General features: G+C 41.7%; 2 protein-coding genes across 2 annotated transcripts; both read left to right on the forward strand.

The window, feature by feature from the left end:
- The first annotated feature begins 19,318 nt into the window (after nucleotides 1–19,318).
- Nucleotides 19,319–24,285, forward strand: LOC123772198 (cuticle protein AM1199). Its single transcript, XM_045765262.2, has 3 exons — nucleotides 19,319–19,421; nucleotides 21,302–21,516; nucleotides 23,171–24,285. The coding sequence occupies exons 1-3, from the start codon at nucleotides 19,413–19,415 to the stop codon at nucleotides 23,364–23,366; spliced, it is 420 nt and encodes a 139-aa protein (XP_045621218.1). The 5' UTR covers nucleotides 19,319–19,412; the 3' UTR covers nucleotides 23,367–24,285.
- A 1,993-nt stretch (nucleotides 24,286–26,278) lies between these two features.
- LOC123772286 (uncharacterized) lies at nucleotides 26,279–30,711 on the forward strand. The gene is made up of 2 exons (XM_045765371.2): nucleotides 26,279–26,356; nucleotides 30,037–30,711. The coding sequence occupies exons 1-2, from the start codon at nucleotides 26,279–26,281 to the stop codon at nucleotides 30,709–30,711; spliced, it is 753 nt and encodes a 250-aa protein (XP_045621327.2).
- The last annotated feature ends 24,289 nt before the right edge of the window (nucleotides 30,712–55,000 follow it).

Here is a 55,000-nt window from a genome sequence, read left to right on the forward strand (position 1 = left end):
AATTAAATTGTAAAATGATCTTTAGACTTAGTGTGTTAATTGTTCAACTTCATTTTCAATTAAAGAAAATCATAAGAAAATAGAGAAGCTTAGTGCTGTAATCATTAATTTCACTCTTTCTTTCTTTCATGTTCAGTAATATGTATTTTCAATAAAGACTGTTACCAATATATATGTTGTACCTAATAGCCAGAATCGTACTGCTTGGCCTAGTATGCAAGGCCTGATTTGCCTAAGAGCAAAAGTGTTTTCGTAATTTTCTAATATTTCTTTTGAAACTGGTTTATTTGAATTAACATTATTATGTTATATTAAGAACATTAATTACTTACTTAGTTGTTAAATTATAATAGATAATCTTGTTGGTCGTGTGGTTAAGGGATCCTGTACATCAGATGCATTGCTTCTGGCAGTATGGGTTCGAGTCACTTCTGGGGTGTGAGTTTTCAGTTGCATATATGCCTGGAGACCGTTCAGGCTTGTTCGGATATATATATATAATTATGCTGCCCGAAACGCTTTGCGTAATAGTGGCTTTAGGCATTGTATGTACTAGCTCTGTCTATAAATTCATCAAAATCTGTATCACCCCTTGTATGTATGTACTTTACCTAAATAAACATTTGATTTTCTATTTGATTTTGTTATAATTCATTTCGATCTGTCATGTGATTCAATTTCTTTCTTTATTATGCACCCCATACCCATCCCGTGGGTGGTGGTGGAAAGGGTTACAGAGGCACATAATCGGTTCAGAAACTGAACCCCAGAGTTCGTTAATCTGAGGAAGAGACAATCTTTTGAAGCTATTTACACAAGTGTTAATGTTACATAAACATGCACATAATGTAATGTGCATGTTGCATACACAACATTACATATTGTTTATGTAATGTTACATAAACATGCACACACATATATATATATATATATATATATATATATATATATATATATATATATATATATATATATATATATATATATATATATATATATATATATACACATACCAGTAATCTTTTTATATCACAAGCGATTCAACAAGAGGTTCATAACAGTCACTATACAAGGCACTATACATCAATGGTGAGTCACACAGTTGCTAGTCTTGCTCCACACCCACCCAACTGGGCGGCAGCTTACAGTCATGTGCAGGCATTACCTACAGTAAGCAAATTTTGGATACTTCGCTAATATTCCTGGCAGTATATAATTGTGAATGAAGTACTTACACATTTCTTGGACTCCACTGACGGTGTTGTCTCTGAAATCCGCGAATTTTTCACATTTCATTATGTAATGACGCAAAGTATGCAAATAATTCTGCTGACAGAGTTTACTCTTAATCAAATCTACATGAGCAGATGGTACAAACTCCCAGAGGTACTTGTAGTCGAGCTGAAGCCTACAAGTGATAACATGTAGAAGTCTGCTAACCTAATGGATGACCCATAGCCGTGCGGTTCTTCCTGCATAATAGAATGATGATAAATGGAGTAACGGGTGTGAATTTCAATTTGCTTCAAGTCTACGAGATTTTGTTGATGTTCCCGGAATATTATTGCCCTTAGGCAGTAATATTCCTGGAAGTCCAATATGGTAATCAATTCCATCATTATGATCAAAAGTTTTGGCTAGCTCATCAATTCTATCACGCATAGAATGGATGAGGAATCCATAGGAGACAAACTCATGCCTTAGTGTCCACAATTCAGATCATTTTGCCCTTTTTTCATCGGATTCTGCCTCACTGCATATACTTCAAAACATTGTGGATTGGTTCACAGAGGCAGAGTTCCAATATACTGTGAGAGTTGTCCGAGGCCCGTTCCTGTTTAAGACATGGCATAGGGAGCACTATCAGCTTTGATGAAAACATAATCTTGATATGCTTGGGGAACTTCAAGAAACATTGCAATTTCTTCCTACCTTGTGAGCTGCAAGTGAGCTCAATATGTCTTCTAGATGAGTTTTGGTTGACACCCAACCCGCCCGAGTTCTAGGTAAGGTTTGGTGTTTTCTACACGGCCTATAGTATTCAATATGCTTTTGGATGAGCTCTACACCAGTAATAATTGAGTTCTAGAGCATCTCTGCACACACCTCTATCCTTAAATAGATCTCTCACGGCAGAGAGAGCTATGTGAAATCAGAAATGCTTGTCATACCTTAGTATCGTGGTCAATAGGAATTATGCAAATTATAACCTCGAAAAATTCTAAATTCATCCCAGGTTCAGGAACCGGTTAATTAATGATGATAATAAACTGGTTTTCCTCGTCTAAACACAAACACAAATTGTCTCGATTACTTTCACCTGTCGGGATATTAACATGTCCCTCTCGCTCTCCCCCTCCCTAATTCTCCTTCCTTCTCAACTATATATTCATCAGCCTCTACCTTCCCCACCTCGATCCACTCGGCCTTATGTCCTCTCCACCTCTATATATTCCACCTCTATAAAATTCACCTCAATCCTCTCAACCTCTATACATTCCACTTCAATCCTCCCCGCGCCAATGTACGAAAACCTGTCTACGCCCCGTGGAGCGACAGAGGATAATTGACAAGGGAATGTGTTGAGGGAGAGGTGGGGTAAGTGAGAGGAAAGGTTGAATGGGGGGGGGGGGCTTAATGGGGAAGGTAAGAAGTTGAAGAGAAGGGAGATGATAGGAGGGAAGGGGTGTGGTCAAGTGAGAAAGAGAGAGAGAGGGGGACGGTTCTAGGAGCAACGGAGCTGGACCTTTCCTTAGTCTTGAACGACCGACTTTATTCCTCGTAGGGCGAAGATGGGTGCTGTAGAGAGAGTGATAAAGGGTGGTGCAGATAAGGGGAATATCGAAGAGGGGAATAGGGTGGTAAGCAAAGGAATGGTCATGGGATAATAATTCAAAAATAAGACGACGAGGGAAAAGTTGAAGAGTGATAAAGTTGTATGGGAGGAAACAATTGGGAATGAGTGATGGGGAAGTTATAAGGAAGCGAGTGATAACGAGAGCATAAGGAAAGGGATGATTCACCAATTACCAGGAGAAAGTGCCAAGCCATTAAGACAATATAACACTTAGATGGCGTCAGGATGAGGTTTTAGGATGGGACGGGGAGAGGGGGAATGAATGGTGCGCAACCACTTGGACGGTCTGGGATTGAACACCGACCTGCATGAAGCGAGACCGTCGCTCTACCGCCCAGCAAAGGGAGAAATAATGAATATAAAGAAATGAAGTGACGATACTGAGGGAGTGTGATGACAGGGATAGTGAGGGAGAGAGGGTGATAGGTTGCTAAATCGTAGAGGATGATGATGGTATGAGGGAGTGATAAGATATGATACAAATGAAGGGATGGTGGCAGTACAAGAAGCGGGTGATAATGGCTGTGATAAAGGAGTTGATAATACCATAAAGAACGGGAGTTATGTAATGGGGAAACGATAAGGAACATAAGAGATTAAAAAGGGAGAGAGTCATCAAAGATAAGAGTCTGTACAGTGTGAAGAAGTGATGAAATAACGATGTGCTTTCCTCAAGACAGCCAGAATGAAGGGCTCTAGGAGGCCAAGAGATGGAAAAAAAGGCAGCCAGTGAAGGAAGGGAGATATGAAGAGGGTCTGAAGAGATCAGAGAAGGAAGATCTAGAGGAAGGGAAGGGGGTGAAGAGAGGAGGAGTTTGGACCGTGGGAAGAGGGAATCAGGGAGCTGGGAGGTGGGTGCGGGTCATGGCGGCCATTCAGGTAGTTGAGGTGACCTGAAGGGTGAAAAGAGCTGAGAAAGAAAAGAAATTAAGAAATAATAGAAGAGATGAGATAATACTAAGAAAAGGGAGGTGGAAAGAAAAAGGGCCGAGAGGTGAAAGGAAGAAGTAGAAAGGGAAGAAAAATAAACTGAGTGGGTAGAAAAATGAAGGGAGGAAAGAAAAGATGAAGGAAGGGAAGGAAAGATGAAAGAAGGAAGGAAAGAAGAGACTAGGGAAAGAAAGATGAAGTGCGGGAAAGAAAGACGAAGAAAGGGAAGGAAAGATGAAGAAAGGGAAGGATAAATGAAGTGAGGGAAGGAAAGTTAAGGGTAGGGAAGAACAGAGAGAGAGGAAAGCAAGTAAAGAGATAAAGGAAGTAGCGTGTAAGGAGGGGTAAGTGGCTGAGTATTTAAGGTGGTGAGTGAGAAGGAATAAGATAACACGTCATCTATTTGATCGTGACGAATGCTTGCAACAGGATCCTCCGCCGCAGCCTCTCTCAAGACCCTGCGCGTGAGGACTCTCCTAAATCCACAGACCTATATGTGATTGTAGGATCGAGCAATTAACTCCTGTGCCCCGCCTTTTCCAGATGTCGGAGGTCTAATACCCAACTCACCTGTTTCCTGTCATATCTTTGAAGCAAACGATTTAAATTGGTTTTACTATCCCCCCCCACCCCTGCCCACCTCTATTCGATTCAATTTGTTCCCTATTTGTACGTTTAAAATACTATTTTTTTACAACTGAGTCATCTGCGTCACAATTTTCTTTCCATATCCTATTGTTTTAACTGGACTTAAATTGTACATTTCCTTATTATCAACCTGATGAACTACGCTTGAGAATTTTTATGTCGTTATCATATCTCCTCAATACTGTCTCTCTTCAAAAATGTTAAACTTCAATTCTCTTGACGTTCCTCTTAGCTCAGTCCTTGCAGGCCTGGTACGAGACACTTTAATATCTTTGGGAAATTTCTAATTAGGTTTTATGGTTATTTTGGAGGGGGTTCCACGCTGGTACAGCATACTCCAGAATCAGCCTCACGTCACCGTGTAGAAATTTTTGAAAGCCTCTTTAAATTGTTGATAAATGCTTCACTTGCGTTTACTGGATTTGTCTTTGGTGAAGTTTCCATCAGATGTATGTGCGTCTCCGGCGCTAGCTGGCGGTTGTACGGAATCTCGGCCACTTCTCTTTTCCTGTCATTTCAAGGTAATTGTCGTTACCTTCCATTTATCTGGATTGAAATCTAGTAACTATTTCTCTGAATATCTGAAGCTTATTCAGGGCGTTCTGTATCTCTTTACACTCCTCATGTCTTATGGTTCTCTTCGGTTATTTTTCATCGTCTACAAATATTATTACGGCTGCATCAACTTCCTCATTCAAGTCATCTATGTACACAAGAGTCAGTACTCTAGTTCATAGTACTGACCCTGTGACCTCCTTCCACTATAAGGTCTTCTCTTTCACCGTAACTTTTTGTTTCAAACACGAGAGGTACTCTAATTAATTTTAGCATCCTGTCGGTCACACCTGCTTCATTCTCAAGGTTGTATTAATGTCTTTTGTGTGGGACTGTATCAGATACATTCTGACACAGGACGACACAATCCTTATCTTTATGGCTGCAAGTATGTTCTTTTGGCATTAAACTGTAGCACATCAGTTGTGCAGGACTTTCGCTCTCTTGAGTTACTTGTGTGTGTATGTGTGTGTGTGTGTGTGTGTGTGTGTGTGTGTGTGTGTGTGTGTGTGTGTGTGTGTGTGTGTGTGTGTGTGTGTGTGTGTGTGTGTGTGTGTGTGTGTGTGTGTGTGTGTGTGTGTGTGTGTGTGTGTGTGTGTGTGTGTGTGTTTGTGTGTGTGTGTCTATTTCAGCTTGTGCCATCTTCAATGACAATTCTCTTGTTTTCACCAAGCGTGAAAGTTTTGATGTCTTGCTGTAGTTAGCAGAGATGAAATACGTAATTGTGCTGATGAAAATATTATCAATAATATTTTAATAATCTTATTCTTATTATTATATATTTTACGTTAGTCACTTGTTATTTAATTTGGTTATTGTACAGCGTGATGTGTGCTTTTTATGTCCTGTTTGCTTAAAATTTGAGATGGGTCTATATGAGGCGAAAACGAGTCACATAATTATATGTAATTCGGATGACACAAGAGGCCAGCTAGTCTTCGCTGGTCTCCTCATCCCCATCCAGTGATGGAGGATCTGGATGAACGGTACTAAGTCGCAAGCATCAAACTTGCTGCTCACAAGGCGTCTGGTTCTATTGGGAACTTCGAACGACAATCTTAATTCAAGCCGTGTGAACAGGAATACTGTCTTGTGCACTCCATAATAGATTTAATATGAGCGTTGTTGTGCGATAAATACACCGTTGCGCCAATATGATGAGCGAGCAACTTCAGACTTGCAAATTTGCAAGCGCATTTGGATGCAACATCTTAAACATATCTTGTGTGGGGGGAGACGTTCTCATTCGTTTGTTCTCCAAATATAACTAAATCAATATATTGAATATAAATTTTATTAATTTAATCTTGTCTATCCACATAGTCTGACGATTTATTTGGATACTCTGTCAGGTAGTTATCTTATGACTTCCTTCAGAGTCACTTCCATCGTGTTTTGTAAATCTCGGGGTGTCTTATCCAAAAGGAATAAACCTTTTGGATTAGACTCAAGATTTTAGCGAAGCCAATGCTCAACAGGAGTGAATGAATCGCTCCAATCAGGCACGGATCCGAACAAATGACAAGTTCGAAACAGGCAAGGATCCAAACGGATGAATCATTCGAAACAGACAAAAAATCGAAACAAACGAATCGTTCGAAATAAGCAAAGATCAGAACGGTTGAATAATTCGAAATAGGCAGGAACCCGAACGGACACGACCGGATGAATCGTTCAGAACCGACAAGGGCCGTTGTGAACCAGTAAGGACCGTTTAGAACTGGGTAAGGACCGTTTAGAACAGGGTAAGGACCGTGCAGAACCAACAAGAACCTTTTAGAACCGACAAAGACCGTTCAGAACCAACAAGAACCTTTTAGAACCGACAAGGACCGTTCAGAACCGACAAGGACCGTTATGAACCGACAAGGACCTCTTAGAACCGACAAGGACCGTTAAGAACCGACAAGGACCTCTTAGAACCGACAAGGACCGTTCAGAACCGACAAGAACCGTTTAAAACCGGCAAGGGTGGTTCAGAACGAGTAAACACCGTTCAGAACTGGCAGGGACCGTTCAGAACCGGCAAGGCCCGTTCAGAACCGACAAGAACCGTTTAAAACCGGCAAGGACCGTTCAGAACCGGCAAGGACCGTTCAGAACCGGCAAGGACCGTTCATAACCGACAAGGACCGTTCATAACCGACAAAGAACGTTCAGAACTGGCAACAGAATATACGGTCGTAACCTCAGTTAAAATCACCCTGGGAATGTTATTTGACCTCACTCTGAAGGGTAACCGCTGTGTATCGCGCTGAATATAAAATCCTCACTGTCGTATGTGTGAAAGATCTTAACTCGACTTGAGGTAAGAGTTAATGCTGAAAAAATGGGTTATTTTATCACGGATTTAATGAAATTCACGAGTCTTCAATTTCCCATTATTTCTATTTATCTCTAAATTAGAAATAATTAGAAATAAACATTTAACGCTTCAGACAACAATGAATAATTAAGTAACAGATCCAACAACACAAATAATAAAATATAATAATTAAATAATTTCAAATTATTAATGTCAGAAAACGCAATGGAAAAATAACACGTAAATGAAGGAACACAAAAGAAAAATAATTTCACGAATCTTGGGAGATTGGAGAAGAACCCCGGGCAAAAAGAAGGATGTATAAGGGTCGCTAACACGAGGTAAATATATCTTCCGTGACAAGAAAGGAATAAATTCCATGTTGTAAGGCGAAGAGCGACAAAAATGGGGCCAACAGACCACAACACAGATAAATCACTTCCCGGAAAATCCCATAGTTGTGTGTGACTTATGTACCGAGGACATGACTACAGACAACGGCTGGAGACCTTGACGAAGAGATGCTCTGAGATGTTTGGTGGTACCTATTCTCTCTGGTTGTGGGGCCTCCTCCCCTTGTCTCTGGTTGTGGGGCCTCCTCCCCTTGTCTCTGGTTGTGGGGCCTCCTCCCCTTGTCTCTGGTTGTGGGGCCTTCTCCCCTTGTCTCTGGTTGTGGGGCCTTCTCCCCTTGTCTCTGGTTGTGGGGGCCTCCTTCTCTTGTCTCTGGTTGTGGGGCTTCCTCCCCTTGTCTCTGGTTGTGGGGGTCTCCTCCCCTTGTCTCTGGTTGTGGGGCCTCCTCCCCTTGTCTCTGGTTGTGGGGCCTCCTCCCCTTGTCTCTGGTTGTGGGGGCCTCCTCCCCTTGTCTCTGGTTGTGGGGCCTTCTCCCCTTGTCTCTGGTTGTGGGGGTCTCCTCCCCTTGTCTCTGGTTGTGGGGGTCTCCTCCTCTTGTCTCTGGTTGTGGGGGTCTCCTCCCCTTGTCTCTGGTTGTGGGGGCCTCCTCCTCTTGTCTCTGGTTGTGGGGGTCTCCTCCCCTTGTCTCTGGTTGTACTACTTCCCCAGCTCTTTTTCTGGTTGATGATACTGATACTTTTCATGGGTAGTTTGACTCTTCTCGAGTAGTTGTACACGTCTTGTGTAGCAGCACTACTTCCTCCCATTGGTAATGATACTTCTCCCATGTAGTTGTAGCCCCTAATTCTAATACCAAAACCCTTTTTTGTAGTGGTTTTCCTTGTCTTATGCTTGCCCTCTCTTTCGTAGCGGTAGTATTACAGTGGTACCCCTTTCCTAAATTGGTATCCCCTTTCTTCTAGTGGGAGCCCTAACCGTAATAGTGGTAGCCCCTCTCGCAGTTTTACACCCCCAATCTAGCAGCTGGTGGTGGTCGTCGTACTCATTTCTATCTAGCACTGTATGGCTGTCCGCAGACATCTCAGTAGTTCTTAGTAGTTCGCATTAATGACACTAAATGGTCTTACCTCGCCTAAGGCGGAGGCGTCCCTCTGTCTGGATAGAATAGGTCTCAGTATATTGTATATTGGCAAACTTGATGATGCTTATTGTATAATATACAATAAGCACCATCCGGCAACCCCCCCCCCCCCCCCAACCCTCGATAATGGTTTGCCGGATGGAGGAAAACAGAAGAATGCCAGTTGCAGTCCCAAAGTCTTCCACAATTGCCGTCTCATTTTCAGCGGGACGATGTAACGAGGTATTCTGGCCTTAAAGGAGACGTGGTGTCTGTGAGAGGGGGGTACTATACTGTTTTTGTAACTGTTCTTGTGTTACGACACACGCTGTGGCTGTGGGACGTAGTGAGAGTTAACGACGCCAGGTAGGAAGTCGAGGCCCCATAACTCTCACGTGGCTTAGAGTAGGATAATGTATAATATAGGTGTATATTATACATAATCTATACATCATAGGTGCCGTATAATGACAACTACACTGCATATGTGCAATGACAACTACACAGCAGATGTACAATGACAACTATCAGGTATACACAGCAGGTATACAACTACACAGCAGGTATACAACTACACAGCAGGTATACAACTACACAGCAGCTATACAACTACACAGCAGGTATACAACTACACAGCAGGTATACAACTACACAGCAAGTATACAACTACACAGCAGGTATACAACTACACAGCAGGTATACAACTACACAGCAGGTATACAACTACACAGCAGGTATACAACTACACAGCAGGTATACAACTACACAGCAGGTATACAACTACACAGCAGGTATACAACTACACAGCAGGTATACAACTGTACAGCAGGTATACAACTATACAGCAAGTATACAACTACACAGCAGGTATACTACACACCAAAATACACAATAATTCAAGGACACTGTTGAAGGCAGAATAACAGATGAGATGAAATTATATGCATGTATGAACCTTTTTTTTAGAGAGCAAATACGTCAGACACTAAATCCTTGGGATCCTGGAGAGACCTCCAAACAATTCAGAGAAACACAATCAATCGTAGAAAGGCAACGTTTCCTTGGCAAATCCAGGTATACCATGGTAAACCAGTATTGACCATGTCGCCTGGAATATTGATTGAGGAGTGATATCCAGGATAAGAGTTCACAGGATACAAGTGGTTATTAACAGCTGTATTAACAGAGCAACGAGTAATAATTGTATGTTTATTAACCAAGTAATTCGTTATCTGATTGTCAGACTCAGTGAGAACTACACCAAGGGCATATCCTGACCTCTGAAGCTCGGGGGATCCTATGACCTACTATGGATAAGATCATTAATTATTCCTCGGAAGAGAATGGACCTTTTTGGAACATACCAATTAGCAAAGAAAAGGGAGGACTGGGTTAAGCCATCTACAACAACAGATAAGGCTCTGAGGCGGTACCCGTCTCTGTCTAGAAGATAATGGTATGACCTTCGTCTGTGTCTAGATATCGTTTCCCTCCTCCCTTCCACCTCCTTCTCTGTCTAGTAGATGGTCGGAGTACCACTCTGTGTGTGTGTGTGTGTGTGTAGGTGATAGTATTACTGACGTCTCCATGAAGATAGTACTCCTGTTTAGATCATTTTGGTACTCATGTATAGATGAAGGTGGTACTCCTGTATAGATGATGGTGGCACTCCTGTATAGATGATGGTGGTACTCCTGTATAAATGATGGCAGTTCTCCTGTATAGACAATGGTCATCATGTTGTGTCTTGCTAGCTTCCTTCTTCTTAATGCTCCTTATAACTGTTGCCCTTCAACAAATGCTTTAAAGGAATTCGTTTTTCATCTTGAAGATCATTTACAATGATTTGGAACTTTATAGTTTATAGGTCCTAATTCTTTGTACTCCGATGGTGACATCTCGTCTCTCTGAGATCTCGCCCCTCACAATGACTCGCTAACTGTTTCGATGCCTCCTTATCCACATTCCCTCTCACTAAATGCCATTGGATATTTAACACTTCACTGTTCACAAATCAGATATATCCTGTAATGGTTCCCCCATTAATAGACCATGGATAGTTCTTAACCATGGTTTATCGGTCATATGTAAAGAAAGTGAGGTAAAATCCAAATGAGAGTCAAACATTTTATGAGAAGCAAAATTTATGCAACCGACTCAATGCGATACATTAGGTCTGTAAACTGTGTGTGTGTGTGTAGGCTTCAGGATCCGGGTAAATCACTCCCATCATTAAGTTTCTCTACAGCTTACTCATTCCACAATAAACCACCGAACATGAGGTGCCGCATGAAACCACCACAAAGACATATCCTTGGACTGAGCAGATGCAATTTGGTCGCTTATTTCATCCAAAATACTCAAAATATCAACACCTGTTTGGCATCAAAGCATTCGGGCTTCAACAGTTCAAACCTTGTGTACACGAATGACTAGTGATACAGAATGATGATCGGTAAGAGTGAACTACAAGGGAAGACAAGACTCACATTGATAACGAATAGGACTATTAATAAAGCTAACTAAACTTGTGTAACTAAAAAATCATTAGAATCATAGTAATATTAATCTACGACAGGTACCTGTAGCGCCCCCTCTCCTACCTGTCAGTCAAGGGTCACTGAAGCGTCCCAAACATTGACCTCTCCCTTCGCTGGGTCACACGCTTATCAGAGATTTCATATCGACCTAGAGGGAGGGGGGGTCGACCTAGAGGGAGAGAGGTGAGGAAGCCTTCTTGGCCTACGGGATAGGGGGAAGGGAGGGAAGGGAGTCCATTTCGGCCTAGCGTGGAAAGTCCATCTAGATCTAGGCTGGGTCTATATGGTCCTACGGAGAAGTCCAACTCGACATAAAGGCGTCAATATCAACCTATGAGGAGTCCCTCTAAACCTAGAACGAGTTTATGTCGACCTCGGTGAAATCCAGCTCGACCTAAAGTCTATTTGCTCGAATGCATATATCGACCAAAGGGAAATCCATATGGACCTAAATTAGGTACGACAATTATCATCTCTGATGCTTCTTATTTGTCTCATCTCAGCTGCGGCGGCATCCTCCTCTTCCTTCTCCTGGAGAAAGATTAAAGTGTTACACTGGTATCTGTACGATAGTGCGAGAGAATCTATTACTTTTTATATATCCGAATTTCTTAATATTATGAATCGGCGTCGGTGAAACATCCGACAAGTAATCGGCTGTTGTCGTGTCGAGGAACAGATTATCATCCTGATGTTTCTCGTTTTCAATTATAAAAACAATTGCCCGAGAGAACAACAGCAACAAAGAGCACGAACCTACGGAGTTGGAGCATCGTCAAAAGCCTTTCCCAGACCGGCAAAAACACTGGAGGGTGAAAGTGTGCATGTTACTAAGGACAAAGACGTGAACTGGTTCTCATTATCGGGCGCGGTTCATTATACGATACCCAGGCGCGGTTCATTATACGATACCCGAGCGTATCGCTAGGTCTCCTCTCCTCTTGTCATTTAAACAGATGAGAGAACAATTTCGTCCTATTACGCTTCATCTGTTGGAAAATCTGCCATATTTTCGACCAAATATGGACCAGAAATGACGAAGAGGAGGCTGTGTTGTTGAGCAAGAGATTCCTTTGTTACCTTCCTCTCTCGTGACGCTAACTTGCTCAAGGGGGGAAGACCTTTGCCTGTGGATTGTCCTCCTTTCCCTTTTCAAAGGAGTTTTTTCTGAGTGAGTGAGTGTGTGTGTGTGTGTGTGTGTGTGTGTGTGTGTGTGTGTGTGTGTGTGTGTGTGTGTGTGTGTGTGTGTGTGTGTGTGTGTGTGTGTGTGTGTGTGAGTGTGAGTGTGTGTGTGTGTGTGTGTGTGTGTGTGTGTGTGTTACGCGCAAGTGTGTGTGTATGTGTTTGCGTGCACGTGTGAGTGTGATTTTTAATGTATAATTTGTCTTTCCAATAAAAACATTTCTCGAAGTTTATAAATACGTCAACCATCGAGTTCAACCACACTCAGAACCTCTTAATATATCAACCATAATTTACATTAACCACTACATACTTTATATAAATTATTTTTTATATATTATAAAATTTAACAAATAAACGAAAATGTTTTGAGTTCAGTTTCCAAGAAAATTAATTTGCTAAAAACGTACGAAAGAGTCTCGTTTCCCTTCACAAAACGAGCGCTTTTCTCTTTGTGCTCACAAAAATAATTAGTAAGAAAAAAAATGGTCCCAGAATTCCCTGGTAAAAATGTGTTTACATCTTGACTCAGGTTCCTGCGTCAGTTGTCACCTGGAGCCTCTCCTGAGTGACACTCTGAATATCCTCCACTCACAGCTATGGTGGAGTTACTGCTCGACCACATCAGTACACCCCTACTGAGGATCCCTCCTCCTTGATCTAGTTCTCTACCTCTCATACACGAGAAGGGTGATGATAACACTGCTACTAATGAGGATGATTGATGATTTTAATATCAAAACTGATGAAATTGATATTATGACTACTAATGCTATTAAAACGTCTATGCTGCTACTACTAATAAAATAATATTAATAATAATATTATTAAAAATATTGATAACATCAATACTAAAAACAATAAGCATCAAAATGGGTCGACAATTCCCACAGACAACAAACACATCTTCAAGTTTCCACTCCAAAGACACGTTAGCGGAAACTCTGTCAACATACTTGCCTTCACGAACCGCAGGGGTCGCCTGCTGAACTGTTCATCTGATCGAGGCGTGTAAATTACGATATGACATCCTCTCCCTGAACATCATCATTATGGGTTACATTTGTACATGTATTCATGGAGTATTTTTTATGTATAGTTTTTAATCAGGGTTTATGTTGTCTTTTAAGAGATTTGTTGTCAATGTTCAGAGCTCATGGAAGTACGAAATAGAGGTTGTGATGCTTAATGAGATGATGATTATAATGGTCATTATACTGACTATATATATATATATATATATATATATATATATATATATATATATATATATATATATATATATATATATATATATATGTCGTACCTAGTAGCCAGAACGCACTTCACAGCCTACTATGCAAGGCCCGATTTGCCTAATAAGCCAAGTTTTCATGAATTATTTGTTTTTCGACTACCTAACCAACCTAACCTAACTTTTTCGGCTACCTAGCCTAACCTAACCTATAAAGATAGGTTAGGTTAGGTTAGGTAGGGTTGGTTAGGTTCGGTCATATATCTACATTAATTTTACCACCAATAAAAAAAAATTGACCTCATACATAATGAAATGGGTAGCTTTATCATTTCATAAGAAAAAAATTAGAGAAAATGGATTAATTCAGGAAAACTTGGCTTATTAGGCAAATCGGGCCTTGCATAGTAGGCCGAGAAGTGCGTTCTGGCTACTAGGTACGACATGTATATATATATATATATATATATATATATATATATATATATATATATATATATATATATATATATAACTGAAAACTCACAACCCCTGAAGTGACTCGAACCCATACTGCCAGAAGCTATGCATCTGATGTACAGGATCGCTTAATATAGGATCCATATATATATATATATATATATATATATATATATATATATAAATATATATATATATATATATATATATATATATATATATATATATATATATATATATATATATATATATATATATGTATATATATATATATATATATATATATATATATATATATGACAATGTCAGACCACGGAGGAAAATGAAACAGGAATTTCCTTAAGTACTTTCGTATATTAAATACATCTTCAGAAGGAAATTCCTTCTGAAGATGTATTTAATATACGAAAGTACTTAAGGAAATTCCTGTTTCATTTTCCTCCGTGGTCTGACATTGTCACGTTCTTAATCACGTGTTTATTTTCGTGATATACACATATATATATATATATATATATATATATATATATATATATATATATATATATATATATATATATATATATATATATATATATATATATTATTTCGTTCAAACGACAGAAAGTTTTAAATATATGATTCTGGCACAAATCTCGATATTCCTTATGTTTTTCTTCACTGAAGCAGGGAGTTGAAAAATTAACTCTTCAAAGTTCCTTTTTACTTTTTATTAAGCCTGATGCATAGTGATGCGTTTCGTATAGTCAATCCTCATATTTCAAAGATAATTTCTACCGTGTTGTTGCTGTTATAGATTCAGCTACTCGGAACAAGTTCCAAGTAGCACGGGCTATGGTGAGTAAATAACTTACCTGGCACAAGAGCGGGGCAAGTAGCACGGGCTATGGTGAGCCCGTAACTTACCTGGCACAGGAGCGGGGCAAGTAGAACGGGCTATGGTGAGCCCGTAGTGGACTTATCTGGCACAGGAAAGGTGCTGTCCTTCTACCGTGTTGTTGTTGTTGTTGTTAAAGATTTAGCTACTCAGGACGAAGTGTCCATATAGCACGGGCTATGGTGAGCCCGTAATGTACCGTGCTTAGCACCTCCTTATATCCTCTTATGGTGAGGTGGTTAGGTGACATGTGGATGAATGACATTACAAGGGGTATATTAATTAATAAGGAATTAAATGTATCAAAATAGAGAGTGACATATTGGCAGCTTATGTTCTTCTAATTCATTTAATTTGAAGATTATATTCTTTCTTTCATATGTTTTTATGGCTCATTTGGGCACTCAATTTCCAAAAGTGTGTCTCCTAGTGCGTGTCTCAATTGTATTATTAATTATATAATATATTTATATCTACCCTATCAATTCCCTGGAGAATCTTGTATGTGGTGATCATATCCCCCTGAACTCTTCTGTCTTCCAGCGACGGAAGGTTTAATTCCCGTAGTCTCACCTCATAGTTCATGCTTCTCAATACGGTGTGTGTGTGTGTTTTGGGGGAGGGGGGGGGAGTGTATTTACTATTTGAATTTACAATTTGTATCTTCATAATCAAGAAATTAACTCTTGGACCCCATCTTTCTAACCAATCTATTTTTCCTCTAATATGTCTACTACATATATTTCTTTTTAACACACACACATATCCCCAGGAAGCAGCCCGTAGTAGCTGTCTAACTCCCAGGTACCTATTTACTGCTAGGTGACAAAGCCATCAGGATGAAAGAAACTCTGCCCATTTGTTTCCGTCTCCGACGGGAATCAAACCCGGGGTCATACAGACTACAACCCACGAGCGCTATCCACTCAGGTGCGAGGCCTGAATGTGTGTATGTGTTCTCACCTACTTGTGCATGCGGGGGTTGAGCTTCGGCTCTTTGGTCCCGCCTTTCAAATGTCAATCAGGTATACAGACTCCTTAGCCTACTGGGCTCTATCATGTCTACATTTGAAACTGTGTATGGAGACAGCCTCCACCACATCACTACTTAATGCATTCCACTTCTTAACTACTCTGACACAATAAAAGTTATTTCAAATGTCTTTGTGGCTTATTTAGATACTCTGTTTCCACCTATGTCTCCTTGTGCTTGTGCCCCTTGTTTTAAATAAACTGTCTTTATCTACCCTATCAATTACTCTGAGAATTAAGTATGTGGTGATCATATATCCCCCTAACTCTTCTGTCTTCCAGTAACGTGAGATTTAGTTCCCATAGTCTCTCCTCGTAGCACATACCCCACATTTCGGGTACTAGTCTGGTGGCATAACTGTGAACCCTCTCCAATTTAGTCTTGTGTTTGACTACCTACGAACTCCATTCGGGAGCTCTAAACTCCTGGAATGGTCTGATATATGTGTGTTCTGACACGGTTCTGAATGATTCAAAACATATGTGGGTCTGACAACGTTCTGAATGATTACTTACACAAGTTTCTAAAGGCCGTTTGCAAGTTGGCCAACATGTCATATGCCGCTGATGATAGCCTTTTGATGTGGGCTTCGGGGTTCTTAAATAATTTCATCTCCCAAATGGTACCTTTTAGCTGGCCTCCTGCTCCCTACACCTCTCTTCAATACTATACATTTGCTTGGGTTAAACTCTAACAGACATTTGTTGGACAATTCCCTCAGTTTGTTTAGGTATTCTTGAAGCCTCATGCTGTCCCCCTCTGCCTTAATCCTTCTCGTAATTTTTGGCATCATCAGCAAATATTGAGAAGGATGAGTCTATATGCTCAGGAGGATCATTTACGTATATCAGAAACTGAATAGGCTCGAGTACGGAACCCTGTGGGATTCCGCAAGTGACTTTAAGCCATTCTGAGGTCTTACCCTTTATAGTAATTCTCTGCTTCATGTTGCTTAGGTACTTAGGTACTTAGGTACCTAAGTACATACCAGTGTACTCACCTAGTTGTGTTTGGTTGAACTTCGGCTCTTTGGTCCCACCTCTCAACTGTCAGTCCATTGGTGTACAGATTCCTGAGCCTATTGGGTTCTATCAAATCTGCATTTGAAACTGTGTATGGAGTCAGCCTCCATCACATCACTGCCTAATGCATTCCATCTGATAACTACTCTGACACTGAAAAAAAATCTTTCTAATGTCTCTGTGGCTCATTCAGGTACTAAGTTTCCACCTGTGTCCCCTTGTTCGTGTTCAACCCATACTAAATAGTTTGTCTTTGCTTACCCTGACAACTCCTCTGAGAGTTTTGTAGATGGTGATCATGTCTCCCTTTCTCTTCTGTCTTCCAGGGACGTGATGTTTAGCTCCCGTAGCCTTTCCTCGTAGCTCATACCTCTCAATTCTAGGATTTGTCCCTGATGAGTGAGTGTGTGTGTATTAATTTATTTATTTACTAGATGGTTTGTGAGATTACATAATGTTAGTAATTTTACATTCTTGGAAAGCCACTAACACGCATAGAGCTTCAGGCAGTGGTGTATCCATGTTTTCAAATATATACTGATTTGGGTGATAAGAGTTTAGGCCTTGGTGGAACGAGAACTAACACCGGCATGGACCTCGCAGCAACCGGTTAATGATTAACAAATATTCATATTGGCTTATCGGCGTGATTAAATGCTGATTAACGTTTAGGTTCCATCAGAATTATTATTAATGATACATGTCGGCTATCGAAGTAGCCAGGAAGTAGGAGAGAAAGTCCGATGCTTCTTGATAAAATGAAGTCTAAAAGTCCCATATAGGGATTTGTATTTAACATTGTTTTGTTCTTCGATAAACTGACTAAGATGAGATCATCTCTCCAAGCTGCATGTGTGTAAAGAAATATATGTATATGTTTATCACTCAGAATGTTCGGTGATATGTTTGTATTGTGTATATATATATATATATATATATATATATATATATATATATATATATATATATATATATATATGACAATGTCAGACCACGAAGGAAAAATGAAACAGGAAATTTCCTTAAGTACTTTTGTATATTAAATACATCTTCAGAAGGACCTTCTGAAGATGTATTTAATATACGAAAGTACTTAAGGAAATTTCCTGTTTCATTTTTCCTTCGTGGTCTGACATTGTCACATTCTTAATCACGTGTTTATTTTCGTGATATACACACACATATATATATATATATATATATATATATATATATATATATATATATATATATATATATATATATATATATATATATATATATGTCGTACCTAGTAGCCAGAATGCACTTCTCGGCCTACTATGCAAGGCCCGATTTGCCTAATAAGCCAAGTTTTCCTGAATTAATATATTTTCTCAAATTTTTTTCTTATGAAATGATAAAGCTACCTATTTCATTATGTATGACGTAAATTTTTTTTTATTGGAGTTAAAATTAACGTAGATATATGACCGAACCTAACCAACCCTACCTAACCTATCTTTATAGGTTAGGTTAGGTTAGGTAGCCGATAAAGTTAGGTTAGGTAGTCGAAAAACAGTTAATTCATAAAAACTTGGCTTATTAGGCAAATCGGGCCTTGCATAGTAGGCTGAGATGTATATATATATATATATATATATATATATATATATATATATATATATATATATATATATATATATATATATATATATATATATATATATATATATATATCATCCCTTTGTGTGTATTTATTCTTCAATAAACTTATTTCAATTTCAATCCTTTCAAGCCCCGAGGGGAGTGATGACCGGTCCTTCCCACGCCCCCATCAACACGCCCATCCTCACCAGGATCCTTCATTAACACATCAGCCGCCCCCCATCTCCCCCACTCTGTGTCATCACAGACGTAGCGACCCCCTCCTCCCTCATCAGGAACTAGCCGGCCACTACATATCCCCCCACACTACCCCACCCTAACTCACCCCCATTGCGATAGGACCGCCCCTCCTCGGTCCCCATCCCCCCCTTTCGCCCACTTAGAGAACTCCTTGCCCCGCCCCTCACCCACCACCACTCACACGACCCTTGGCATATCCGGTACGACCTCCACGACCCCCACCTGGAGACGGGCTGACACAGAAGGGGGGAGTAGGGGTCTAGAGAAGAGGGGGGGTGGAGGAGGAGAGGAGGGGGGGATAAAACACCTGGAGGCCATGCAGCTCTGGCCTCGGCTTCGGGTATATAAGCTGAGCGCCAGTTCTCTGCTGGCATCAACTTCTTCCTTCTCCTCCCCAAGTCATCTTCTCTTCTACAACAGTGAGCCAGCCAACATGCAGCTCGTGAGTACTTGACAGTACTTCGCAGAACTTGGCAGTACTTGGCAGTATTTGACAGTACTTGACGGTACTCAGGAATACTTTGATAATTGGCTTATGGCCTATGAACCGAGAGAGGGTTATTAAGTCCACAACAATAGTTTACTGACCAATCATTAATGATTCTTTAGTCCTGAACATAGTCTAGAGCTTAAAGTAACAGGAACTGATCCTACTGCAGTGAGAAAGAAACTCTCCTTACTAGCATCAAAGAGCATAGTCGCAATTTGAGATGATACTCACTATTTCATCTCATTTCTTTATTATGCACCCCATACCCGTTCCGAGGAGAAAAGGGTTACAGAGGCACATAATTGGTTCAGGAACTGAACCCCATAGTTCGTTTAGCTAAGCAAGTGACAGTTTTGTGAAGCTATAGTTACCCAACTGTAAATATTACACACAGAAGCTGAAAAGTTGGTTGTGGTTGGTGTCTCTGGTATATACCAACTAAGAACTTGTTGTTGATAAAGTGTCTAAATTGTGATTTCCCATTGAAATTGGGAAATTACAATATTATGTACAATATACATTAGAAATTACAATTTACATTAGAAATTGTTAGGCGTATCGAGGCCCTTTTAAGTCAACGACTGACCTTTATCAGGAGAACCCCCACAACAATTGCCTATCTCCAAGGTACCTATTTAGTGCTTGGCAAACTTAGATTTCAGGTGAAAGGAAACGTGTGCCCAAACGTCTCTATCCTGCCGCGGGAATTGAACCCGGGACTTTCAAGTGTGACCCCCGACTCCTCTAATCACTGCTCCACACAACCCGGATAACGCTTAAGTGTTGGTAGCTTCAGTTAGCGAAGACTTAGAAAAGTTGGTGTTGAAAGATCGTCAGATTAATTGAAGCTTTTATACGAACAGAGTCTCAAGTTACAGGGCAGTAGGACACTTACTGGTGTCTAGTTTGTGTTTACTAGCTGACTAGTAAACACAAACATATTTACAGTTGCTCCTCGCTAGTTCGAGTTTATGTAAGGCGGTCCCAAAATTGGGTGATCTAAGTCTGAGTGCAATATGCTAATACTAAAATAAATTCCGATAATTTGCTAATGCTCATAAAGTTGAGCAAAATTACTCAATTTAGAAACTTTATTCAGCATCAGGAAACACGCGAGTCTTGTATATGGTGTCAGAGTCTTTGTGTGTAGTGCCTGAGTCTTGTATGTGGTGTCAGAGTCTTTGTGTGTAGTGCCTGAGTCTTGTATGTGGTGTCAGAGTCTTATGTGTGGTGTCAAAGACTTTGTGTGTGGTGGCAGAGTCGTTGTGTGAGACGTCAAGTTGCTGAACGGAAGCAGAGTTAAGCAACGTAATAATTATATTATACAAGAATTAGAGGACAATATTTAGTAATTTAGGAACACTAGTACAAACAATAGTGATTGTGAGTTAATTGCTTGCTTGGAAGTGTCTGTATTTGCTCATAGCGTCTTAGAGATCAAATTGGTTGTATTCTGTAATTAAAGGGGAATCGAATTTTTGTACCTTCGACTGTACCTGTATCAACCCTATTTAAACATAAGAACAAAGTAAACTGCAGAACTACCTCCTCATACTAGGCAGTTCCTATATATATACATTTAACGACAACAATTCACATGTATCTAACTAACGCTTGAAACAACTCAGGGACTTTACGTCTATTATGGACGCTCTCGTCAATGTGTTCTTCTTCAAATTTAGACACCCCCATAGATCCATAATCAGCATTTAACCAGTTGAACAAAAAATAATGTTCAAATCTCAATTCTTGGTTGCCCCCTCACACACTGCCTTGCTGCAAATGTCCCTCAGAGATGCGTTCCGAAATCATTTTCTAATTCGATATTCCAGGTGGTCCTCGCCTGCCTGGCCGCCTTCGCCGCCGCCGCCCCACAGCAGTTCACAGGAAAGCCGGAGTACCGACAGATCGCCATCCTGAGAGACGAGCGGGAAGATCGGGGCGACGGGAACTTCCGGTACGAGTTCGAGACCGAGAACGGCATTCACGTCAACGCCGTGGGCACCCCCGGCGAAAAGGGCCAGAGCAACATTGAGGGTTTCTACAGGTGAGTCGCGGGTCTTCCTCTTACAGGAAGAGACGCTTCTGTGTATATGGTAATTACCTGATATTTTGGTTCGGGTTAGTAACGCACGCACACACACACACACACACACACACACACACACACACACACACACACACATACACATACACACACACACACACACACACACACACACACACACACACACACACACACACACACACACACACACACAAATGAGCCACATGGATGTCATGAAGAACCTCTTCAATATTCAGAATTTTAAACGAATGTATTATTGGTTTACCCGAAGATATTCCAGAAAGTAACTCAATACACAATTTTAAATGTCAATATAAGATCGTCGAGAAACCTGAATCACGGCATTAAACAACTACAACTGTTCAGGAGGCGGGGGCTAAGGAGCTAGTGTTCGACACTTCCAGTACATCTAGGTGAGAGTAGACAGACCTTTCTCCCACTAGATAGTTGAGGAATGTCACCACCATCACCTCTCGGCCTGACTCACCTTAATGTTAAGCCACGTAACTCAACTGTAAAAGGTCAAACACACACAAACGCAGACGACCTGATGGCTCTTGCGCTCAATACTCTTCTCTTTTTTCTAAGAGCCAGCAGGGGATGATCTTTGCTCAGCATTTATAATTCATTGTTTATTTCTCCTCTGTGAGTTTCCTTCCCTCACGAGCCAATAAACGTGGTTGACTTAAGATAAAACAAAAAAGGAACCTGTCGGTTGAGTGTGAGACTCTTGCATGGTCAAACTAAGGGCCGACAACCCGTTATCTGGTCAATCAAGGTCGTGACCTCCTTCACTTTTGCTTTTCATGCCCCATCCCCTCTATTAGCAACACAAGGAAGGTACGTATTTTCACACGGAGAAGAAGCTGCTGAGATAATATTGTTTATTCTTAACTATTATTGCTGCCATGCCTTGGATCTTGGTGGTGTTTTTAAGAATATGAGGAGTTGGGGGATGCTCGCTCCCAGGCATGCCCTGAGGTAGCTGTGTTCTAGCTCCTTAGAACACAAGGAACACACGTGAACCCTGTATTCCATGAGGGAACATAATTCTGCTTAATTATTGATCATAGCTTTACTGACCAATCAGAGGTTGTCATTCATTCTCTAGACGTTCAGAACTACATCAAAAGTCAAAAGCTAAATATTAATAGAACCTTATAATCTCATTACTATACATATTTATACCTTCGCCGAGTATTAGCATTTTATATACATTCCACTCCTCGCAAGTTCTTCTCTGGATATTTCCTGAGAGTTGTCACTCATCTCCTCTTCTCACTCAAATGAGAAGCCTACATCCTGTCTACATCAGTGTTCATCTTCACTCAAGTATCCGTTATTTCTAAAGAACTTCCTCTGTCTCCCATTGCTTTCCTCCTGGCAGTCAGCCAGGAGTTGGAGCCACACCCAAAGGTCTTCCACGCTCCCAGACAACAATGGTGAAAGCAAAACCCTAATTCAATCAGCACATTTTCGCTGCTAGCAGAGTCCAGCAGACATGTTAACATATCATGAGGTGCTTGTGAATGTGTCTTGCAAGTGAATGACGTTTTCTTACATGTTTTATATTTCTCCCCAGGTTCAACCTTCCTGTCTTGCATCGAGTTCAAATTTTCTGTTTCTCCCTCAGATTCCCCCTGGACGACGGATCCATCGCTGAGGTCCGCTACATCGCCGATGAGTTCGGCTACCGCCCAGAGTCTCCCCTGATCCCCACTCCCCACCCTCTCCCCGCCCACGCTGTCGAGCAGATCCGCCTCGCTGAGGAGCTCCGTCGCCAGGGAGTAGAGTGGGACCAGTTTGGATTCAGAATCAACAGAAAGTGAGCGAAGTCTGAAGTCGACGACACCCAAAAGGCGTTGTACAGTGCTGACGAGAGCTTGACACGGAGCCCAAGACGATAGCCACACTCTAGCTAGAGTCTCGGATTCGTGTAGACGACGGTATTGTAGATTATCGCAAACGCTTATTTTATCCCCATGTACACAAGACACACAAACACCACCAGCTCTCACGAACACACACTTTATCCTCATAATAATACTCCTAATGGCTTTGATAGCTTTTGTTATATACTCAGTTCGCGCACCCTTGATGCCCATTGTAGAGTGAAGCACCATTGGCACAGTGGCTAGTGAGAGAACCCAACACTTGACATCCATGGTATTGTATCGAGACAAGCGCAGGCGCCTCCACACATACCAACTGGGCTCTCACAGCCAGCATATCAGGCAGAATCATCCACTTCCTCCTGCTTCTCCTCCCTCCATAATACTTATCAACAACCACAAATTGTCTCGATTTAACATTCCAGCGATTGCAGGTTCTCAGTCGTTCCTAGACGTGGTATTTTGGGTGTCTACCGCCAGTATATCGCGCAGGACATCATTATCCCCCCCCCCCCCCGCACCTTCCCACCCACAAAATAATGTGAATCACAGTAACTATTAAATCATAACAAATGAAAATGACTAGATATAGAAATCCAGAGTACCATTGTTATCATTGTCATCATCGGTGCCAGCCTCGCGAACACAGCCCACACGGTATACTCTGTACATTTCCTTACATTGTGTACACACCCTACACAGTGAATACCGCACATTACAAACTAGTGTGTACACAGATCCCCAGAGGACAGTTACACATCACAGTCAACACAAAAACGCAGCTGTTAAGTAGTATACTCCGGTATATATTTATTTACATGCTGAGCATATGAAATAAAGTTATACAGATGCATTATGACTGTGTTTGGTCTTTATCCCATTTAATTTATATTAAAATTATTATAAATACATTTTCATATATATATATATATATATATATATATATATATATATATTATATATATTTTATATATATATATATATATATATATATATATATATATATATATATATATATATATATTATATATATTTTATATATATATATATATATATATATATATATATATATATATATATATATATTTATCATTTCATAAGAAAAAAATTAAAGAAAATATATTAATTCAGGAAACCTTGGCTTATTAGGCCAATCGGGCCTTGCATAGTAGGCCGAGAAGTGCGTTCTGGCTACTAGGTACGACATATGTATATATATATATATATATATATATATATATATATATATATATATATATATATATATATATATATATATATATATATATATATAAATATATGCGAACAAGCCTGAATGGTCCCTAGGCATACATGCAACTTAAAACTCACATCCCAGAAGGGGGACCCACCTAAGAGGGGAACTCAAAGTGGTGAGATGTTGCCAGAGAGTCCCACCGCTGCCACCAATGGTCCTGAACCCCAGCCTCACCATAGATATAAATGGACGAAATTCCTAAGCCTATTTGAGCCAATAGTTCAGATACTCTTTTGTTTATATTTGTTTATTTTTCTTTTGGCTTAGGCATAATTATGATCACCTATATTGGTATTAAGATCCTCTTTGTGTTTTTATTGCATGAACTATTGTAGAAATTCCAGATGTGCTCTGTGATTATTGTCGATTTCTTTATAAACATAAATTCAATTCAGACTGCTATTTCAGAGGTATTTTTTCTTTCATATACAGTCTATGTATCTCGTATGCGAGTTAGCTCTTTCATATGTTAAATGCTTTCATAAGTAAGTTAAATGCTTTCATAATGTGGGCATTAAAGCATGTCCACATTAGAATAGTCAACCATTACTGCTCTTTAAAACATGTTTCACTTGACAATTTAGGCATTCAATATCAAATTGATCCTCAAAACAGTGTTTCTATATAGGTTAATTACTTACCCCATTTGAGCGTTATGTAGTGAGTAACGCAAAAATAAGGTTCGTCGAGTTAGTTCTCGACTCACACTAAGGCATTCCGGGTTCGAATCCCGGGGGAGAGTGGCAATAATGGGGCCATCACCAAGTGCCATTGTTCACCTAGGATGTCAATAGGTACCCAGGAGTTAGTCAGCTTATTGTGGGGTTGCATCCTGGGGAGGGTCAGAAATTCGACGTTTGGGGGCAGGATGGCCCTAGATATAGGACTAACATGAATATATACTGGCCACTGGTTGCCTGTCCTGCGACACAATTAATTATAATTACTCACATTCTCACAGACATGTCATGTGTACTCATATAGGTTATGATGAGTCACTGCTCATGGGGACCCACACTGGTCATGGGGACTCACACTGGTCATGGGGACTCACACTAGTCATGGGGACCCACACTGGTCATGGAGACTCACACGGGTCATAGGGACTCACACCGGTCATGGGGGACCCACATTAGTCATGGGAACCCACACTGCTCATGGGAACCCGCTAATCCAGACTCTGGCTAAACCCATCTGAATAAGAACACAGCGACACTATTCACGCGCAACTTCTCATGTGTGCGTGTGTGTTTACGCTGCAAACTACTCCAGCGAAGAGCAAACTTGCTCTACCTCACAGGATGTTTATTACCAATAACTTGACTGTGTTCTTCTCACAATACAGGTTATTGTCTCTTTCACTCCTACATAGTGCTTGCTCATGTTTAGAACGTGTTTATCCATCTAGAATCCCACGTCCATGGTGCTACATTAAAAATCTTGCTGTTGTTTTATGTGAATAATGTTTCAAATGACATCTTCTGATTAATGTTAGCTAATAAAACACAAGCTAGGATAATGATACATTGGAAGACAGCATAAAGCTAAAGGATGGGGAGGGCCAGCTAGAATCATGATTGAAATCAAGTTTGAATCAGATTGGTTCGACAAAAGGCCCTTACGGTTTGACAAGTGCTTAGTACCAAAGCTGGTTGGTGGGAAGGGACGGGAACGATCAAAGAGAAAGCGCCAAGCCATTGCGACTATATAGTGCTTGGAAGGGATCAGGATCAGTGATGAGAAGGAAGGGGGAGAAAGGAATGGTACCCAACCATTTGGACGGTCGGGTATTGAACACCGACCTGCATGAAGTGAGAGTTGGTGAGTACCAACAAGTACAGCACCAACAAGCCTGGCCAAGGTTTGGATGCTGGGAACAAAAGGCCGGTCTTAAAGTTCCAAATGCTAGCGAAAAACGTTCTGGGATCGTACAGAGATAAAAAAAATACTTCAGGTTTGACATTACTCAGAACCTGTCTCCCGTTACTCATGTCAATCATATGTCATCCGCTGTAAATAACAGGTTGGCCACTATTCGGAAATCTGAACAACGTTTGGCTCGGAATCTAATTTGCGCATACGAAGGAACAATTAAGGAATTTGTGCACAATCATGGAGTCCATATATCGTTAAAGAAGAAACGAGATAGATAAAAGTCTTTAATTCCTGGAATTAAAGTGATTCCTGGAATCACATGAGACACATCATGAAAACGAACATGACTTTTGGTGAACTCCTCTTCCAGCTGAGCCCTGATGCAAGAGCACTAGTAAGAGGAACAGACGCCCTAGACCAGAAAATAGTTAACACGAAATATGCTGTCATATTCAATGAGACATGTTTAAAAGAAAACCTGATGCCAGTATATATATATATATATATATATATATATATATATATATATATATATATATATATATATATATATATATATATATATATATATATATACATATACATATATATATATATATATATATATATATATATATATATATATATATATATATATATATATATATATATATATATATATTGGTTGGAAAGGAAAAGGGTGAGGAGATGGGGGGAGTAGAACGGGGAAAAATGAAGAGAGGAGAGGGGGAAGGAATGGAGCAGCAAAGGGAGGGAAGAAGGAAAAAGCGTGGGAAGGAAGGACAGAATATGAAGAAAACAGTGTTGCGGCGAGAGGAGAAAACAGGACGGGTATAATGGGGGTTAGGATGAGCGGATAGAGAACTATCCTGGGCATCGCCAGGCTCCCCCCCCCCCCCAACCCTCCAAGGATGACTATACAGTACTTAGAGGAGATATGGGCACAAGGAGACGGGATATTCATGCCCGTGCCAAGACGCGAGGACGTTCGCGGTAGCGACCAGTCTAAGAGGTCATAAATTGTTCAGCAATGTTCCTTTGTGCGAATGTTTTCCTTTCTTGCTGTCGTTAGTGCCTCTCTATTGTCCTCTGTTGTCGTTAGTGCCTCTCTAGTGTCCTCTGTTGTCGTTAGTGCCTCTCTACTGTCCTCTGTTGTCGTTAGTGCCTCTCTACTGTCCTCTTTTGTCGTTAGTGCCTCTCTACTGTCCTCTGTTGTCGTTAGTGCCTCTCTACTGTCCTCTGTTGTCGTTAGTGCCTCTCTACTGTCCTCTGTTGTCGTTAGTGTCTCTCTATTGTCCTCTGTTGTCGTTAGTGTCTCTCTATTGTCCTCTGTTGTCGTTAGTGTATCTCTTTTGTCCTATATTGTCGTTAGTGCCTCTCTATTGTCGTTAGTGCCTCTCTATTGTCGTTAGTGCCTCTCTATTGTCCTCTATTGTCGTCAGTGCCTCTCTATTGTCCTCTATTGTCGTTAGTGCCTCTCTATTGTCGTTAGTGCCTCTCTATTGTCCTCTGTTGTCGTTAGTGCCTCTCTACTGTCCTCTGTTGTCGTTGGATGCCCTGGCTCACAGGGCATCTTCCCTGACTCACAGGGCACCTTCCCTGGCTCACAGGGCATCTTCCCTGGCTCACAGGGCATCGTCCCTGGCTCACAGGGCATCTTCCCTGGCTCACAGGGCATCGTCCCTGGCTCACAGGGCATCTTCCCTGGCTCACAGGGCATCTTCCCTGGCTCACAGGGCACCTTCCCTGGCTCACAGGGCATCTTCCCTGGCTCACAGGGCATCTTCCCTGGCTCACAGGGCATCTTCCCTGGCTAACAGGGCACCTTCCTTGGCTCACAGGGCACCTTCCCTGGCTCACAGGGCACCTTCCCTGGCTCACAGGGCACCTTCCCTGCTATGTTTACGTTGTCCACCTCCTTGAGGGGGGATGAACAGCTCCGTGTCGTGAGAGGTGAGGGCGGTGCAGACCCAACAGGGCTCACCCAAAAGTGACTTCGGGGAAGTGAGGATTAGAGTTTCATGCCCTGCTTTCCATCTGTTTTATCGGGTTCCTTGCTCTATTTGACCTTGAAGTAGTGGATAGAGGTGGCTTCCAAAACCTCTACTTTCAGTGCACTCCACTTGTTGAGAACTCCATAAAGGGAACGAGTATTTATTTGCATTTCTTCGAGTCATTTGTGCTTTCAGCTTCCATCTATGTTCTCGAATATCGTATCTTCAGACAAAGAAGCTTTTCTTATCCATTTTGGCTATTCCCTTCAGAATCTTGTATGTAGAGATCATGTTCCCTCTGTTTCATCTCATTTCTTGGCTGGTGGCAAAAGGCATGTGATAGTAGCTGCCAACGGGTGACCACTATGTTTTGATGGATAGCATACTGTATGTGTAGATAGTGTTTACTGTTGACTCTGGTGGTATTTTGAGTGCTTAGACTGTGTTGGGATTTTATATATAGAGGGAGTACACTTTGTGGTAGTGGTATATGGGAAGGTGTAGGCTCTTTGGTGGTGGTATATAGAGGGTGTAAACTGTGTGATGGTAGTATATAAAGAGTGTAAGCTGTGGTGGTGGTACACAGAGTGAAGGCTCTGGTGGTGATACATGGAGGGTGTAGACTGTTGTGGTGGAATATGGAGAGTGAAGTCTATATGGTAGTGGTATAAAGAGGGCGTAACCATGTGGTGGAGGTATACAACGGATTTACACTGTGTGGCTTTAATATACAGAGGGTTCAGACTATGTGTTGGGGTATACATAGTGTCTAGACAGTGTGGTGGTGGTATACATAGTGTCTAGACAGTGTGGAGGTGGTATACAGAGTGTCTAGACAGTGTGGTGGGGGTATACATAGTGTCTAGACAGTGTGGAGGTGGTATACATAGTGTCTAGACAGTGTGGTGGGGGTATACAGAGTGTCTAGACAGTGTGGTGGTGGTATACATAGTGTCGAGACAGTGTGGTGGTGGTATACATAGTGTCTAGACAGTGTGGTGGGGTATACAGAGTGTCCAGACAGTGTGGTGGGGGTATACAGAGTGTCTAGACAGTGTGGAGGTGGTATACAGAGTGTCTAGACCGTGTGGTGGGGGTATACAGAGTGTCTAGACAGTGTGGTGGGGGTATACAGAGGGGTGTAGAGCACAGCCTGGGCGTCGGCCTGGGGCAGGATGTAGACTCTGAAACACCTCACCACCAGCATTACCTTCCTCGCCCATAACCCTCAAGAAAGTCACCGACAACCTTGACCTTTGGAGTGAATTTCCTGTTGTTCCTCACACTCTCAAATACTTCACCATATTCCATATAGTTCTTCGTTTCACTCAATCTTATTCATCTACACCATCAATGTAAAGAAAAAACGAATGCTTTCTCTTATTTCTATATGACTTAAATGACCCACTAACCCCCATTTTTACAATGGGATGAATTGCATGACGATATTTTCTGTTGCAAGTCTTTGTCATCTGACTTGAAGAACGACTACAGTATATCGTCCAACGACTATAGTATATCGTCCAACGACTTCTGTATATCGTCCAACGACTTTTGTATATCGTCCAACGACTACTGTATATCGTCCAACGACTTCTGTATATCGTCCAACGACTTCTGTATATCGTCCAACGACTACAGTATATCGTCCAACGACTTCTGTATATCGTCCAACGACTTCTGTATATCGTCCAACGACTTCAGTATATCGTCCAACGACTTCTGTATATCGTCTAACGACTTCAGTATATCGTCCAACGTCTACAGTATATCGTCCAACGACTTCTGTATATCGTCCAACGACTTCTGTATATCGTCCAACGACTTCAGTATATCGTCCAACGACTTCTGTATATCGTCTAACGACTTCAGTATATCGTCCAACGTCTACAGTATATCGTCCAACGTCTACAGTATATCGTCCAACGACTACAGTATATCGTCCAACGACTACAGTATATCGTCCAACGTCTACAGTATATCGTCCAACGACTACAGTATATCGTCCAACGACTACAGTATATCGTCCAACGACTACAGTATATCGTCCAACGACTACAGTATATCGTCCAACGACTACAGTATATCGTCCAACGACGTTCTTTTATGTGTTGGGCCGTCAGCGAGGGTCATGTGAGATAGGATCTTAATTACCAGGAGCACTTATGCAAACGCGAGGCTGAAACATTCCATTCGCTTCTCCAGCTTATACACAAACGGGTGCTGTGATATTTAGAGGGCGTTGAGCTTCTGCTATTGGGCTCCACCTCTCCTTATTTCAATGGACTGATCCCCATCCTCTTGGATTGTTTGTAAAACGATATGGTCTCACTTCCTGCAAGTCTGTGTTCGATCCTCGATGATGTATGTAGTTAGGCTCCGTTAATTGCTCTGTTAAGTGCTACATAAGGTATACTGGCTTAGTGGTTTCTTCCCATAAGTGCCTTACCCTTTATGGATTAGTGTACAGGTTCCTGATCTGATTATGGAGTCATAACGGTACATGAACCTATAGGTGACGTCACCTTACCTTGCGATGATTTCGGGGCTTAGCGTCCCCGCGGCCCGGTCCTACTACCATTCGTTAGCCACAACCATTCCAAAGTCAAATTAATTTAATTTATTTACTACTAGATGGGAGTACCCGGCTGTGCCCAGGTCTCTCTCTCTCTCTCTCTCTCTCTCTCTCTCTCTCTCTCTCTCTCTCTCTCTCTCTCTCTCTCTCTCTCTCTCTCTCTCTCTCTCTCTCTCTCTCTCTCTCTCTCTCTCTCTCTCTCTCCCCTTTCACTTCTCCCTTTTCCTCTCTCCCATCTTTCCTGTCTGCTTCCTATTACACCTTTCTCCCACTGTCTCCCCTCTCTATATTACTTTCCTTCTCCTCCAACATTCCCCTCCACTCCCCTCTCTCGTCTCGACATGTGTCATCTCGAATTACTGGGCGAGGTTGACCCTAAACGATAGACCTACTTTGGACACAGAGTCAGACCAGCAAACGTTCATCTTCGTCGATATTGATTTTGGCATTAAATAGATTATTTCCAATATTACTGTTGCTCATTGAAATGATTAGTTTCCACCTGAATTCCCTGTACTTTACCTGGGTCGATTTTAAGGAATTTAAAATAAAAAAATGAATAGTGGAAAGCGCCAAGCCATTACGAATGTATAGCACTTGGTTGAAGGTCAGGAAAAGGATTGGGGATGGGACGGGGAAAGGAATGGTCCCCAACCACTTTTGACGCTCGGGGGATTGAACTCCGACCTGCATGAAGAGAGACCGTCGCTCTACCGTCCAGCCCAAGTGGTATTTAAAATAGCAGAAGCCATTACTTTTTGATCTTGTATTCCAGCTTTAGGCACTGAATAAATTCCATAGAAAACATTCAGAGAAGCATTTCAAAAGGTAATTCCGAGCATTCTGAACCCCCCTTATATGAAGAGAGGTTGAAAATGCTTTCATTTGCATTCTTTAGATAATTTGAAGATGAAGGACAACATAAATGAAGTACACAAATGAATGATATATTAACTGAAGAACAGATACTAATTGGATAACTTTTTGATTTAGAAGACCTGGAAACACAGTACTTTGGAAATAGCGTTAATGATTGATGGAATAAATTACCGGGTAAGACAAGAGACGAGGGATCGCTGGACTGTTTCAAGCATAGGTTAGACTTATATTCATTGAGTTATGGGTGGTATAAGAGCTTCCTGGCGAGGGAAAATAATTCTACCCTCGAGGGAAATTCATTTCCCTTGAAGGCGATGGAAATTCAGGAATTTCTTCTATTCTTACGTTATATTCTTTGTTTTGAAAGTTCCCATTATCCTCTATATCCTTTTTCTAGCTGCTGCTGTTGCAATATAAATGATTATGAATTTTATGAAATTTGTTGGAGATATTATACTCTGGCCATTATTTATATTTTATAAAACACACATGTTAAAAACCAGTAGTTTTTAGTATCTATCTTCTAAATAATTTAGTGTTGCCTTGTGCACAGCCAAGATAACACAGCCCCATCCTGCCTCACGTTCTCTCAAGAAATTCCATAATCATGTTAGTTACCTCCATATAATATTTGATTTCCTGAAAATAAATCCAGTGAGTGGAATGATTTTAATCCCTTTAATAAATAAACAGAATATTATAACTGACCTATTTATAAGTTATATTTGTGTTGTATTATTATAGTTGGTTCAGTGTTTACCTGTTGGTCCCATATGAAATTAATTACAAGTTTTATAATGGATTATTATCGTTCACCTATTACAGTTAGCAGACACTTAACAAATGTTTTATATAATCCAGATTAAAAAACACCTCATTGATATTAAAAGTTTATAACTACCGAGGATCCGCTCCGAGGACATTATCAGGTGGGGAGTTTGACTGGGGCGGTACATCTGTCAAATGATAACGCAGGTGTCCTAAGGCCAGCTCAGCGTGGACAGAAACCTCGCGTAGAGCAAAAAACCATGTCTGGTCAACATACTTCAGCCACGTTATTGTGACTCATCGCCTGCATAGTTTATAACTAATTTTGGAATTCTTTTGAAGCCATTTATCGAATCGGCAAAAGTAGCGTGTTATTTATTATATATGCCTTCTTATTTATTATATATGCCTCCTTATTTATGATATATGCCTTCTTATTTATTATATATGCCTCCTTATTTATTATATATGCCTTCTTATTTATTATATATGCCTCCTTAAATATTATATGCCTCCTTATTTATTATATATGCCTCCTTATTTATTATATATGCCTCCTTATTTATTATATATGCCTCCTTATTTATTATATATGCCTCCTTATTTATTATATATGCCTCATTATTTATTATATATGCCTCCTTATTTATTATATATGCCTCCTTATTTATTATATATGCTTTCTTATTTCTGAAATTTAGGAGTGTCTTGACCTCTCTTTTCCTGAAGTGAGAACGTTCGGTGTGTGTCAGTTTGTGTGTGTTTGGTTTGTTAGTGTTTTTGTTTAAGTGTGTGTGTATTCACCTAATTGTCACGTAATTGTGCTTTCGGGGGTTGAACTTCGGCTCTTTGGTCCCGCCTCTCAACCGTCAATCTACTTGTGTACAGATTCCTGAGCATCTCGAACCCCATCATATATACATTTGAAAGTTTGAATGGAGTCAGCCTTCAGCACATCACTTCCTATTGCATTCCATTTAATAACTACTCTGACACTGAAAAAGTTCTTTCTAATATTTTTGTGGCTCATTTGGGTACTCAGCTTCCAATCAATTCAAATCAATTCTCCAAAATTCATTTGTATTTCTAGTCTAAATTTCTAGTCTGAATTTTGGAGAATTGATTTTTGAATTACCACCAACAGTGAAAAGTAACGTACGAAAGATCGAGAAAATTCGTGTTAGAATTATTAATCTTACTTTTTCGGTCATATTTAATAATATATGTCTACAGGAAAGACTGCTACCAAAATATACTAATATATATATATATATATATATATATATATATATATATATATATATATATATATATATATATATATATATATATATATATATATGTATATACATAAATATAAGGTTCAGGTTTTGGTTACTGGATCCCGACTTTTCAGCTGACAGTTGTCTAAGGCAATGATTCTTAACCCATGCTTTGTATCATATCAACTTTTCAACTCATGAATAAAGTTCATTTGTATAGTCTGCTCATATTTACCCTAAAAGAAAAACTTTCTGACATCTCTGTGTCTTTTCTGGTTCTCAATCGTCCAGCCCATGCTCTATTGTTCTACTGATATTCAATGAAAACATCTCTTTCTCTACTTTATCAATTCTTATAGGTACTTTATGTTTATCGTGTCCTGCCACCCCTCTCCCCTCTTCTTTTGGCATTGAGTTCTTTCTGCAAGCTGACTGCCTGGAAGAATTCATTCGTGGGTGCCCATCAAAATCTCCATATTCTTTCTTTACATATCTTGAAAATGTATATATGCTGGTTAGCTTTGTAAATGTGTGGCTACGTCTGTGGTAGAAAATAATAAAAACATAACACGTATTGTTTATAGCTCTTGATATATCTAACAATATCTATGTCTCTCTCTCTCTCTCTCTCTCTCTCTCTCTCTCTCTCTCTCTCTCTCTCTCTCTCTCTCTCTCTCTCTCTCTCTCTCTCTCTCTCTCTCTCTCTTTGTCTCTTCCCCACCCAACTCATCCCCCAATGTCTCACTGTGTATGTGACGTCCTTAATAACTTACACACGCACCAATGACCAGGAACAACTTCGTTTTCTTGACTTGCCACACCATAACAAACCCAACCTTTTAGTCTAATACAAAAAAATGTAAGGATGTAATCAATCTAACTAACCTACTGAGTGCGATGCATAGAAAACGATATTTGTGAGCCGTAACTTTTCTTAATGGGAGGATTTTTGCCAAGGTTACTGTAAAATGTTAACAATGTTGCCCCATTAGTCGAGGCGAGAGTGTTGTGGATGATTCTCACGGTGACGGCGCCGCTCCTACTCTGGTGGGAAGGCCGGGACGGACGTCTGGGACGTATAAGGCACACAGGAAAACGAGCTCAGCATGAACTGCTGTAAACTGAACCACTAAACATGTACCTGGTCGTAAAAAATTCATGAAGTAAGAAGGGGGCACTGTTTTGGTGGGTTGGGGGGGGGGGGGAAGAGTATCAGAGGGAAAGCACCAAGCTATTACGACTATATAGCATATGGAAGTGGTCAGGATAAGGATTTGGGACGGGTACTAATCAAAGGAAAGGGCGGGTGGGATCGGCGATATGTGGAGAGATTTTAATGAAGGAGTTATGTGGCATAATGAGACACTTGGAGTGCTTGTGTAGCGGCTCACCGCTTGCGTTATTGCTTGATCAAGTGTGTCTCATGTATTTTGCTTTTCTCGGTCTTGAATACATTCCTTATTTTATGATGGAATTTTAGGAGTTTGTAATGCATTTTTACACCACTTTTTTTTACGAAACATTTTACTGGACATAAGAGGTGCTTCAGAATATACGCATCGGCACCGGAGAACTTTTACAAAACGATTACTTGAGGAAGTTCCTAGATGCCACTTATTGTATACATAATACACCTGCAAGTTTCGAAACACGGCCCAAGACAATGTGAGAAGCCTCTCTGTGATATTTATGAGAAATTGTGTCAAGAAAAAATACGAGAGCATTCTTGACAACCTTGGGACGGGAAAGTACAGCTTGACACGCAAGACTTCTTCTGCATCATGACAAACAACACTCCTCCAACAGCTTGACTTACAAGACTCTCTGGCAAGGCTGGAACATCAATCAAGGGTCAGTAGGGAACATCTACCACCTGCTAGACCTTGATAGGTCAACTGAGCCAAGCACGACGGAACAAGAATCTTGCCAGGTCGGTCGTTAGCAAGACATGGCCTTGCTAAGCGGCGCCCGTTATTGCCGTCATTCCGGAAAATGCAAGGAATGTGCGGGACTTGATGAGAGGGAACGTGTGTGTCGTCTTCTGTGGCCACGGAGCCGTCGGGGTGAGAATCACGGTGACGTCCGTGTTCCTGAAATGTGTAAAACTCGTTAGAAAACACGCACACACACAAGTACACATACATCCCCAGGAAGTAGCCAATAACAGCTGTCTTTCTGCTGGTAACCTGGTAACTCCCAGGTACCTACTTACTGCTAGGTGAACAGGTCATCAGGGTGAAAGAAACTCTGCCCGTTTGTTTTTGCCTTTGCTGGGAATTGAACCCGCGCGTTTGTGTGTACTCAGCTATTTATGCCTGCAGGATCGAGCATTGACTATTGAATCCCTTCTTTCTAGTTGCCAGTTGTTTATAGCAATAACTCTGGTCCTATTTCCCTATCATATCTAGTTTAAAAAATAATGAATAGTGTTTGCTTCCACAACCTGCTCCTTAAGTTCATTCCATTTCCCCACTACTCTCACGCTAAAAGCAAGCTTCTTAACATCTCTGTGACTCTTTTGAGTTTCCAGCTTCCACCCATATCCCCTTGTTCTGTTAGTATTTCGTGTGAACATTTTGTCTATTTCCACTCTGTCAACCCACCTAAATATTTTATGTTTCTATCATATCCCCCCCCCCTCATTCTCCTTTTTTCTATTGTCATTAGGTTTAGTTCCTTCAGGCGCTCTTCATACCCGATCCCTCGTAACTCTGGAACGAGCCTCGTTGCAAACTTCTGAACCTTATCCAGTTTCCTTATGTGTTTCTCCAGGTGGGAACTCAATGATGGCGAGGCATGCTTTAAGACTGGTCTCACGACGACAGCGTAAAGCTCCCCAAATGCCTCCTTACATAAGTTTCTGAATGATGTTCTAATTTTTGTCAGCATAGAGTACGCTGCTGTCGATATTCTATGTATATGTGCCTCAGGAGTTAGCTTAGGTGTTACGTCCACTCCCCGGTCTCTTTCTCGAATCGTCACAGGTAGGTAGTTTCCCTTCATTGTGTACTGTCCTTATGGTCTCCTGTTACTTAGCCCCATTTTCATAACTTTATATTTGCTCGTGTTGATCTCCAGTAACCATTTCTCTGACCATCTTCGCAACCTGTTCAAGTCGTCTTGGAGGATCCTACACTCCTGTGCTCTTATAACTCTTGTCATTAATTTTGTGGCATCCGCGAAAATCGACATATGGGACTCGACTCCTGTAGGCAAGTCTTTTACGTACATGAGAAATATGACTGGTCCTAGCACCGATCCTTGAAGTATTCCACTCGTTACTGTTCGGCAGTCCGAGTTCTCGCCCTCTATCTGTACTCATTGTCTCCTATCTGTTTGGTAGTTCTTAACCCAAACTAGGGTATTTCCGCTTACTCTCGCCTGCCTCTCAAGTTTGAATAGTTTCAATATCAGTGTCCTGTGCGGTACTGTATCAAAGGCTTTGTGTGTGTGTGTGTGTGTGTGTGTGTGTGTGTGTGTGTGTGTGTGTGTGTGTGTGTGTGTGTGTGTGTGTGTGTGCACTCACCTAGTTGAACTCACCTAGTTGTGTTTGCGGGGGTTGAGCTCTGGCTCTTTGGTCCCGCCTCTCAACCGTCAATCAACAGGTGTACAGATTCCTGAGCCTATCGGGTTCTATCATATCTGCACTTGAAACTGTGTATGGAGTCAGCCTCCACCACATCACCCCCTAATGCATTCCATTTGTCAACCACTCTGACACTAAAAAAGTTCTTTCTAATATCTCTGTGGCTCATTTGGGCACTCAGTTTCCACCTGTGTCCTCTTGTGCGTATTCCCCTTGTGGTAAATAGACTGTCTTTATCTACCCTATCAATTCCCTTCAGAAGTGTGTGTGTGTGTGTGTGTGTGTGTGTGTGTGTGTGTGTGTGTGTGTGTGTGTGTGTGTGTGTGTGTGTTTGTGCGCGCGTGTGTACTCACCTATTTGTGCTTGCGAGGGTTGAGCTTTGGCTCTTTGGTCCCGCCTCTCAACTGTCAATCAACTGGTGTACAGATTCCTGAGCCTACTGGGCTCTATCATATCTACATTTTAAACTGTGTATGGAGTCAGCCTCCACCACATCACTGCCTAATGCATTCTATTTATTAACTACCCTGACACTGAAAAAATTCTTTCTAACGTCTCTGTGGCTCATCTGGGTACTAAGTTTCTACCTGTGTCCCCTTGTTCGTGTCCCACCCGTGCTGAAGAGTTTGTCTTTGTCCACCCTGTCAATTCCCCAGAGAATTTTGTAGGTGGTTATCATGTCTCCCCTTACTCTTCTGTTTTCCATTGATTTGAGGTTCAGCTCCTTTAGCCTTTCCACGTAGCTCATTCCTCTCAGTTCCGGGACGAGCCTGGTGGCATACCGCTGAATCTTCTCTAACTTTGTCTTGTGTTTACTAGGTATGGACTCCAGGCTGGAGCTGCATATTCCAGGATTGGTCTGACATAAGTGGTATACAGGTTCCTGGACGATTCTTTACACAAGTTTCTAAAGACAGTTCTTATGTTGGCCAATCTAGTATATGCCGCTGATGATATTCTTTTGATGTGGGCCTCTGGGGACAGGTTCGGTGGGATATCAACCCCTAGATCTTTCTCTCTATTTGACTCTTGCAGGATTTCACCTCCCAGATGATACCTTGTGTTCAGCCTCCTGCTCCCTTCCCCTAATTTCCCTTACACTTTCCTGAGCTGAACTTTAGCAACCATTTTCAAGTCCATTCTTCCAGTTTGTCCAGGTCATCCTGTAGTCTCTGTCTATCTTCATCCGTCTTGATTCTTCTCACAATTTTTGCATCATCAGCAAACATTGAGAGGAACGAGTCTATACCCTCCGGAAGATCGTTTACATATATTGGAAACACGGATGGGCACAAGTACTGAGCCCTGTAGGACTCCGCTGGTGACATCTCGCCACTCTGATGTCTCCCCCCCTCACCGTTACTCGCTGTTTCCTGTTGTTTAAGTACTCCCTTATCCACTGGAGCATCTTCCCTTTTACTCCTGCCTGTTGCTCCAACTTTTTTAACAGCCTTTTATGGGGTACTGTGTTAAAGGCTTTCTGGCAGTCCAGGAAAATGCAGTCGGTCCACCCTTCTCTTTCCTGCCTAATTTTTGTTGCCTGGTCATAGAATTCTATTAAACCTGTGAGGCACGATTTACCATCCCTGAACCCATGTTGGTGGTGCGTTTCAAAGTTATTTCCCTCCAGATGCTCTACGAGCCTTTTTCTCACGATCTTCTCCATCACCTCGCATGGTATACAAGTTAGGGAAACTGGCCTGTAGTTCAGTGCCTCTTGCCTGTCACCAATCTTGTATATTGGGACTACGTTAGCTGTCTTCCAACTTTCTGGTAAGTCTCCTGTTTCCAGTGACCTGTTATACACCATAGACAGTGGCACACTTAGTGCTTCTGCACCTTCCTTTAGTATCCATTGTGAGATTCTGTCAGGCCCAACAGCCTTTGTCACATCCAGCTCCAGCAGACACCTTTTGACATCATCACTGGTGAGGTCAAATTCCTCCAAGGTTGCTTGGTTTGCCTCCTCCTCATTTAGTGCAGGGGCTTCTCCTTGTTCTACTGTGAAGACCTCCTGGAATCTCTTGTTGAGTTCTTCACACACCTCCTTGTCATTCTCTGTGTATCTGTTCTCCCCTTTTCGCAGTTTCATCACTTGTTCCTTCACTGCTGTTTTCCTCCTGATGTGGCTGTGGAGCAGCTTTGGGTGGGTCTTGGCTTTACTCGCTTTTACGTGGGTCTCTCTGCTTCCTTCCTCACTCTGAGGTACGTATTCATTTCTGGCCCTCTGGTATCTCTCCCTGCTCTCTGGTGTGTGTGTGTGTGTGTGTGTGTGTGTGTGTGTGTGTGTGTGTGTGTGTGTGTGTGTGTGTGTGTGTGTGTGTGTGTGTGTGTGTGTGTGTGTGTGGTGTGTGTGTGTTAGTGTTAGAGAGGAAGGAATATGAACTAGATATGTTAGTGGAAAATAGGTTAGAGTAAATACATTACACAACCATGGTTATAAAGATGAGGTCCAAGTGCAAACAGCTCGATCTTGCAAGCATAAACAGGAAATACGCATACACACACAACATATTACCCCTCATATACAACAATCCCCCGTCAATCTTCTCTCACACGACACAAAACCTAATCCCGCCCATCCAGACCACTGTAATCTAAATTTTCCTGCTACACACCTCCCCCCCTACTACCGTCCTCCCATTACTAATACCACCTCCTCCAAACTACGATCATCTCTGAATGCCTCCAACACACCCCACCCCACGGCGACACCTCCCCATGCCACCCCACTAGAGAAACAAGCGGTGTATGTGGTCTGGACACGAAGATACATCATATAATCGTGTGTACAAATGGCGATGATGTCTCAAGGAACACTGCTGAAATATAGCAAATATTATAAAACAGCTGGATGTATTTGTCTTGTTAAAGACAACAATTTTCAGATTTTACAGAGAGCTCCATTGTCCGGGGAATACCAAATTGAGATTATGGCAAGAAGCAGATTCGGAAGGATTGTGTTTATTTTTATGTAAGTAGTGAAAATTTGAGCAATATTCAGCACAAACAATTGCTTCGTCCTGGCATTCATCACAGGAGCTATTACACCTAAATTACATAAAAACAGTAGTGGAAGTCATCTTCAAATCCTTAACAAACAACAGTACCAGATATGAGTAAGAGGACAATAACACGTGAACTATAAGCATGGTTCACGTGTGCTGCAAACATCCTTTTAAAATGAGAGTCAATAATAATGTTATGGGTGATTTCAACTTCACTGAAATTCATTGTGGGAAATATAAGTACCGATATGCAGACGATGAGTGACAGTAACGTGGCTGAAGATGTTACACGACCTGATAATGGTCCAGGAGGGACCAAAACGTCGTCGTTTCTCTGAGGTGTGTCTCGGAAATTATAAATACCCATGGAACGAAGAGGCTCGAAGCACTAAGGCAATTGTGTTGGTAATGAGAAGCGTTTTTGTGCAAGACGTCTAGGAGGCAACTAGTTTCAGAGGTGGTACTCTCTCAGTGTTAGATTACTTCTTCACTCAGAATGAGGCAGATGTAGGGAAGTTAGACTTCAATTATCCAGAAGATGATAGTGACCCCTTGCTTGTTAAGACTGAAGAGTCGATCAGGAAGAACAAGATGCTGCTTTATTGAAGGGGCAACTATATAAAAAAAATATGATAGTAAAAATTCAATAGTAAATAGACTTAGGGGCAAATCAGTGCAAGATTTTACAGAATATTTGAAACATAAATGTTCAGAAGCAGATATACTTCCCCACGAAGGTCACCAAAGCAGGTAGACAGCTCACTGTTCATTAGACAATGTAAGAACCCAACAATATTATCAGCAAGGCAGGGCAAAAATGCTTGGAAAATAAATTGAGAGATGAGCAGGAAAACAAAGAACAAGTATATGCTCAAAAGAACTTTAAGAGAAATAATGAGAATGAAGTAGCCAACAAAGTTAAGGACCAACCAAGACTGTAACCCAATCACATCAGGTGGAAAAAGACATACAAAATTATCAAATGGTGAGGTTTACCAATACAAAGGGAGTCAACGTACAGTGATATGGAAATACTTGGAGAGTTGAATTAAAGAAACCAAATGGTCTTTAAAGTGGAGTCGGAAAGGACTCTAAAGTAAGAGACGAGACTACTCCAGAGAATGATCTACTTCCTTGTATTGACTTGAATGACGTACTTCTTTGCAAAGAAAGAAATGACGCCCCACTACGCAGAGAAGTGAATGACATACCGTATCCCGTAGAACTCAATGATATGCTTTTACGAACTCCCCCCTAGAGACAGCCATCGTTGCAACCCTGCAACACAGGCAGGAAGATTACCCATAATTTCACACCTTTGAGGTTGCAATGACCGACCCAAAGCTGCACCGAGGCATTTAAATGTCTATTACAGTGGATATACGATCAGTTGAGTTCGTTCCACTGCAGAGGGAGGAGGTGAAGGAGGAGCAACCGCTGTTTAAGGAGAAAATAACAATTTCGTGTTGCTAATATGGACAGTAAATATACACGATAAAGAGTGTTTTACTAATGAGGAAAACAGAGGGGTGGAAATATATAGACAAGCAGGAGATATAAAGATATAAAAAGAGATAATTAAACAAGTTTAGATATGTTTCGCAGGTCGGGTTCTCTCGCCTGAACGACCAGAGCTTCGCGAGGACGACACGCTGGGCCTCTGGACGACCAGCGGAACAAATGGTGATGGCTCACGTTGCCTGGGGTGACAACTTCCAAGGTTTCGTTATTATTTTATTTTTGTTGCCTTTGGCTGTCGGTGTTTTTGGTGTTGTTGTTAATGGGGGTGCTTTGTTTGTTGTGTTTTTGGTGGTGTTGTTAATGGGAGTGCTTTGTTTGTGGTGTTGTTAATGGGGGTGCTTTGTTTGTGGTGCTTTTGGTGGTGTCGTTAATGGGAGTGCTTTGTTTGAAGTGTTTTTGGTGTTGTTGTTAATGGGGGTGCTTTGTTTGTTGTGTTTTTGGTGTTGTTGTTAATGGGAGTGCTTTGTTTGTAGTGTTGTTAATGGGGGTGCTTTGTTTGTGGTGCTTTTGGTGGTGTCGTTAATGGGAGTGCTTTGTTTGAAGTGTTTTTGGTGTTGTTGTTAATGGGGGTGCTTTGTTTGTGGTGTTTTTGGTGGTGTCGTTAATGGGAGTGCTTTGTTTGAAGTGTTTTTGGTGGTGTTGTTAATGGGAGTGCTTTGTTTGTGGTGTTTTTGGTGTTGTTGTTATTGGGGGTGCTTTGTTTGTGGTGCCTTTGGTGGTGTTGTTAATAGGGGTGCTTTGTTTGTGGTGTTGTTAATGGGGGGTGTTAGTGATGCTTTGTATGTGGTACTGTTAATAAAGATTGTGGCGGAGTTGTTAATGGTGAAAATTGTTGCGGTGGTCTACTTGTGTGGCGCCCTACAGGGACGGGCCAAGCATTAGACATCAATAAATTTCAACTGAGCCTCCGTGTTCCAGTCGGTATTATTATTTACTCTGATCCTCTACTGTGCTCGTTGTATGGCTATGCAAGCCACTGTATAACTTAGGTTATGTAGAATGTGTTCATAATATTTTTAATTTATTATACAATATGTTCTTTCTCTCATGTTACACAATGGATTGTTTACAGCCAATGATTGAAATTTATATTTTTTTAAGTGGTTTTGGGTTTATTATTGTTTAAAGAATGTTATATTAATTTTTGAAGCACAATATTGAGGATAAAATATACAAGAATATCCCCATGGAATTGGGTGATTGGTATCACTTACGTGCTTGTACAGTGCTTGTACGTGTTTGTACAGTGAGTGTACAGTGGTTGTACAGTGATGCTTGTACAGTGCCCTTACGTGCTTGTACAGTGCCCTTACGTGCTTGTGAGTGTTTGTACAGTGCTTGTACAGTAATTGTACAGTGGTGCTTGTACAGTGCTTGTGCGTGCTTGTACAGTGTTTGCACGTGATTGTGCGTGCTTGTACAGTGCTTGTGCGTGCTTGTACAGTGCTTGTACGTGCTTGTACAGTGCTTGTACGTGCTTGTACAGTGCTTGTGCGTGCTTGTACGTGCTTGTACAGTGCTTGTACAGTGCTTGTACAGTGCTTCTACAGTGTTGAACTTTGTAGGCATGTCTAACGGACCTCTTGTGGTCAGTAATACGAGTTCTTAAGTCTTTGCCTGTCTGGCCTGTCGTAAGCCTTGTTGCAATCTTTGCAAGAGATCTTGAAGAAAACGGTGCCATTAGCATTACATTTTCTGATGAACATTAACAAACGAACTGATTCTTTATTTAGGTAACTTAAATTGTGTTTTCCTATCCTTTGTGATTTTACATTTTATTTTTATAATATAAATAAACACAACACGAGTTAAAAAAATAATATATTAGTGTGTAAAGTGTGTATTTCGTGAGTGTGTGTGGTTCGTGACTGAGGGCATATACACAGAGGTCATACACAAAGGATAGGATCGTGTATACCTGCAGGAGAGTTTCTGAGGTGACTTTGATCCCTCGCTCAGGGACGTAGAGCCCCTCAGCACCCTCCACTCTTGACGGACAGCTGGAAAGTGTTTTTAAAAGATGTTATCACTATCATTATACGACAACACGATTTTGAGACGCCTCACACACTGTTGGCTCGTGTGTATATTTACAATTTGTGTCTGCAGAATCGAGCTATTAGGTCTTGGACCCAGCTTTTCTCATCAATCTATTTTTCCTCTATTATATCTACTACTTATATATATTTAACATACGCCCAAACACGTACCCATGATAGCATCAGGGTGAAAAAAAAAAATGTCCATTGTTTATGCCTCCTCCGGAAATCGAACCCGGGCTATCAGGACTACGACCACCAGGTCGTAAAAAATCCATTCAGCCGCGAGGCCCTGGATGTCTGTGTGTGTGTGTGTGTACTCAGCTTGCTGTGCTTGTGGGGGGTCGAGTTTCGGCTCTTTGGTCTCGCTTTTCAATCGTCAATCAACTAATGTACAGGTTCCTGAGCCTACTGGGCTCTATCATATCTACACTTGAAACTATGTATGGAGTCTGCCTCCACCACATCACTGCCTAATGCATTCCATTTATTAACTACTCTGACACTAAAAAAAAACTATTTATAATGTCTTTATGGCTCACTTGGGCACTCAATGTCCAGGATTCAAACCCTGGACATTTGTACGACGATTGGACACCATTGCTTCACTGTTCGTCACTTATCCCCCCAGCAGTAAAAGGCAGCCTGGACAAAAACGGCTTTCGGGATGTGTTCTGAGGATTACATTAAGCTGAAAGTCTTGCTGGTTTCGCTTCCTCGCCCAAAGCTTAAATCACAACCAAACACAAAACAAGAACAAGCTGATGGAAGGCTAAATGAAAGTATATCCTGAGGGTATTGTATGAACCACAGTAGTAGTGTGAGGACACAATACCATTGCAACATAAGGGTATAGGGAATTTGAAAAAATAAATGAGATAACAAATGTGCAAAAAATTAGTGAAAAATTTAGATTAGTAAAGTTGTAATTCAAAACAAAAACAGTATCAGCAACAAAGATGGCCGCCGCCACAGAGAAGGATAACAGAACAACAAAAATGGCCGCCGCCACAGAAAAGGATAACACAACCACAAGTATGGCCGCCGCCACAGAGAAGGATAACACAACAAAGATGGCCGCCGCAACAGAAAAGGATAACACAACAACAAGTATGGCTGCCGCCCCTGAGAAGGATAACACAACAAAGATGGCTGCTAACACAAAGAAAGATAACACAACAACAGATTGAATTTTCAAGGATTTCACTGTCGTTGAGATAATGAACGGCGTTTTTTGTTTCTTTTAGGGGGGGGGAGGGGGCAGGTTAGTCATGATTGAGGATTTACTAAAGATTTCTGAAGGAACTTTTCTTAAACCAAAAGAAAATAGGGCATCAAGCGTGAAATAATTACTTTAAAAGAGTTTATTTTTGCGACAGGATTATGAAATTTCCAGGTTTGCTGACAAAAGGCTGACGGAACTAGAGAAAGAATATGGCACGTGGAAAATTAAGAGAGACGAATTTGAAGAGGTTAATAGGAAGTTAATAGTTAATTTGATTAGTTTTAGGTTAATAGTTAATTTAGGAGATAACTCACGCTTGTTGGTACTTGTTGATTTAAACTTGAAATCAATAGGCAGAAACAAGAACGGAGGACATTTGGACTGGAAGACAAGTAAACCTCCCCCTGGTGTCATTTATGTATCAAGAACGTTAATCAGGCCACGAGAATGAGAGAAATAAGACGTTCCTTCAGTGCTGGACTTGATATTCACCCGGAAAGAGAAGAGATATTTAACATTTAATACCTTCCTTCTCTGGATAAAAGCAACTATGTCGTTCTGGAAAGAAAATGTGCAATGCGTTTTAATCTAGAAGATAATGGGGAAATAAAACAATTTAAAAACTTGATATCAAGAGAAGTAAAATATGGGTAACTTAGCCAGTTCTTTAATAAATTTGATTGGAAAGATTTGTCGTTAGGCAAATAAATAAATAAGACGTGTACCATATTTTGCTAGACATATGATGAAGGTAAAATAAAATTTATACCAATACGGAGATAAATAACTAGAAGCAGGATTAGTTCAGCAGGAATTGCGAGGAGAGGCCATGGAGAGGGGGGGGGGGAGACAAAAAAAAAAATGAATCAGTTTAGTACTCGTCCTAACCCCTCAAACGTACCAGCAATACAAACAAGCAAGAAACAGCTACAAATTATTGTCCAGTGAGAAGAGGACATATTTGGAACGAAGTTCCAATCTTGTGTACACACAACTCTCCTCGATGGCCTAGATCATGCCTAGACTCATCCCTAGTCATGATCTATTATGGATGGACTGGTCAGCACATCAGAGCCTTCAACATCCCAAAGATGTTGACAGACTTGCTGTCACGTGCACGGCAAATGTTCATCAAGACCAGTCTCCGTGGTGTAGTGGTAAGACACTCGCCTGGCGTTCCGCGAGCGCTTTGTCATGGGTTCGTATCCTGGCCGGGGAGGATTTACTGGGAGCAAATCCTTAACTGTAGCCTCTGTTTAACTCAACAGAAAAATGGGTACTTGGTTGTAACAACGATTCTTCGCGGCGGGGATCGTATTCCAGGGACCTGCCCGAAACGCTACGCATACTAGTATCTGTACAAGAAAGTAACAACTCTTGTATATATCTAAAAAAAAAATGAGGATCCCCATCTGGCCCAACTCCAAAAGAAAACCAGAACTTGATAATCAAAGACCTCAAAATGCATTTTACAATCAATAACCTCATGTCGGCTGTGCCTTTCTCAAGAATTTACCTCCATTTTCGTATATCACCCTTTTTGTATATTAGGACCACATTAGCCGTCTTCCATATTTCTGGTAAGTCTCCCGTCTCCAATGACCTACTATTCACCATGGAGAGTGGCAAGCAAAGTACGTCTGCGCACTCTTGCAGTAGCCATTGTGACATTATGTCCGGACCAACAGCCTTTCTCACGTCCAGAACCAACAGATGCCTCTTTACCTATTCTCTGCTAATTTCGAACCCTTCCATGGCCTTCCTGGTTTAATGCCAATTCTCCTAGCTCGAGGATTTCATCTCGTTTTATTGTGAAGACCTGGAAAAATCTTCACACACCTCTTTGTCATTCTCTGTGTACCTGTCCTCATCCGTTCTAAGTTTCATCACCTGTCCTTTCACAGTTGTTTTTCTCCTGATGTGACTGTGGTGGCTTTGGATTTTCTCCTGATGTGGCTTTGGTTCGGTCTTGGCTTTATTTGTTATATCATTTTCATACTGTCTCTCTGCTTCTCTTCTCACACTGACATACTCATTCCTGGCTCTTTTGTTTCTCTCCTTTGCTTCCATGCATGCCCTATTAAACCAGGGATTCTTCTTTTGCTTCTCATTTTTTTCTTTTGGGCCGGGATAACCCTGTTTACTGCCACCTGACACTTTTGGGTGACATAGTCTATCTATGTCTTGTATGGTCTTAGTTCTGAGTTCTGTGTTCCACGGAATTTCTCCTAGAAATTTTCTCATTCCTCACAACTTCCCTTTTGATACGCCTGCCCTTTGTTTTCTAATTCTTTTTTTCGGGGAGGATTACTCCTAGCTCTACCAGGTACTCATATATCAGTATACTGTGATCACTCATTCCCAAGCTTAACTTCTTCTTAAGCTGAGCTTCTGGCTTAACTTCCCTTATATCCGACTCATTCAGGGTGAATATCAGATCAAGCATGGCTGATTCATCTTCTCTCATGCATGTCAGTCCCTTGATGTGTTTGCTTATAAAGTTTCGTGTTGCCACGTCCAACAGCTTATCTCTCCATGTGTCCGGTCCTCCATGTGGGTTTCTGTTCTCCCATTGAAACTGCCCATGGGTAAAGTCTCCCATGATTTGCAGTCTGGATCTGTTCCTGCTAACGACAGAAGCTGCCCTCTCTCTAATATATTAATGGTAGCCCTATGTTGTTTCTATCATATTCCTGTCTGGGTCATCCGTGTCTTCCGTATTCAGTGTATGTGTGTGTTCTCACCTAGTTTTCTTTGCGGGGGCTGAGCTTCGCCTCTTTGGTCCCGCCTCTCAACTGTCAATCAACCGGTGTACAGATTCCCGAGCCTACTGGGCTCTATCACATCTACATATGAAACTGTGTATGGAGTCAGCTTCCACTACATCACTGCCTAATGCATTCCATTTGTTAATTACTCTGACACTGAAAAAGTTATTTATATTATATATGTGGCCATTTTGGGAACTAGGTTTCCTCCTGTGTCCCCTAGTTCGTGTTCCACGCATCCTAAATAGTTTGTCTTTGTCCACCCTGTCAATTCCTCTGAGAATTTTGTAAGTGGTTATCATGCTTCCTCTTACTCTTCTGTCTTCCAGCGACGTGAGGATTAGCTCCCGAAGCCTTTCCTTGTAGCTCATACCTCTCAGTTCTGGGACTAGTCTGGTGGCATACCTCTGAATCTTCCCTAACTTTGTCTCGTGTGTATGAACTCCAAGCTGGAGCTGTATACTCCAGGATTGGTCTGACATATTGTTATACAGGGTCCTGAATGATTCCTTACACTAGTTTCTAAAGGCAGTTCTTACGTTGGCCAATCTAGCATATGCCGCTGATGATATCCTTTTGATGTGGGCTTCGGGGGACAGTTTCGGTGTGATATCAACCCCCAGATCTTTCGTTCTATTTGACTCTTGGAGGATATCACCTCCCAGATGGTATACTGTGTGTGTGGGCGTGTGGTGTGTATGTGTGTGCGCATGTGTGTGTGTGTGTGTGTGTGTGTGTGTGTGTGTGTGTGTGTGTGTGTGTGTGTGTGTGTGTGTGTGTGTGTGTGTGTGTGTGTGTGTGTGTGTGTGTGGTGTGTGTAGGCGTGTGGTGTGTGTAGGCGTGTGGTGTGTGTAGTCACGTATTTGTGCTGGCAGGATCGTGCTCTAGCTCTTGGACCCCTCAGCTCAATAGGTTTCCAGCCTCTTGTCTCTACCCTGAGTCGCTCTTGGTCAGCCTCATGGTCAGCAAGTCACGGGCGCTGCTTCACCCGCCCCTCCAATTCAGGGTGATGGAGCAGGTAGGCACAGTGGTTGTCCCGGTTGTTGTTGTTGTTTAAGATTTGCTACTTGGAACAAAAACTTCCAAGCAGCACGGGCTATGGTGAGCCCATAGTTCTCCTTTGTGTTCGTTGTCCCGATGTTCTCCTTCACCCAATGTGTGTATTTACTTATTGTTTGTATTTACTATTTGTGTCTGCAAAATCGAGTTATTAGCTCTTGGACCCCGCCTTTCTAACCAATCTAGTTTTCCTCTATTATATATACTACATATATTTCTCTCTAAGTCATGCGCACACACACACACTTACACATCCCCAGGACGTAGTCTGTAGCAGCTGTCTAACTCCAAGGTACCTATTTACGGCTAGGGGAACAGGCGCACCATGGTGAAAGAAACTCTGTTCATTTGTTTCCGCCTCCGCCTGAAATCGAGCCCGGGCCACTATGACTATGACCCCCAGCGCTGTCCACTCAGCCGCGAGGCTCCTGTGTATGTACTCACCTATTTGTGCTTGCGGGGGTTGAGCTTTGGCTCTTTGGTCCCGCCTCTCATCTGTCAATCAACTGGTGTACAGATTCCTGAGCCTACTGGGCTCTATCATATCTACATTTGAAACTGTGTATGGAGTCAGCCTCTACCACATCACTGCCTAATGCATTCCATCCGTTAACTACTCTGACACTGAAAAAGTTTCTTCTAACATCTCTGTGGCTCATGTGGGTACTCAGATTCCACCTGTGTATCCTTGTTCGCGTCCCACCAGTGTTGAATAGTTTATCCTTGTTTACCCGGTCGATTCCTCTGAGGATTTTGTAGGTTGTGATAATGTCTCCCCTTACTCCTCTGTCTTCCAGTGTCGTAAGATGCATTTCCCGCAGCCTTTCCTCGTAACTCATGCCTCTTAGTTCTGGGACTAGTCTAGTGGCATACCTTTGGACTTTTTCCAGCTTCGTCTTGTGCTTGACAAGGTACAGGCTCCATGCTGGGGCCGCATACTCCAGGATTGGTCTTACATATGTGGTGTACAAGATTCTGAATGATTCCTGACACAGGTTCCTGAACGCTGTTCAGGAATCTGTGTGTGTGTGTGTGTGTGTGCACTCACCTAGTTGTACTCACCTAGTTGTGTTTGCGGGGGTTGAGCTCTGGCTCTTTGGTCCCGCCTCTCAACCGTCAATCCACAGGTGTACAGATTCATGAGCCTATCGGGCTCTGTCATATCTACACTTGAAACTGTGTATGGAGTCAGCCTCCACCACATCACTTCCTAATGCATTCCATTTGTCAACCACTCTGACACTAAAAAAGTTCTTTCTAATATCTCTGTGGCTCATTTGGGCACTCAGTTTCCACCTGTGTCCCCTTGTGCGTGTTCCCCTTGTGTTAAATAGACTGTCTCTATCTACCCTATCAATCCCCTTCAGAATCTTGAATGTGGTGATCATGTCCCCCCCCTAACTCTTCTGTCTTCCAGCGAAGTGAGGTTTAATTCCCGTAGTCTCTCCTCGTAGCTCATACCTCTTAGCTCGGGTACTAGTCTGGTGGCAAACCTTTGAACCTTTTCCAGTTTAGTCTTATCCTTGACAAGATATGGACTCCATGCTGGGGCTGCATACTCCAGGATTGGCCTGACATATGTGGTATACAAAGTTCTGAATGATTCTTTACACAAGTTTCTGAATGCCGTTCGTATGTTGGCCAGCCTGGCATATGCCGCTGATGTTATCCGCTTGATATGTGCTGCAGGAGACAGGTCTGGCGTGATATCAACCCCCAAGTCTTTTTCCTTCTCTGACTCCTGAAGAATTTCCTCTCCCAGATGATACCTTGTATCTGGCCTCCTGCTCCCTACACCTATCTTCATTACATTACATTTGGTTGGGTTAAACTCTAACAACCATTTGTTCGACCATTCCTTCAGCTTGTCTAGGTCTTCTTGAAGCCTCAAACAGTCCTCTTCTGTTTTAATCCTTCTCATAATTTTAGCATCGTCCGCAAACATTGAGAGAAATGAATCGATACCCTCCGGGAGATCATTTACATATATCAGAAACAAGATAGGACCGAGTACAGAGCCCTGTGGGACTCCACTGGTGACTTCACGCCAATCGGAGGTCTCACCCCTCACCGTAACTCTCTGCTTCCTATTGCTTAGATACTCCCTTATCCACTGGAGCACCTTACCAGCTACACCTGCCTGTCTCTCCAGCTTATGTACCAGCCTCTTATGCGGTACTGTGTCAAAGGCTTTCCGACAATCCAAGAAAATGCAGTCCGCCCAGCCCTCTCTTTCTTGCTTAATCTGTGTCACCTGATCGTAGAATTCTATCAAGCCTGTAAGGCAAGATTGTGTGTGTGTGTGTGTGTGTGTGTGTGTGTGTGTGTGTGTGTGTGTGTGTGTGTGTGTGTGTGTACTCACCTTATTGTACTCACCTAATTGTGCTTGCGGGGGTTGAGCTTTGGCTCTTTGGTCCCGCCTCTCAACCATCAATCAACTGGTGTACAGATTCCTGAGCCTACTGGGCTCTATCATATCTACATTAGAAACTGTGTATGGAGTCAGCCTCCACCACATCACTTCCTAGTGCATTCCATTTATTAACTACTCTGACAGTGACAAAATTCTTTCTAACGTCTCTGTGGCTTATTTGGGTACTCAGCTTCCACGTGTGTCCCTTAGTGCGTGTACCACCCATGTTAAAAAATTCATCCTTGTCTACCCCTGTTAATCCCTATGAGAATTTTGTATGTGATGATCATGTTTCTCCGAGCTCTTCTGTCTTCCAACGACGTGAGGTGCAATTCACGCAGCCTTTCCTCATAATTCATGCCTCTTAGCTTTGGGACTAGCCTAGTGGCATACCTCTGAACTTTTTCCAGCTTCGTCTTGTGCCTGACAAGGTACGGGCTCCATGCTGGGGCCGCATACTCCAGGATGGACATTACATACGTGGTATACAAGGTTCTGAATGATTCCTTACACAGGTTGCTGAAGGCTGTTCTGATGTTAGCCAGCCTCGCATACGCCGCCGATGTTATTCTTTTGTTGTGGGCTTCAGGAGACAGGTTTGGGGTTATATCAACTCCTAGGTCTTTCTCTCTGTCTGTTTCGTGAAGGACTTCATCTGCCATTCGGTATTCAGTGGCTGGCCTCATATATCTTCCGCCTAGTTTCATCGCCTTACATTTACTTGGGTTGAACTATAGAAGCCATTTGTTTGACCATTCCTTCAGTTTGTTTAGGTCATCTTGTAGCCTCATACTATCTTCCTCTGTCTTTATACTTCTCATAATTTTTGCATCAGCAGCAAACATTGAGAGGAACGAGTCTATTCCCTCTAGATCATTTACGTATAGGTTACGGAACAGTATAGGTCCAAGGACTGATCTCTGTGGGACTCCACTGGTTACGCCTCGCCACTCTAAGACCTCACCCCTCACAGTGACTCTCTGTCTTCTGTTTCTTCTGATGTGTATGTGTATGTGTGTGTGTATGTGTGTGTGTGTGTGTATATGTGTGTGTGTGTGTGTATGTGTGTGTTTACGCGTGTATGTGTACGTTCTACAGAGAAACTAAGCAAGAAACTGAAATATGATATTTCACTGTAAATATATTCTTCAGCACATTTTTCTCCAGGTTATTTTCTTTCATTAAATTTAATTTTTTGTTTTCTTTTAAACTTGACATCGTATGTGTCATTTTCCTGGAATGAAGTAAACTTAAAATAATAATAATAATGTCACAAAATTTCCAGACTGAACCCAGTCATGGTGCAGGCCTTTTATTTATTGTGCATTACGTGCTTGATATTATTGAGTATCCACGGGCTATTGTAAATTCCATATAGAGATTGTCACGACTTTTTCCAGCGAACCAACTGATGAGGCACCGCTGGATGACCTGGATGACCTGGTTGACCTCAAGAAGGATACGCCACCACTGGATGACCTCAATGCGGTTGTGACACAGCTAGATGACCGCCTCCCTCCCCCTCTCCCAGGAAAGTTGTCACATCGGATGGGTAACTTTAGGAAGAACTGCGACGTGGCTTCAAGAATGTGGCGATGCTGCGGAATGATGACACCAGCAAGGCAGCAACACCGTTGGCTGGTACCAGAAGGCCTGCAGCAACGCTGATGGACTTTAGAGCGGCTCAAACACATGTGAGAAAGAGTTCGGAAAGGTTTCGACCCATATTTGATGTCTTCAAATGGCTGCAGTGCCTCTGCTCGGCCTGCGAAGAATGCAAATGTAGTGGACCTAATGAAATCTACAACAGACCTGGATGCCTTAAATCTTGATGCGACAACCAATGGACTACCTCTGGAAGGCTTCGGCAATTACTGGAATGCCTTCCAAGGTCACAAACGAGGAAACAAAGTTGGATGCGACAACTCTCTGGAATGCTTCCAGTGAGCTGTGACAACACTTCGGGTAACTCAAGAAAGCTGTGACAACACTACAAAACTCAAGCAAGTTGTGACAACTCTCTAGATAACCCAAGAAAGCTGTGATAACACTCCAGATAACCCAAAAAGCTGCGACAAGGCCCAGAATGGTGTCACGAAGACTATAATAAGAGTCTAAATCTGTTTATCTGCTGCAGCCCCTGGACAACAATAAGGAATCATCGGGAGAACAACAACCTTCTATGTGGTATAGGGCAAGTTGCAATAATCCTCTAGCGTCTAGAGTAATATCTAGCTGTCTTAAATGGAACTAAGAAAACCCCCTTTTGTGATAACCTCAGGAAAGACACACTGCAACTACTAGGACATCATGAAGTCTGTATTAGAAATGATTGACTGCAAGAGGAATCCAAGAACCAATGGCTGGCGGCATTCAGGAGGAATCTCCGACATCCCGCCGGATGCGGCAACCACAGAGTGACCTCCGGAGGCTGTATGGCGACCACTCAGGAAGAATGCTTAATCTCCCGCTGACCTTTGGCGGCATAAGTGATCACCTGGGCTGGGGAGCGGTCCTCCGTTACCTGGCCAGACACGAGCGGGGGCGAGTCTTTGTTGTGATCATTCGTGAATGGTTTCGTCCCTGGTGCAAACTGATAGACCAGAGGTCATGCGGGGGGCTTTTTTTATTGTATTAATTTTAAGGAAATTATAATTGCAGGAATAACAGGATTTTGTTATTTATTACGATAATCTTTGTATTATTGTTGTTTTGTTTTTGTGTACGTCAAAGGTGTTCATTTAGATGTGGTATGCTAGAACACTGTTATGCTTTTCTGATATAGTATATATCCGTGCGGATATACTGGAAATGCTTTGAATATAATTTTTGTTATTAGCCAATCATTTACATGATGCGTGAAGTATTAACGTGAGTCTCTGTTTGGATTACCAACCTGTTGACAAGTAGAGTATTAGAGTGTTTGTGTGTTTTGAATCATTCGCGCGTTGAAATGATTATGTTCGGGATCATCTATCTATCAGGTTGTTACACATCCCGCCTCTTGTTCGGAACACATCCCGCTTCTTGTTCGAAATTCGAATTCTATTCCTGAGGGAGGGATTTCTAGAGAAGCTTAAATGGTAAAGATGTGTATTTTGTGAACACGGTAAATAACACAGCAGACCCCACATCTCTGCAGTGTTCGAGCACCCAGATCGATGGCACTGGCTTAGGTACATTAAGTCACCTTCTCACAAAATGTTTGGATATATTATCATTCACTATTTATATTTTGCTATTATTATTATTATTATTATTATTATTTCTGCTACAATTACTATTGGTACTTTTAGTACTATTGGTAATGCTACTACTGCTAC

This window comes from Procambarus clarkii, chromosome 69, assembly GCF_040958095.1.
Source record: "Procambarus clarkii isolate CNS0578487 chromosome 69, FALCON_Pclarkii_2.0, whole genome shotgun sequence".
NCBI classification, from domain to species: Eukaryota; Metazoa; Arthropoda; class Malacostraca; order Decapoda; family Cambaridae; genus Procambarus; species Procambarus clarkii.

What these genes read in the sequence shown, in the direction of transcription:
- LOC123772198 (XM_045765262.2), top strand. An exon ending in AACATTGAGGGTTTCTACAG is followed by an intron (nt 21,517 to 23,170) that starts GTGAGTCGCGGG and finishes TTTCTCCCTCAG; the next exon opens with ATTCCCCCTGGACGACGGAT.
- LOC123772286 (XM_045765371.2), top strand. Translation starts at nt 26,279, where the DNA reads ATGATTGAAATCAAGTTTGAATCAGATTGGTTCGACAAAAGGCCCTTA. An exon ending in AGTGCTTAGTACCAAAGCTG is followed by an intron (nt 26,357 to 30,036) that starts GTTGGTGGGAAG and finishes TTCTGTTGCAAG; the next exon opens with TCTTTGTCATCTGACTTGAA.